Raw genomic sequence first — 68,010 nt, forward strand, 5'->3', positions numbered from 1 at the left:
AACAAAACAGCTTTTTTAAAAGACCATTTATTCATTTCAGAGAGAGAAGTGCACAAGGTGGGAGAAGGGCAGAGGGAGGGGAGAACCAGATTCCCCACCGAGCAGGGAGCCTAACTTGGGGCTCCATCTCCCAATAGAGATCATGACCTGAGCCCAAACCAAGAGTCAGACACTTAACCTGCTGAACCACCCAGGAGCCCCTAAAAATGTCCAGGGGCGCCTGGCTGGCCCAGCCAGTGGAGCATAGGACTCTTGATCTTGGGGGTTGTAAGCTTGAGCCCCGCGTTGGGTGTAGAGATTACTTAAAAATAAAATCACAGGGATGCCTGGGTGGCTCAGTGGGTTAAGCCTCTGCCTTCAGCTCAGGTCATGATCTCAGGGTCCTGGGATCGAGCCCAGCATCAGGCTCTCTGCTCAGCAGGGAGCCTGCTTCCCACTCTCTCTCTGCCTGCCTCTCTGCCTACTTGTGATCTCTCTCTATCAAATAAATAAATAAAATCTTTAAAAAAAATAAAATAAAATCACAGGGGCTCCTGGGTGGCTCAGTTGGTGGAACATCCTCTTGGTTTCAGTTTGGGTGATGATCACAGGCTCCTGGGATCTAGCCCCAGGTCAGGCTCTGTACTCAGCAAGGAGTCTGCTTGGGATTCTCTCTCTCCCTCTGCCCTCTTCACCCCTGCTCTGAAATAAATAAATAAATAAATCTTCAAAATAAAATAAAAATTAAAGTGCCCAATCTGTGGTTTTCGGTATATTCACCGAGTTGTGCAACCAACACCAGTATCTAATTTCTTAACATTTAATATTTTTTATCACCTGCCCCTACAAAACTCCCCAGAACAGGACATACAATAGGGGCCCATTCCACTCCTGCTGAATGGATGTTTGCTGAATTGAGTTATTCCTGCTCATGAGAAAGCAGCGCGGAGGACCCTGGGAAGTTTAGGGTGATGAAGAAGAAAGTGGAGCGGAGAAGACAGAATTGAAGGGGACCCTCTAAGTCCCGGCACTGGGCAAAGCAACTCTAGACACAGCCACCAGGGGGCAGTGTCAGTCCACATACCCCTACCTTCTTCCAGCCAGCCCTCACCCATGGGATCAGTGACCCCACAGGAGAGGCATACGGATGGCGACTTCATTTGATAGATGGAGAAGGCAACGCTCAGACCCCTGGTCACCCCACAAATGAACATTTTTTCCTGGCTGATAAGCCCATAGCTGCCCAGGAGACCCCGCGGGTCCCTCTCCAGTGGTGTCCTTCTGCCTCGTTCTCCTCCCCACTGTGCTGCTGCTCTAACCGGAGAGGTCGGCAGAACAGAAACCCTAGACCTCTTCCTTCCCTCCCAGTACTCACCCTCTGACCCCTGCTGGACCAGAGAGAGGACAGGAAGGGGCTTGTGACCCACCACAGCCATGAACTTGAGGCCAAGCACAGTCACTCTGACCCCCGCCTCGGGGCACCCCCTGCTCAGGCCACCTCGCCTGGCCTGATCCTGGAAAATGAACCTAGGACCGGCTACCCCATGGCAAGAGCCCCCTGAGGGTCAGGTCAGTGCCAGGGATCAGGGCGGGGCCGGACACCAGGACCACTTTCTGCATCAGACTAGGTGGGAGTGCCTTGGGCAGGACAGGGGAGCTGCCTCACCAGCCACACTCCTGCTCCTCTTTTACAGGGCTCCCTCCCGGAACCCCTCCTCCCTCTGCAGCACCTCTTCCCCACCACTGCCCAGGCCCCTCCACAGCCTCAGGCCCCCTGCCCTTGATTCCTCCTCCCCAGACCCTGGTCAGACTCCTGGGCACTGCACACTCAGAGCTTCTCCCCCCAGACATGGGCTGAGGAAGTGAGGATGCTGGGGGTCTGGGCCCCTGGGCCTGGTATCTTCTGGGTGTATAGTTCCCCTGCTGGTCAGGACAAGGGAAGGAGAGAAGACAGAGGGGAAGTACCTGGGGTGACAGTGGGGGCCGAGCTCTAGCAGGGATGGCTAGGCTCTTGACCTGGAGGAACATCCAGGAACATCCATTACCCACACAGCCTGCAGGCTCACTTCTGCTCTTCTCTGGCTCTCCTGCTGAGGCTGGCCTCCTCCTCCGGGAAGCCCTCCCCGTTTCCTCCTGGCATCTTCCTGCCTCTCACTGTTCATAGTGTTAAGAGTCTTGTTACTTATAAGATGGTTATTTAACCAGGATAGCAGGTCTGTTTGCTCACTTCTGTATCCTTAGGGCTTTAATTAGAGTAAGCACTTAGTATCTGTTGAATGAACACACGATGGATTGATGGATTCTCTGGGTGAGTCTGGTTGTGGGTGGGGCGGGTGGGGGAGTGGCCCCCAAAGGCTCCAGAGAGGCTTGCCCAGTCAGGGCGAGACTCTAGGGCTCTAGACCCTGGACAGTGCTCCACGCTCCTCAACACAGGTGAGCACCCGCCCCCCCCCGGAAACCTCCCAGGGCACAAGGACAGCAGACCCTCGGGGGTGGGGGATGTTGGGGCTGCAGCATAGTCCTCTCCCTGCTTCTCACTTAGAGCCCCTCAGCTCAGCCCTCACTCACTTCCTGGAGGCACCAGAGCCAGAAGCCTAAGTGGGATAGGAGCAATCAGCAGGTGGCAGGTCACGGCTCAGGGCCTGGGAGGCTCTGTGGGAAGCACCTGGAAGCCAGGTGAGGGGAACTACAGCACCCTGTGTCAGGGAAGTCAGGGCCATCAGCTGTGTCTAGCCTGCTGAGCTGGCAATGGCAGGCAAGCCTGGGAGGAGCTTCTCCAGCCCTGGGGCCTCTCTCTGCTCTACCAGGTTCAAGGAGAAGGCCAAGGAACACTTCATGCCCTGATTTCTGTCCCCAGAGTCAGCGGCTCCTTCTAAACCTTGGGACCATGTCCAGACTCTGAGCCCTTCTGGGAACAATTCATGATGGGGTTGGGGGACAGCAAAGCAGGGAGAAACGCAAATTCACTGGGCCCCATATGCTATTCATGTATGTCATTTCATCCTTACTGGAAGGAAGAAAAATATTACTGTTTTATAGATGAGAAACAAGGGTTAGCACACCAAGCAGTGAGTGAGGACTCTGGGCATTCCAGCCATTCCCAGCAGAGGAAGTGTCCTGGGGTTCCCTTGTCACAGATACCCCATGGCGCCAGGTTCCAGGGAGACCTTTTACCAGTTTTCCCTCATTTTCCAGCCTGTTTCTCATTCTCACCCCTCCAACCCACTGTCATTTCTCCTGACTCTGTGCTCAGTCTCCTGTCCTCACGTCTTTGCTGCTCCCACTGCCAGGAAATCCCAGATGCCTTCTATGATTTCCATCGAACAACTCCTTATTTGAAGGGTGACTCAAATGTCCCCCACTTCCTCCACGGGCTCGTTGAACCCACTGAGACTCCCACGCACATGTGCCCTCTGCTGCCACCATTGCTTACTTGTCTGTTTCCGCACTGGAAGACAAGAATGTGGGGCATCTCTATCCCCAGGGCCATGAGCAAAGACTACCAGAAAGCAGACCCTTAGGAAGCTTTGGTGATGGAATGAACAAAAAACGCCCCCCATTATCTAGCCCACAAGGAGTGCTCCCGTTCCTTCCAGAGGCCAGGACTGCATTTGGACACATTTTGCACAGCTTCATGGTCCTAGTAATTATTGGAAACAGCAGGCGGGTGGGGGCCGGTGGTCAACAACAGAATTTCTCAAATCTTTCCCACGTGTCTTGGGTGTTACCCAATTTCTCTGTATATGTTGCCCATGTTCTCTATATGTGCAGAAATGTCTTTGGATCTATTATAGGATTTAGGATTCCATCTAAATATTTCCTACCTAGTTATTTTATCTTGTTGAGTTTTTCTTTTTAGCCAACTTACATGCTTTTTAGAGGTGGCTGTGTAGACATGTTTTCGAGGGTTTTTTTGCGTAACACTTTATTTTTCATGTTTTTAAATTAATTTTTTTTAAGATTTTATTTATTTATTTGACAGAGAGAGAGAGGTCACAAGTAGGCAGAGAGGCAGGCTGAGGAGGAGAGAGGGAAGCAGGCTCCCCGCTCAGCAGAGAGCCCGACACAGGCCTCGATCCCAGGACCCTGAGATCATGACTGAGCCAAAAGCAGAGGCTTAACCCACTGAGCCAACAGGCACTCCTTTATTTTTATTTTTTTTAAAGATTTTATTTATTTATTTGACAAACAGAGATCACAAGTAGGCAGAGAGGCAGGCAGAGAGAGAGAGGAGGAAGTAGGCTCTCTGAGGAACAGAGCGCCTGATGTGGGGCTCGATCCCACGACCCTGGGATCATGAGCTGAGCCGAAGGCAGAGGCTTAACCCACTGAGCCACCCAGCTACCCCTAAAAACATTTTTAATAATGTTTTTAAATTGACAGACTGTATTTTGAACAGTACTTTTAGGGTCACAAATGATAGCTAATTTTGGATTTATTTTTGATAACTTGATTATTTTTGTTTGGTTTGGTTTTTTAAGTAATCTCTATGCCCACCATGGAGCTCAAAGTCGGAACTCCGAGATCAGCCCTCACGTTCTCTACCAATTGAGCCAGCCAGGTGTCTCCTGAGACTTGATATTGAAATCCCACTGTAGGGGCCAAGGGCAGGCTATCCCAAGATGGGCCACTGGGGCATAAAGATTATTTCCAGGTAGGAGGAATCAAAACCCAGCAGATGCAGGAAACGCTCTCCGCCTCCCTTTCAGCTACCAAAATTTGCATTGGAAAGGAGAGCCTGTGCCCGGAAGAGAGCTATTAACAGACTTCCCTTTACCTGCATAATTGGGCAACCTTGTTTTTCCAAAGCTCTCCTTTCACCCTCCTGCTGGTGAGCTTCCTCCCCTTTGAATCCGCAGACCCTTCCCCGATCAGCTTCCCATTGCCTCATTATCTTTGGAAGTTCATGTCTGTGTGGATTCCCCATAGGTAGACTTATTAAATTTGGTTTTCTTCTGTTAATCTGTCTCATGTCAATTTGATTCTAAGCCCAGAAGGCAGGATGTAGGGCAAAGGAAGGTCTTCTGCCCAACACCACCTGGTTGGATTCTGCCCCTCATTCTAGCTCTTTGCCATTTCGGGGGCGGGGGGCGCTTGGTGCTGCCTCCCTTGTCTTCAGCGTGACACCTGCCATTGTGATAGGTGTCAGTCTCCATTGGTACTGGTGACACCAAGGTGGTGTCACCACGCCCCTGTGGTGTGTGGCAGACTCGGAGACTGGCCCAGACCACGAGGGCTGGGCTTCCTGTTCCTTGGGCGTGCCTCTCAGGTCTGCCCACACCCTCTAAGCCTGCACTCCCACTTCTGGTCGGCTCCTTCACTGAAACCCAGGCACCCGGCCATTCTGCTGCCGTCCTCGAATAAGCCTACCTAAGTGGAAGAGGCTAGCCGGGGAGACTAGTTCCACATCACAGCAGACACGACAGGAAACCAACCCTCCGTCTTCCATGCCTCCTTCCTTTCTTACCATCAGGACCCTGATTTGGGTGCCTGAGTGGCTCAGTCATTAAGTGTCTGCCTTCAGCTCAGGTCATGATCCCAGGGTCTTGGGATGGAGCCCCATACTGGGGGGGGGGGGGTCCCTGCTCAGTGGGAAGCCTGCTTCTCCCTCTCCTTCTCCCCCTGCTTGCTGTCTTGCTCCCTCTCTTGCTGTCTATGTCAAATAAATAAATTTCCCAAATTCCCTTGCAGCAAGGTAGGGTCATGGGACAGCTTCCTGCCAGTGTCCCTGGGGGTAGATGTCCGTTCTGGAAAACAGAAAGGCAAAACACCTCTGGGAAGCCTTTTGCCTTTCCCCTTTCCTCCTGCCTGGATTCACTGTGCTCTCATTCTGTCTTCAAATGCAGTAGGGGAAGCAAGCATTATCCCCACTTTACAGAGGAAGAAACTGAGGTTCAGAGACATCCACTGATTTTTTTTTAAGGTTATGAGGCTCAGTTAGCTCCTACACAGAAACTGGACCTGTCAACTCACTTCATCATCTAGCTTAACTTTCCCTTTTTGTCCAGGCTGCCAGGAAGCTCGGCACCTCCTGTGAAGCTCAACCATGGCCGGCCCCTCCCATCCCTTGTCCTCATCGCCTCTTACAAAACTTGAGGACAACCCTTTCTTGGAAGAGTCCTCCTCTGGAAAGCGTGGGGTCGGTCAGCTTACCCTTCCTTGGCTCCTGTACCTCTCTCCACCCTTCTCAGGGCAGCAATGATGTACATGGATAGGTTCTCTGGTTTCTGCTTGGGTTTGGCCAACAAAGATCACTGGTAGGAGGAGAGCACCTCATCCAGGGGTCCATCCCCAAGAAGCACTCCCTGTCTTCTGGCCTGAGGCCACTGTAATTAGCCCAGGATGCTGCCCTCTCCCTTGTTTGTTCCTCCCCCTGCCTAGGTCTCTGTGAACTGCCCCTTCACCGAATTCTCAAATGACCCAAGTTGTGTGGATCTTGCCAGGGCCCCATCATGCCCTGAATGTCCCCCCAAATTCATATGTTGAAGTCCTAGGCCCCAAAGCGCTATTTAGAGGTGGATCCCTTGGGATGTAATCAGGTTTAGATGAGGCTATGAGGCTGGGGCCCCGGGAAGGAAGTGGTGCCCTTCTAAGAGGGAGACGTCCCTCACTGAGCTTGCACCGAGGAGAACGCAGTGAGGAGGTGGCGGTCTACAGGCCAAGGAGGGGGCTTTCACCAGGTGTGGATTCTGCTGGGACCTTGACCTTGGACTTCTAGCCCCCAGGACTGTGAGAAATAAATGCCTGACGTTCAAGCCCCCAGCCTTTGGCATTCGGTTACAGCAGCCCAAGGAGAAGACCCCCCGAACACAGAGTGCAGAGGAAGGGCTTTGCTGAAAATCCTTGTGATTCTGAGAACTCTGTCCTGTCCCCTCTCCTTGGCAGAGTTCGGCTTAGCACCTGGCACCCCTTGCCTGCACACCACACCTGCCTCTCCACTGGGCTCCCTGCGCCTGTCCCCACCCACCTGTGCCAGTGCCAGAAATCCTGGCACTCCCTGGCCTCCCTGCACGGCCTGACCTCAGGCAGGTGAGGAAATGACACAGTGGTGGGCCTACAGGTGCCCCAGGTCCTCAGACTTGGCAGGCGCCTTGCAGCTGGCCCTCCCTGGGAAGGGGGATGGGAGATGTGCGTGGGGGAACCGTCACGTAAGCAGGCAGTCCCGACAACGGGGTTGGGGAAATGATGGCGTGCACAGGGCATTATGGAACAGAGAAGGGCCACCAGCTTGGCCTGGCTGGGAGCAGTGGGAGGTCACGGAACGTGTTCCCAGAGGGAGGTCTAGCAGGGGAAGGCATCCTGCACAAAGATCAGGAGGCAAGAGCCGGCAAGGAGGATGCTGGCTGAGGGGACAGGAGGGAGGGGCAGGGGCTGGGGTGGCCCACCCCAGACCACAAAGGGGCCTGGATGCCAAGCCATAGGCCACAGGGAAAGTTCCACCCAAAAGAAATCCAGCACGTGTATGCTAAGGCTGGGCGGGGCAGGACTGGAGGCTGAGGCCAGCCAGGAGGTCACCCCTTGGACAGACACACGAGACCTGGGGTCCCTGAAGGGGGGACTCATGCCCAGCCATCTCTTCAGCCCTCCCACCCCCTAAGGTTCCAAGGTGCCAAGCTGGAGGCCTCTTGAGTGTGTGTGAATTGAATTAAAGCTACTCCAGATCCTTAACCGCTCTTTCTCCTTGACTCCCCTCTCTGTGTCCCTGCGGCACACAGGTAGCCAGGAGTGCACGTGGGGCCCAGCCAAAGAGGTACCAGGCTGCTCGGGGAGCCCCCAAATCCCCATCCCACCCCTACCAACCCCCCTCTCCCTGTACAGCCTCCATTAGATCTGTGTGTTAGTTTTATTTTCTTTGCTTTGGTCTATACAAAAAAACCAATAACCAAAAACATAAAGCGAGAATAATAAAACTCTCTGCTGGGACCTCCCCCAGCCCCCAACACCCATGTGTGGGAGGTGGTGGTGGGTTTGAAACAGGAAGGGGAAGAGAAAGCCCCCCCACCGCACACCAGAGGGGTCAGCCAAGAGCACTTCTCAGGAGTCAGCTAGGGCAGCTGTGGGTGGGAAGGGGCGTGAGGGAAACACCCCCAGGGCTCCCGGGAAGGGGCCGAAGCCAGCTGAGCATCCTGGAGAGAGGTGCAGCAGTGCCCCGGAGTGGGGGGACTCACTCTCTGCATCTCTGTCCCATCTCCGTGGTCCGTCCCTGAACTTTTCCAAATAAGCTTTGGATTCTGGGCTTTGGGCCTTGAACCTGGGTCCTGGACACCCCAGGGGATCAGAACAGCTGGTAGGTTGGAGTTCGGTGAGACAGTCAGGCCCAAAGAAGGAACCAAAGCACTGTGTGACCAGGCCCCGCTGGAGTCAGGTTACCCGGGGTGGGGCTGGGGGTGGGGGGTGACTGCTGGGGGAGGGAAGAGCGTGGGTGATTGAGTCTAAAGCTTTAGTGCCAGGGCCACAGAGGTGGGGAGGGGGGTGTTGGGCCCTAGACCCACAGCCCAAGACAGAAAAGCAGGAGCAGATCACCATCCCAAGAAAGACCCTACAGAGGACCTCTGGAGGCGTGGGGTTCGGCGAGAAGTCGCGGCCCTGCTCCCTGGGGCTCAGGCACTTTTCTGTCCGCCCCTTCGCCTGCACAGAGAGCCTCTCAGATGAGGAATCGCACCTGGGGGGGGGGCAACACAGAGGGGTCAGGGCAGGCCTGAAACACCTAGGATCTTGTCACCCAGCCACTACCCACAGGAGGGACAGAACTCCCTGCCCCCAGCAAGATAAGGGACCAAGGCAGGCCAAGGCACAACCCTTCCTTGGGGGAAGCTCAATAGCAAAAGGCCCCACACTCGATCCCTGCCAAAAAGAGCCAGGGTTTCAGAGGAAACATGACAGGCCTCTGTGAGAAGGTTCTAGAGGGCAGGAAAAGCATGTCTCGACAGCCCACGGGCATGAGGGAGGGCTGCGAAGCGGGAAGGCGCCATACCGGAGTGGGGCCCGCTAGGCCAGCACGTGGTCCCCCGCGGGGTAGGGGGGCCTCAGGCCGTCGCTGTAGGTGTCGATGGGATAGTCCGGGTCTATCTCCATGTGCATATCCAGGGGGTCCAGGGGCACGTCGCTTGAGTACATGGGGCGGTAGGTGGCATCCATGTCTGGGGAAGAGAAGGCAAGGGGACCTTCTACAGTCTGTAGACCACCCTGCTGGACAACCCTCAGTCCATCTCCAGTGGGCCTGACCCCTCTCCAACCTCCCATATCAGGGGGCCTAGACAGAAGTGTGTGTGGACACTACACAGAAGCTGCCGTGGATCCTTTGGCCTTGGAGACACAGTGCCTCCTGTCGCTCACATCCACAGAGAACCCACACCTCAGGCTCCTGGTGGTCCCCGAGGAACTCTGCACACACTTACCATCTGCGTAGGGTTCATTGATGGGGATCATGCTCTGGGCCTAAGGAAAGAGACAGGGAAACATTGGGGGAGGGGAGAAGGGTGGACAACGTAGGCTCTGGGCTGGGGGGTGGGCAGCTAGAGACGGTGCTAGAAAAGGGGCCAGGGAAAAGCAAAGACCCCTCGAAAGAAGAGAAGATGAAACAGGGTTACACAGTGCCCCAAGGGACTCCTCTCCTCGGGCATCCCCCCCTAGGGTGGAAGGGCCCACCATTCATGCTTGGGGAAACCCACAGAACTAGAACAGCCCTGGGGACAGCAGTGCATGGGACAACATGAGAGCAGGTACCAGGGGCTCGCCCACCCCTCAGAAACAGATAGTTTGCCCTACTACTCCCATCTGCTAGAAATTGTCATCAAAGATCCAATTATAAAATAAAAATCTATGAAGTTGATAGTGTAGTAGGAGCCCCCTTAAAATCGCTGTCCTTGAGCAATGCGCGACTTGCACAACCATATGTTGCAGTCCAGGCCACGATACTCACAGCCTCCCAGGCAGCTGGGTCATGCTTGAAGAGGGAGTTGGTGAGCTCTACAGACACACGCTTACGGTAATCTGGGTTCTTGTCCTCAGAGATGCGGAACAGGACAGCAGCAGCGTAGGTGGCTGAGCAGAGAAGAAAGGAAAAACCAGTTCGGGTGCCTGCCTCCACCCTGGCTGGAGGACCAAGACCCAGCCCTCCTCTGCCACCCCCTCACCCAGAGCACGCCCCTCACCGGTGCCCTCGTTGCGGGAGTGCAGGAGCTCCATGAGTGGAGCCGAGGCCCCCTCAGCATCAATGGCGTCAGCTGCTTCCTTGTCCTGGGCTAGTTCACACAGGACCCCAGCGGCCACACGCTGGATGTTCTCCACTGATGAGTACAGGAGCTGGGGAGAGGGTGCATGGGGTGGGGAAGGGGTGCAGGTGGGTGAGGTCTAAGGTGGGTGGGCAGCCAGTCTCCCAACCCTGTCCATCTCCACTCTTTTCTGAATTTTTTTTTTTAAGATTTTATTTATTTATTTGACAGAGTTAAGACACAGTGAGAGAGGGAACACAAGCAGGGGGAGTGGGAGGGAGAAGCAGGCTTCCCACTGAGCAGGGAGCCCAAGGCGGGGCTCGATCCCAGGACCCTGGGATCATGACCTGAGCCGAAGGCAGACGCTTAACGACTGAGCCACCCAGGTGCACCCCCCCTTTTTCTGGATTTAACACAAGCTCCTACTAGAAGGTGTGGAAAAGTCTAAGAGAAGTATAAAGAAACAGGAAAGAAAATCAGCCATAATTCCCCACCCTCTGTTAATACACCGATATATTTACATCAGGTTTTTTTTTTAAATCATAATCCTGTTTTATTTATATATATTTCTTTTTTTCTTTTTTTCTTTTAAGATTTTATTTATTTGACAGAGAGGGAGACAGCTAAAGAGGGAACACAAGCAGGGGAGTAGGAGTAGGAGAAGCGGCCTACCCGCTGAGCAGGGAGCCCGATGCGGGGCTCGATCCCAGGACCCTGAGATCACGACCTGAGCCAAAGGCAGATGCTTAACGACTGAACCACCCAGGTGGCCCTATATATATAAATTTTGATTCCTGCTTTTTTTTTTTTTTTTTTTTTAGCATTTTCTTTTTAAAGGTTTTATTTTGGGGTGCCTTGGGTGGCTTAGGCGATGGCACTGATGGTATCCCTTACTCTGAACTCTAGTAATTAAAGAGAAAAAATTCCAAAAGCAAAAAATTCTTCAACCTCATTGTATATAGCCATATGATAAAACAAATCATTCTTTTTAACCATTCCCTTATCATTGGCCATTCATTTTGTTTACAATTATTATAAGTAGCATAATGTGATTGCTGGCTGTAGGTATATATTTCTGCCATATTTTAAATAATGTTAAAATGATTTCACAAGAAGAAAATCCCAGGTGAGGGACTCGATCCCAGAACCCTGAGATCATGACCTGAGCTGAAATCACGTGTCAGAGGCTTGACCAACTGAGCCACCCAGGAGCCCCAGACATGAGTATCTCCAAGGTTCTCCATACAGATGGCAGAACTGCCTTCTGGGGAGGGTTGGCCATCTTTTCTCCCTGGCGGGGTCTGGGGCTATCTATTTCATCACATCTTCGCCAGCCCAGGGCGAAGCCCGGAGCACTCCCTTTCCTCCCACTCCAATTTGGTAGTGGAAAATGGAATCTCACTGGGAGCATCAGCTTCATGCCTCTCAACTCCTGGGGTTGAGCACTGCTTGTTATGAGGGACCTAGGGATTGCTTCTGCCTCTGCCTGTCTAACCACTGGGGTCCTGTCTTAGGGAGCTTTTTTATATAAAGGATATTAAACTCTTGCCTATTGTGACACTTGCAAATATTTTCCGAGTGTGCTACTGACTTTTTCATGCGTTTTAGGCTATTTCTGACATATAGATGATTTTTTTTTTAAGATTTTATTTATTTATTTGACAGACAAAGATCACAAGTAGGCAGAGAGGCAGGCAGGGAGAGAGGGGGAAGCAGGCTCCCCGCCAAGCAGAGAGCCCAATGTGGGGCTCGATCCCAGGACCCTGAGACCATGACCTGAGCAGAAGGCAGAGGCCTTAACCCACTGAGCCACCCAGGCACCCCTGACATACAGATGATTTTAATGTTTATGTGGTCGAATCTGGAGGTAATTTTTCTTATTTGTGATCTATTTCCTTGCTTCTTTTTTTTTAATTTATTTTAAGACTTTATTTATTTATTTGAGAAAGACAGAGAAAGCACACAAGCAGGGGAGTGGGAGAAGGAAAAGCAGGCTCCACGATACTTGATTCCAGGACCCCAGGATCATGACCTAAGCCAAAGCCAGACGTTTAACCAACTGAGCCACCCAGGCGTCCCTCTTCCCTTGGTTTTGAGCCTGGAAAGCCTCCATGCAGGGATATGCTAAGTGCTCACTCCTGGTGTGGCCACTTTTTCCACACTCCTCTGAAGACCTCTTGCTGCCTGGCCCAGACCCACCAAACCCACGGCTACTGAGCTCCCCATTTCCGTCAAGGGGGTGAGCAGGGGTTGGAGGGTCCTCTCCTGTCCACTTGCCCCAGACTCACCTGTACAAACAGGGGGATGGTGTTGAGTCGGAAGATCTCCATGCGGTTCATGGGATCCCGGGCGAGGATGTGCAGGGCTCCTGTGCAGCCCTCCACGATCTCCTCCATCCTCACACCGTCCTGCGCAAGAGAAAGCACTGGGATGTGGCAACCGATGGTCCTTGGACCTGGCCACACACCCCCACCACGACAATCCAACAAACCTCACAGGTCCCCGGAGATCACCTCAGTGACAACTTGCCTCCCCGCTTACACACACACGCACGCATACGTTCACCAACAGGACAACCCGACTGCCGCAGAAGGCTGGCTCACCGTGTAGGGCTGCTGTGTGCCTGCAGCCACATGGCGCTGGGCATCCTGGTGAGCCTTGACCAGCAGCTGGACAAGGCGGGGGATAACCGCTGCCTCCTGCAGCGGGGCGTGGTTTGCTGGGCACAGGGCCAGATTCCTGATCAGGCCGATGGTCGCCTGAAAGAACAATGACAATGATAGGGGCATTTCTTGGGCATCTGGAGAATCCCAACTTCCCAGCATCATCTCCCCCTTCCCTTGTCATCTCTGTGCCCCAGGCCAGACACAGACATGCTGGAAGATCTCCAGACCATGAGACCACTCCCAGCCCATGTCCCTTATTCCACTGGATCTGCGGGTTCTCACATCTAATAGCCCCAACTAAAACGATACCCTATTCCAGAACATTCTACCACCCCCATGCCTTGACCCTCACCCTTGTCCCTTCTCTCAACAGTCTCTCTTCCCCCAGACACCTGCTTTTCTGATAAGTCCCAAACCATGATTATCAGGGAGTCCTTGCTATGGTTGACCCCAAAGCTTCCTGCTTTAGTGATACGCACACTGCAGTCAATCCCCAGCAAGGCAGCTCTGGAAAGAAGCCTCTTCTCTGGGGCACCCCATCTCCCAGGGACCACTCTGGCCTCCCAGAGTCCCTCATCTCATCTAACCCTCGAAAAAAGCAGCCAGGAGGGCAGGGACAAAAGTCTTGAGAGATGAGGATGTGAGCACAAGATAGATGGCCTGCCGCGGTCACCTGTCAGTGAGCTGTTAGGTCAAACCCTCCCCCTACCTCCAGCTTGCAGTAGGGACCAACCCCAGGGAGGGACGACATGGTTTGTTTGTTTTTTTCTCCTCACTATGGACTGTTAAAATTCAATGTATAACTCCTTAGACTCACTCTTATTTGTCCTGTCAGACTGTCTAAAATTTCACCAGTGGGAGCCCCGCCAGCTCGCTCATCTCTACCCAGGCAGCCCCCTTCACACCCTTAACTCCCTACAACAGATGCTAACTGCCCCCCCAGAACCCTTTCTATTTGTTGTCTTGTTAGTAACCCCCCTGAATTTTAGCGGGACACATGGCCTTCGGACCAACAACACTTGGCTAGCCTCCCTGTATCTAGACGGTGTGATTAAGACCTGAAGTGTGAGTGGAAGTGATGCGTTCCACGGACCAGCCACACCCCCTGGGAACCTGTTAGAAATGCAGCGTCTCGAGCCCACCCCAGCCTACGGACTCAGGGCCTCTCTGTCACAGCGACCTTGCCTGGACCCATCCAGCATCTAAGCCTGCCCGCAGAGAGCTCCTTCCCCTCGCCCAGCCCCCACCGCGGCCCCCCACGGCACCTTCACCAGCGGCCACTGGTTGGGCTGGTTGAGCAGCTTGACGATGGCCGGGATGCCGTAGTTGAGGCGCACGGAGTTCTGGGCCATCTCAGCCTCAGGGTGGCGGCTGGTGAGGTGGCGCAGGGCGCAGACGGCAGGCTCCGTGATGTCGTCCTTGTCGCCAGCACGCAGGATGGCATGGATGAGAGCCTCCACACCGCTGTTCTGGGTCACCAGCGTCTTGTTCTTGCTGTTGTTGCACGTCAGGTTGGACAGAGTGCCCGTGGCACAGGTGAGGACGTTGACGTCGTCCACGCTCAGCTGGTTCACGAGAATCTTCAGCACGCTCTCCAGGCCCTCCTGTGGGTTGTGGGTGAGACAGCGGAGAGGGAGGGAGATGTCGCACTCCCAGAAGTTCTCCTCACATCTGTCCCACGGGAGCGAGATGGCCTGACAGGGTCTAAAGCCCCCTCAGCTGATAGTCAACGGGCCCTGACCCGTGCCTCGGAGACTTCATCCCTGTGTCGCTGCCGATGACACCCCAGGAGAAGGGGGTACTCGCCCCCTAGGCCACTGCTGCTCAGAGCGGCTGAGGGGCTCACCCACACAGCCACAGCCGGCAGGCCAGCTGTGGACCCTGGCCTGTCTCTAAGTGCCCCTGCCCCTCTGTGTCCTCAAACCCACGCAGGGCGAGGAGGAAAGTGCAGAGGTGGCCACATGCTTCAGGGGCCCAGCTGGCCTGCTCTTCCCAGCCTCTCATCTTTCTGGGCCTTCGTGCTGCCCCCTCAGGGGTCCCCAGGCCAAATCCAGTTTCAGGGACCATCACTGACCCAGGAGCCTCACTCCTCCCAGGGGGAGCCCCAGGGGCCTTGTGGTAGAAGAGGAAGACTTCAGGCTCTGGGATGACACCGCTGAGTCCCAGCTCTCCCATTTACCAGCTGTGACCGAGGGCCATTACATAATTCCCTGGGCCCCTGTTTCTTCACCTGATCGCCTGGGTCCCCTATGCCACCTCTAGCTGTTGAAAGGGGTGAGCAAGCCAAGGTCACAAGTGCCCAGCCGGGTCCAGCATGTGGCCAGGGCTGAATAAATTGCCTGTTGACAGGGGTGTGGGGGCCTCTCCGGAATGGTAGTCGGGCTGGAAGGAGGGATCAGCAGTCTTGTTCTAAAACCACGTTTTTCCTTAAACTGTGTGTTTAGCCACTAGAGCCCCCACGTCTCCTGGTGTATCACTGCTGCTCCTCGCAGGGTCTAGGTTGAAACTGTTTCCCAGGGACCACCTGAACTCAGCTTAGGAACATCAGCCCCTAGAGCCTGAAGCTAAAGGGATGAGGATTTCAGGGTGTTTCCAGCCTCAGCCACAACACACAAGATTTTGGGCCACAGGCTCCCCACGGCTCCTAAGGGCAGAGTCCCAGATAGGAGCCGGTGCGAGGCAAGATGGGAGGATGAGCTGGCTGGGGAGGTGGGCCCGGGCCCAAACACCCCCCCTCACCTGTTTGGTGGCCACATCCGAGAGGTTGCGCAGGGTCCAGAGGCAGTTCTGCACAAGGCGGGGGCTGTTGCTTGTCAGATGTTTGCCCAAGGCCTGCATCCCACCTGGGGCAAGGGACAGGAACACGTCAGTCACAGGGAACACGGCTCACCAAGACTGGCTGCTGGACAAGTTGTTCCCCTCCGCCCCCCGCCGCTATCCCGGCCCTCCTGGCCACACAGGCCACCCTCGCAGGCCACACTCACCAGCCTCCACAATGGCAGGCTTATTGCTGGGACACACAGACAGCACCTTGAGCACACGGCTGGTGGTCCAGAGCAGCTTCTCATAACTGTAGTTACGCATGATCTGCACGAGGGCCTGGGGTCCTCCGTTGGCCAGGATAATGAGCTTAGGGGGAGACAGTGGAGAGTGAGTGGGAGACAGACAGGAAACAGGACAAGGAACAAGGAAAGGAGAGGGTGCGACAGAGCTGTCACTACTGAACTTCGGCGAAAACCTGAATCGCTTCTGTGACTACTAAAAATGCCAAAAAGTTTGAAAAAAGGGTAATACACAATGCTGACAAGGATAAAGTCAAACTGTATTAACAGACACCACCACCAACAACAACGTTGGAAGTAATACAATCCTTCCGGAAGGCGTTTGGCGATCTGGGTAAAAGCCCACAAATATTAAAAACCCGCAGCCTCACTGATAAAAAAATTGTCCACTCTTTGGGAAAAGCCATGTGCCCAAAGCTGCTCATTACAGCACTGTTCATAAAGGCAGAAAATCCAGAGCAATCTAAATGCCCTCCCTAAGAAGAAGGTCTGGGGGCCCCACTTCATGAAAAGCTATTTGCCACAACAGAGGGTGATTTTAAGGATGGGGGGGGGGGATTAAAAATACGCAGAAAACAGATGCAACGTTGTACATTTGCCATGGCTACAACCAGGTACAAATGAGCCCACGAGATGGCCTTGGCCTTTCTGGAAGCACATGGAGATAGCAGTGGTCGCGTGAGGACGGTGACTTTTTTTCCTTTTCCTTATCCTCAAAATATTCAGTTCTATGATGAAAGATGTCCAGCTGCGTATACTTATATTTAACCGGAAAAGGGTAAGGACTCAGGGCCAGAAGTTGCTGCTGGGCAGAAGTTGGTGCCCTGGGGGACTGTGAGGCGGGGCTAGGGGCGGGGCTAGGGGCGGGGCGCAGCGCACCTTGCTCTCCTGGTTGCCATAAGCCAGCAGCTGCAGGCAGTCCGTAGTGATGGCCAGGAACTTGGGGTTGTTCTTGTTGAGCAGGGGCACCATCTTCTGCAGCCCGTCGGCCAGGCGTACCGCCATCTTGGCGCCCTCCTGGTATAGCAGCAGGTTGTGCAGCGTGGTGATGGCGTAGAACAGGACCGACTCCACGGGGGAGCTGGGATAATGAGCAAGGGGTTAACGTGAGTCGGGTCCCAAGGGACTTGGCGTGAATGTGGGCTACCTCCCCGATGAAGCCTTCCCCATACCTACACCCCTGTGGAAACAGCCCTTGACTTAAAATCTCATCGTCCCTTGAGCCCCGCCCCACCCTTAGCGATTTCCCCACTGGGACCATGACTCCTCCTCCTCCTGGGCTCCTAGCCCAGGGCTGGGCACACAGTAGGTCTACTACCACATGGGAGGCCATGTGCTACAGAGGTCCTGGGAGGGAGGGGGTCAGTCTCCAATCTCAAGGAACTCACAGCCTGGAATGGACATAAGGAGGAAGACCAAGGGACCTTGCAAGGCTGGGAAAAATATGGAAGGCAAAGAACTCTCTCTGCTGTTCCCTCTGCCCTGGATACTCTTCCTTTCATTGACAAGGGCCAAACCCCGCTTGTCTGTCAACACCCTGCTGTTAGCGTGCACAGCTGCTCAGAGCTCTGAGCAGTGTTGGGCAGACCGCTCTTGAACCTATACCATATCCTGGGAACTAATGTGCTCGTTCCTTATGTGCCCATCTCCCCTGCTCGGCTGTGAGTTGCTGAGCTCCAGGACTGGGCACAGGGTTGCACCTGGCACACAGTAGGTCCTCAATAAATGTTGTATGGAAGCCCAAGGGAGGGGAGGCCCGGGGATCCCACAGTAGGTAGGGGTGGGTACCTGAGCATGCGGACCAGGGCAGGGATGCCACCTGACTTGAAGATGGCAAGCAGCCCCTCACGGTGGTGGGAGAGGTTGTGCAGGATGCTGGTGGTGCAGCGGGCCGTGTCCAGGTCACTGGTGTTCTGCATGGTGCGTACCACGGCTGCTACCAGCTGGGGCGAGCCCATCAGCGCCCGCCGTGACGCCTCTTTCTTGGATAGCTGGTTCACAATCATGGCTGCCTTGGTCACTACCACCTGAGCGGGAGGGGAGGGATGGGAAAAAGTGAGCAGATGGGCTGGGCCAGCTGTCACGGAGAGATGGAGAGGCCCAGCGGCCCCCTCCACAACGTTCAGAGGGACCCAGCTCAGACTCTCCCCTCCCTGCTGATGGGGCCCGTGATAAGGCCATTCCCCGCAGACCCCTGACCTCTCCACTCTCTGTCCCGCCCCCGCCCCAGCCAGGCCCCTCACGGACCGGGTCCTCATCGTTGAGCAGTTTGGTGAGTTCAGGCAGGGCCCGGGTGGCCAGCTCGGCGTCGTCCTGGTAGTTGATGAGATGTACAATGGCTGACTTGAGCAGCTGGGACGGCTCGGCCAGTCGCTGCAGGTTGGTGCTCTGGCCCTCCACCTGGGTGGCCAGCAGCAGCGAGCTGTCTTCCCCTGTCACCCCAGGACACATGGCCTCCCGCACTCGCTTGGCTCTGGCCGTCGTGGACATCTGGTACTCCAGATCACCTGGGGGGTGAGCCATGGGCAGGGACTGAGCCATACAAGGTACATTGTGGGGGAACACTGGGGAGCAGGGCAGGCCTTGTAGACAGGCCACCTGTGTCCTTGGGACTGACCCTGACCAAGGCCCCAGTTACACCCCTCACGTGGTTCTGCCACTAACTGGGGCGGTTAAGTCAGCCGTAAAATGGGGTGCCACCTGGTCTGCCCATCATAGAGAATTCTTAGGGGAATTATATACTAGTTGTAAATCCCTCCGAAAAAAAAAACCTGTTCATGAATGTTACTATTCACAGGAATATTTAACATCTTTTGAGTACTCACTATGTGCTTAGCAGTGAATTAAAAGCTTTTCTTATATTTTCTCATTTATCTCGTAATACCCCTACGAGATAAGTACTATTATCAGCTCCATTTTACACACAGGGAAACTGAGGCACAGAAGAGCTTCTAGGAGCTCAAGCTGGGGTCTGAACTCAGCCTGACTCCAGAGCCGAAACCCCAACCCTATACCCCTCCCTTAACAATCAGGATGGGGTAGCAGGAGACAACCTAGGTCTCCTTTCAACCCTGAAATCTCATGATTCTAATTACGTCCTCATCATCTCCAAAAGAGGCAAGTCTCCCATTACAGAGGCAAGCAAAGAGAGGCCCAGAGGGCCACCCAGTATCATACGGATCAGAGGGAAAGGTGGGAGTGTGGGTTTCAGAAAGCCGAGGAGGCTTCTCAGCTCAGACTCCGGGTTCCACCACCTGGGTGAGTCCAGGAGTCCTACAAGTAGGTGCCCAAGCTTCCCAGGCAGCCCTGCCCTGGGCAAGTGTCCAGATGCCCTGGGGAAGAGGCAGACATTCCACCCTCCAATTATTCAGGAAGGAGGAGATACCCACAGAGCTTTCCCACCTGAATGCTGTACTTTGAGCTATTAACACAATGGCTGGCCCCCACCCACTGTCAGGAAGGAGAGTCCTGGGCACTGAGACTGAGCTCCACAGGGCTTCCACCTGTCCCAGCCCACCCCGCACCTGTCCTAGCACCCACAGCTCAATGTTTGGGGCCCTGGAGGCAACCGTAGACAGCAGTCCTAGGGCCCACATACTCCTCTCCCCCAGAGAGGCCAGCACCCCAGCCAGAAGCCCCAGGCCCGGGAGCCAGCAGCTGGGTCGTCTTGCCACCACCTAGCCTCAGCCTACCTGCAGGTCTCCTCCTACCCTCAATGGGAGCCCTACCTCCCCATCAAACTTGAGGCTCCTAGAGCAAAAGCACCACCTTCCCCGACAGACCAGGGGTCCCCTGAGGACAATAGGGATGCCTCGAGGGCCAGGACCATGCCTTCAGACTGGCAGGAAAGGTCTTTACTTCCCCCACCCTACTAGAGGTTCAGGGAAGAGGAATCTACCTCCCTCTCAGATGGGGGAACCCCAAAGTAGCTGTGCCTCCTCCCTCAGACAGGAGCCCCCAACCAAGTCTGCCTCCTTCTGCTGCGCCCTCCCTCCAGGGCCCAGGCTGTTTTTCTGCTGAAGTATTTCTGTGGAATAGTTTCCATGCAAGAGTCCCTGGTGATCCTGACCTTGGCTCTGGGGCACCGGGGTGTAGGTGGTGGTCTTCTTGAGCGTGTACTGGCGCCCGCAAGCCTCATCCTCTTCCATGATGCCCTTGCTACTGACCGAGGGCACACAGGTGTTGGCACCCGAGTGGATGCCAGAGTCATAGGTGTATGTCTGCTGCCACTCAGTCACCTTGATGGGTTGTTCGATCAGGTTCATCACTTCCATGGCGGCTGCTGGGGACACAGGAATGGCAGGAAATCAGCTGGCTCCAGGGAGGCATCCCATGACCTGGTGTAGCCCGCAGCTCCAGCCCATCCTCAGGCCCAGGACGGACTGCCCACAATGGGATACCCAAGGGTGAGTCCTGGGCTTAGATCTCTAACCTCCAGCCCAGGGTGGGGTAAGCCCCACGGGCAGTGGGGCAGCAAAGAGCCAGAGGCCCCAACCCAGCCCTGAGCTCGCTCACCTCGCTGTCCCCGCCCAACACTCGCAGAGCAAAAGATACACAGGGCCTCCAGCAGCTTCTGGGGTCCCGCAGACCCACCCCCGTGCACTGGGGCTCCCTGGGAAAGTCTCTGATGAGGTACCTACACCCCAAGCATTGAACAGGAAACTGGGTCGGGCAGTCAGACGGGTTTCTCCGGAGAGCCCTGGAGGCCACTGGGAGCCGTCAAAATCTCCCTTGAGACTCCAGGATCTCAGGACCTTTCCTGAAGATGGGGTGGGATCACAAGTGACCCCAGAGGCCCCAAGTCCTGAGATCCCTGTCTCTCCAGCACCCCAGCTCCTAGAAGCCTTTTCCAGAATTCCGAGCCCCAATGACCATTATCAGCCACACACTACTGGGCCAATTCACCTCTCCGTAGAGCCCAACCCTCATTTGCAAAATGGGATACCACGCCCCTTGCAGGCTCTCGTAGTAGGGCAGATTTGTAAAGGACCCAGCTCAGTGCTGGGCACATCGTAGGCGTTCAGTGTTGGTGACCATGGCCATGCCCGTGGCCGTGCCTGTGCCATGTAGCAACACCACCTCTTCCTCAGGGGGTTTACTCACCTCCTGTCCTCCTAAAACCCAGACTAGAGATAAGGGATAGAGGAGGCCCGGGGGGGTGGGGGTGGTCACTGCTATTCAGGCACACCTCCCTCTCCCTGCAGAAACTTGGGGGCACTTGATTCATGAATTGCTGGGCCCTACTGTGGACCAGGGTAGTGAATTCTCTCCTGGTCTGCTGGGCATCCCTGTCCCAGGAGCTGACCTCCAGAGTCCTGCCCCTGGGAGGAGAGGCACGGGAAGCTATGCTCCGGGGAGGGCCTCTACCCCCCTCCCCCCACTAGAGCATTCTTGAATGCCATCATCCTCACGAGCATGTGCTCCCCCTTTATGGACAAGGGAGCCTGAGGCTCCACCAGGGGAGGGGGCACAGAAAAGAAATGGCAGAGCTGGGACAGGGCAGAGCCGTGACAGACACCCGGGTCTGTGCCCTTTGCACACACAGTGTGGCGTCAGACAGCAGACCCCAGGCCGGTCCACCCACAAAGGTAGACACGACCGCAGCCCCTCACCCTACTGTCCCCTCCTGATGAAGGTCCGGGTGAGGCCCAGCATGGTTCAGCGGGCTCAGCCTGGCCCCGCCCCAGGAACAAAGTCAGCAGGGTCCGCCTTCTCCCAGGGCCACCCTGGTGGGGGGTGGCTTGGGGAGGATGTATGATCCTCAGGCCTCCCTGCCTTTTATGGCAACACGGGCTCCTTCCCTGCCTGCGAGCACACCTGGAACAAGCAGGGGCAGGAGCCAAACCAGCTCCCAGCCACCTCCTTCCTCTCCTCCCTTCACCCCAAGTGACTCAGAGATTCGAGCTGATAAACAGAAGCAGGCCCAGAGCGCCCCAGACAGCAGGCTCCGTGCCACCAGCTGCAACCAGCTGCTTCCCAGGCACCAGCAGCCGCCCCTGGGGAGGAGCCCTGGGCCGTGCCAGTACTGCCGAAGGGAGGTAAAGCTCTAGAAGCTGCACGGATCCAGCCACTACACCAGGCAGAGGGCTGAGCCCACAGCTGGGCCCCGAGCCTTGTCGTCAGATCTGCTAAGGACGAACTGGAAATCTCCAGCCAGGATCAGTAAGAACACCCCATCTGAGCCAGGAAGAGCCCTCCCCAGTGGAGAGCGCCGCCTACCCCCAGGGGCTTCTCAGCCCAGCCAGAGGGGCACAGGCCTCACCCCAAACTTCAGGGCTCACACCTCCTCCTCTTGCCGACCCATAGCCACAGGGATCACTGAGGTCAAGGCTGGCCACAGGAGGGGGATTTTCCCAGCAGGCCCCTCAGCACCCCTGCCAACCCAGGCTTGGAGCCAAGAGAAGCTGAGGGCTGAGGACTGGCAGCTGCCCAGGGAGAGAGAGACGCCACACAGAGGTCAAAGGGTCCACGGGGCGGGGAGGCCACACAGCTGCTTTTACTGTCAAATGAATTTCCCGAGTGCCTCAAAGCCACCTGGGCTGGCACGTGTGGCGCCCAGTTTCCAGTTGAAAAGACAGAGAGACACCACCCTGAGAACAGGGCAGCGCTCTGCTCAGATCAGGGTTCGCCTTGCGGCACACAGGCCTCTAACCCACTCACCGGGGCTGCTCCCCTGGCTCCTGACAGTCAAGGAGAGGGGGCCAGACACCAGTGTCTGAGGGGGCGGCCAGGGTGAGGGAAGCGTGGAGCCCCTTGCCAGCGGGCAGAGAGGCTGGGGAGGCCCAGGCCGCTCACAGGTGGAGGCCAAGCACCAGCTGCGACAACATCAGGAGTCCCAGGCCCTGGCCCTGGTCCCAGCTCAGCCACAAGCTTACTGGTATCCTGAGACGATTCCTTGCCCTCTGTGTGTCATCTACAGGAAGAACAGCCCAGCTGATCTCAGAGGAACAGGGATCTCTAAGACTCAGGCTTCCCAGGACAGACAAGAGAAGGCTAAGGGTGGGCCAGGGGAGACACGGCACACAGTTCAGGAAGGGCACCCCCACACACACCGGAACGCTTCTCCAGGAATGGATCCCAGAGTGAGCTCCTCCTACAGCAGGAAGGCAGGAGTCAGACATCAGGCAGTACTGTGAGGCCGCCCCACCTTTCTCCTCACGGGCTCACAGGAAAAACAAGGGAATTCTCTCACCAAGAAACATAAGTGCTATTTTGGCAGTTCCCACGGTGCAGGGGGCCGCACCCAACTCAGTCTCACCCCTCTCCACCCCGGACCAGAGCAGGCCCTGCCATAGTGCCCCCGGACAGAGCCAGGGTGGAAGTGGGCGAGACAGGCGTGGGCCCTGCTCCCGAGCTCCAGCCACTCAGAGCAGGGCAGAGGCAGACATGGGGCGGGCAGCCTTCCTTTCTGAAGGGTATGGGGAGCCTTTGTTCAGCAGCTTACTCTCCTGCAGGCCTGGGGCCACACAGGCGGGGAAGCCAGCTCCCAGAGCACAGGGTGGGGTGCCAACAGTACCGGGGATAGGAAGAAAAGCCTGGGCCCCGGAGAAGGAGCGCCAAGGAACCTCCCCACGGAGGTGCACACTGGGTGGGAAGGTGCAGGTGAACTTTGGACATACCCTGCGCTCCATTACTGCTTCCTCCCAAGCATGGCCACCCCAGCGGGCTGTCCCTGGGCACCCTAAGTCTGAGTGGGTCCCGGCACAGCGAGGTCCAGTCCTGACATTCGAAGTAACCACCCCCAGCGTGCCGGGCGGGCTCAGTAGGAGGACCAGCAACTCTTGATCCCGGGGTTGTAATTTCTAGCCCCACGCTGGGTGTAGCAATTACTTAGAAATAAAATCTTTTTTAAAAACTAAATAAAAACAAAAACCCTGCCCCCAGAGCTACCTCAGGCCCCTGGCCCCTCCAGCACCGCTGTCAGTGCTTGGCACGGCTGAGCTGGGCAGCACAATGCCAAGGTTCAATGAAACACCTGGAAACACGGACAAGAATGGGCCGCCCGGGAGGCCTGCTGGAAGGAGGCTTAGACACACGGCATGAGGGAGCTTGAAGAGCAGGCAGGGCCCTCCAGAAGTTCCTCGGGCCAGCACCCTGTGGACGCCGATCACCAGCTCCGTGACAGAGGGAAGGGGCTTTGGGCAGAGCAGGAGAGCCTGGGAGTCAGGGGAAGGGATCTGTCAGCCCTGCCGCTCACTGGCTGCATGCCCTCGGGCGAGTCATCCGATTTCCTTAAGCCGTCTGCAAAGTAGAGATGATCCAGCCACTCCTTTCTTCAGACCCCATGTCGTGGATCTCACACAGCCATGACCGTGACCAGGGGAAGCCCTCTTTCAATAGTAAAGGCCCAGGCCATCTTTCTTCTATTAGCCGAGCGCAAACATGGCAGAGGAGGAGCCCAGCAGAGCCAGGCCTGGCAAGGTGGCCAGCAGCCAGCCTGCTTTTTGGGACCCAGGACCAGGGAGGGTGTCTGTCTCCCAGCCCTAAGCCCAATACAATACAATATTGGGGGTGGCGTGTGGCTGGGGAGGAAGAGTTATGTCCAGTCTAGGAGAGGCGACCCAGTGCTGCCCACTGCCCTCTCCTCACTCCCCTCTTCCCAGTCACATGGGCTGCCTCCTGCAGCCAGGGGAGGCCAGGCCAGTTCCCCACATAGCAGTCCCCAGAGAGCAGAAGCTGGGCTGAGCAGGGTCACCAGCCCCCACCCTTCCGGTCTCTGACTTTAGTCCAGATCTGGCCAGTGGTCCCAAGAACTGACTGAAACAGACCCTAGAAAAGTAGAGACAGACATGACTGCTTCCCTCTAGAGCCCTGTCTCCCCCATCAGGCTGAGGCTTCCCAGACAGGCCTCTCCCCTCAGACCAGTGGCTCCAGCAGGAAACATCCCCACAGACTAGAGGTTCCTGGACAGATTTTGTAGTCTCTCCTTTCAGAATGGTCATTCCGAGCAGGCAGAGACAGAAATGGGCACCACCTATGGCCAGGGCCCTGGGGACAGGAGAAGACAGAGGAGCCCATCCTCCTGGATGCTTCCAGAGGAAAACCCTCACTTCCGGTCTGGAGGACAGCCCAAGCTGCTACCCAGGACTGGATGGGGGTGGGGGAGGCTCAGGTCAGTCCGTCCCAGCTGCTGTTTGTTTTCTTCCTTCTGGGCTCCTTCCCAAAGCAAACAAATCAGGGTGGGAAAATGAAGAGGACTTGGAAGAGAGGGAAATTCAAGGCCAGGTGGCGACCCCAAGCACCTCTGGGCTCCCCTGGGAGAGGGCTCCAGCTGGAGCTCTGGTCTCTGCTGGTGACCCTCTGTGGGCAAAAACCCAAACCGGTGGATCACCCCAAACCAGGGCTCCTGAGACTGGAAAAACACTGCAGCCAGCCTCAGGTAACAGCAAAAGGTTGACTTGTGTCAGTGAGGCCCCACACACCAGTGTCCCCAGGGGGCTGGGCAGCCCTGACCCCAGCTGGTATCCCCTCCTTAGAGGGTGGTCCCCCAGGGTTTCATTCTGCAGGGATCTGCCTGACCCTCTCCCAAGAAGTACAGGGAAGAACCAACCTTGAGTTCCCTAATTTGCTGGAGAAAACTAGGATTTGGATAAAGGTTTGGTTAAAACGTTTTATTGTATACAGAGCATGAGATCATCAAGGCAGAGGCTAAGAAACAAGAAAAGAGAGGGGGAAAAAAATGTTAGTGGCAGGATTATGGAGTAAGATTACGGGTTTTTTTTTTTTCTTCTCTTGTAAACTTTTCTAAACTTTCAATAATTTTTTATAATTATCAGATATTACTTTTCCATCAAGAGAGAGGAGAAATCAGAGCCCAACCTCCTCCTCATCCCCAAATAAACATACTGATTGCCCAGCCCATCCCAACTCTGCCTATCCCTCACCCTCCCCAGTGTCCCTACAGTGGAGAGAAGGCAAGGCCTGTGAACCCACATTCTGCAGGTCACAGAGAGCTGAGCTTCTTGTCCTGTGGGCCCCCAAAGGCTGAGGTGCCAGGAGGCTGAGCAAAGGGCTTTCTCTTCAGGCCTGGCCAAGGAAGTTGCTAGAAATTGGGGCAGTCCATGCCCCCAGACCTTCATCAGATTCAACCATGTCCCGGGAGAGAGGCCTCAAAACGTCACTTGCAGGGACACAAAGCTGGGTGACCTGCCCCAGCCACACCTCTCTTTCTCTTTGTAGAAGGTCACTGGGCCGGCCAGCTCATGGATACCTGTCCCTCTTACTGCCAGGACTCTCTTCTCTCAAAAGATACCAGACTGTGACTTTCCCCAGGGACCCCAACAGACCTCAGACTGGCACCAAAGGTACTGAGTCCTGCCTGCACTCTCTCCTGGGCCACAATGGTGCTCCTCCAGCTCTGGCAGAGGCAGAGAGAGCCCCGCTTCCTCCTCTTCAGAGAAGAGTCACCTCTGACCTTCCATCTCTCCCTTTTACTCAGCAACGCAAGATCTCATCTCTGACAGACAGGAAGTCCTTCCTCCTGTCTAGCCGCCATTCTTTCCCTAAGAACATCAGTCCCAGGGGCGCCTGGGTGGCTCAGTGGGTTGGGCCTCTGCCTTCGGCTCAGGTCATGATCTCAGGGTCCTGGGACCGAGCCCCGCATCGGGCTCTCCACTCAGCAGGGAGCCTGCTTACCCCTCTCTCTCTCTCTCTGGCTGCCTCTCTGCCTACTTGTGATCTCTGTCAAATAAATAAATAAAATCTTAAAAAAAAAAAAAAAAAAGAACATCAGTCCCGGTGCCATTGTCCCCAGGGGTGATGGCACCCTCTTTATAGCATCAGTCAGGATTGAGATCGTGGTCTTTTCCTTCTCTGTCACATCAAGTCCCCTCAGCCTTCTCTTCTCCAGGATCAATAATCTCCATGCCCAGGGTCCCCTCTTGACCTCAAGGGATCCAAAAACCCAGTGCTGACAGACTCAGAGCCTGGTGTGCACCCACACAGAGAGAGGCCCCATTTCTCAGGCCCATTCTGGTGTCTGGAACCCAGTGGGCAGAGGCGCCAAAGCCAGGCGGGTCTGAGAGGACTGTGACACCAGCCCCTCCCTCAGGGACCAAGGCTCTGGCTGACCCCACCCCATCCCCTGAAAGGCCCTCCAACTCCCCCCGGCTCCCAGAAAGAGGACAGCCAGCTCTTGGCCCCAGAGCAGCCAGGCAATACTGACTGGCACAATCCTACAGCACCATGGCCCAGTCCTGAATCTCTCATTTCTCTCTTTTCCCCAGAGACCAGGCTCCCCTTGACCTTGGCCCAGCCCCAGCCCCCAGCAAAGCAGGAAGCCCCACTTCCTATACAGGGACAAGCCCAAAGCAGCCAGGATCCGGCCCAGCACAAACCAGGAGGCAGCAGCAGCTTTGACCCCTGCCCTCCTCTCTCCCCCACCAGCCTCCTCCACACATGGCCACAGGCCCTGGCCTTAAGGAGATGGCCCCCTCTCTGGCTGGAGGCTAGGACATGAGTCACCCCCTCCTGACCAACCTGCCCCCACCTTCACTACCCACACAAACCTTCCTGGCTCATTTAGAATTGTCTTCTCCCCAAAGTCCCAAGCAGAGGCTCTCCAAACAGTGGCACGTTCTTCCCAGAGCTGAGGAGGGTTGATACATGGTAAGATGGGCTCTGGGCTTGGAACCAGAGGACCCAAAGGCTAGTCTTGGCAGCTGCTTGGGTCTCACTCTGCAATCTCTGGCACTTGACTTCACTTCCCTGAGTTTCAGTTTCCTCCTTGTCTGCTGAATGGGGTGATGATACCTGCCTCCAGGGACTGTCCTAAGGAATGAGCGAGAACGCGCAAAGAAACCGCTTGTATCTGTAAAGCCCTCCTGTAAAGCATTCTTAATTACCATTTGTCAAGTACTATTGGGCATAAAGTACTATTACTCCCATTTTGCAGAGGTCACTGAGGCTCAGAGAGATGAAGGGACCTCACCGAAGCCACACAGGTAATGAGTGGCAGAGCTGAGACTCAAACCCAGCTCAGGCCACGCCCATTTCACGGTGCTTAGAACTGGCCCCCACAGTCCTTCCACTGACAGTCAATCACCCCATCTCATTCTCAGGAGGCCCCTCTCCGCTACCCCTCAGGGGGACCTGCCCCTCCAGCCTCCAGGAAGGGATCGTTCTACACATTGTTCCTACACATTCACGAAGCCTTGGCCCTGGCAGCCCCAACAAAGGCTCCAGAAGGAATGGGGGTGGGGCAAGGTGGAGAGAGGGTTTCTGTCACCCAAGCTAGTGCTTGATCTAGCAAGAAATGACTCATTGGATCCTACCTTTTCCCCTCCTACCTCCAGCGAGGAGAACCACCAGTTGCCACCAGGAACCTCCTTGCAATACTTCCTCACTATTATCTTTTGATCACAGCCACAACCAGATTAGCTAAACTAATCATTTAACCAATGTAATTACAACGCCTTTCCCTCCTCCACTCTGGCACATGGAAGAGGGAAAACAGGTTATTTTTGCCCAAATTCTGTGACCTTTTGGCTCCCCAGAGGTACACTACCCATTAAAGAAGGATGGGGTTCCCTCCTCCTCCTCCCCCTCCCCCAGGGCACTTCATGGGGATGGGTCTGAACCCCCCCCCCACTCCAACTACAACCTTGAAAGAGGTGCTAGGGTCTTCCCAAATGAGTTAGACCAAGCAGCCCAGATTCCTTCCAATACTCCCTTCACCCCGGGACTGAGGGACAGCTTGGCTCTTCCATTCCCCCAAGGAAGCTGGCATCCAAAATCCTGCAGAAAGATCACGCTTCAGATTTTTAAAAACCAGTGCTGAAAGCCTGGGGATCTCCAGCTCTGCCCAGGGAAGGGGCCCTCAGTAAACTGGGGGGCCCTCATGCCTCTCTCCTGAAACCTTGTCCCCATGCCTGTCCCACTCGCCCCACCCAACTCTCTCAGGAAGGGGAGGCGAGGCTGGGAGACTGACTGCAAAAGCCTCCAGAAGGAATTGTACCTTCAAAATCCAGAAATCAAATGGCAACCAAACCCCAAGCTCCACACTTTTCAGCCTCAAAGACCATCCAGCTATATAACGTGGGGGATGGGGGAGAGTGGAAAAAAGGCCAGAACAATCGCTCCCCCCACCCTCGTTGGTTTGACCGGGCCCTGCCCCACCCCCATTCCTGGGGAGGGGGCAAAGCTTGGGAGAGAGCCACTGGCGCAAGCCTCAAGCGAGGGGGTGTGGTGGTCCCCGGAGGCAGGAAGAGAAGGAAGAAGCTGCTTCCCCTTTGGCCCACGCCCCCCACCCCTGCCCCCACCTCGGGTCCCAGGGGCCCAGCAAACAGGATGGAGGTGGGGGCAGGGAGGACTGGGTCAGAGCGCAGGCACTGGCCCTGGCTCAGCCGTGCCGGCTGGGGGAGGGAGCTTTGCTCCAAGACTGACCCCCTAAGCCTGGGGGAAAATCCTTGGGCAAGGAGGCAGGAAAACCCGCAGAGAAATCTGCGGTGAATACTTCCTCCTAGAAAGTTTGTTTGGGGTGATTTTTTTTCGACAATAAGAGGTTAGTGAAGAAGAGTAGTCCAGTTCCCTGAGGACGCTCTGGTAGCAGCAGCTACTGGAAACTGGGCCAGGGAATTCTCCAACCAGCCACGACCCCTCCGCTCAGACCCCAGTCCGGGCCACGGGCGTCAGACACCAGCTGGCCGCGCAACCCCGGCCCTGCGCCAGTTCCGCTGTCATCCCATCCCTCCTCCGATGGCAGAGCCCTAGCCCGGCACCCACCGGGGCGGAGGGAGGCGCTGCAGGTACTGTACGGACGAGGCGGGGAGCTGGAGGGCCGGGCCTCTGGACTCCGAGTGCTCACCTGCTCCGCAGGTGGGGCCCGCGTCCCTGGGAAAATGTGTGCTCAGCCCCCACGGTTGGGCAAGCCGGGCGCAGACAATAGGGCCCCACCCAAGCCTGGGGGAGTAGAGAGGGAGTGAAAGCGAGGATGACGCGTGAGGTGGGGTGAGGGTGGCCCCAAAGACACCAGTGGCAGCAAGTTTCCCGAACTATACATTACTGACTACAGAGTGAGCCCTGGGACGCAGAGGAGCAAGGCAAAGTCTCCCTCGCAAGAGTCAGAGCGAGAGTCGGGGACGCCGCGTCGGTCGAGCTCCACCGGCCGCAGGTCAGGCGCGACCCCAGAGGCACCTGCCCTCATCCCTCCCTGCCCTTCGCGGATCTCCAGCTCACGAAGCCCCCAGCGCACTCGGCCGGAACCTCGCGCCCCCTGACTCGCCGAGCCCAAGCGCCCCAGCGCGCCCCCTGCCGCCGGTGCAGGGTGGCGCTCTCCCGCTCACTCCCTCACCTGCCCGGAGACCGCGGGGATCGACCTCTCCGCCGCTCGCCGCCCTTCCCTCGCCCCAGCGATCCCTGCCCCGATCGTCCGCACCTGCTTGTGGAGCCTAGCCGGGCTGGGTGTAGGGGTCGGGCCGGGCTGGGAGCCGGCGCGGGCAGCGAACTGAGCTCGGCGCGCTCGGGCGGCGGCTGCTCCGGGCTCTGGCCAAGGCAGCAACTCAGTAACCGAACAAAAGGCGAAGGGACCTGACAGCCAAGCCACGCCTCTCGCCCCCTCGAAGCTCCGCCCCTAGGGAAACGCCCACCCGCTGATGAGGGTTCACTGGCTGCCTCCTCTGACAGTCCCGTCGAGGGGTGGAGCCTCGCGCCCAGTCCTCTTCCACCGCCGCCTCTGTTTATCCGCTGGCCATTGGCCCCAGGGACTGCTGGTCGGCTCTGGGGACCGCCTCCAACTTGAGGTTTCATCCTCACTCCGCACCTATTGGCAGATAGAAGGTTACTTCCTCCTGATTGGGCAAGGGATTGTCAGTAAGACTAAGGAAACAACCAATGGGAAGCATGGGGTGTGTCTTGCCCCACCCTAGCTCTGAGCAGGTGAGACTCATTACTCTCCCCTTCCCCCTACCTGTCCAACAGGTGAGTCAGGAGGCGCCATGGGAAAGGACAGACGCCTTCACAGGCCAGCCAACTCAGCGTCAGGCATGATGCTTCTTTGGGCTTATTCACCCTTGTCACAGAGGGATAATAACATATTTGTATAGCACTTCATAGGCTTTTTTTTCTGGGTTGGGATTTTTCCCCCAAAGACAGACTGCTCATGAGATTTCGAATTAGAAGGCCTGGGTTTGGGTTCTGCCACTTAGTATCTACATGATCTCAGCCAGTTACCTCATCTTTCATCCTGTTTCTCTTCATCTGTAAAATGGGTATATTCGCTGTTTCTGTCTCATGGGGGATGCAGGAATAAAATTAAGGTTTCTGAAGTCACTTGGACAACTGCTAAAAGTTAGAATTTAAAGATAGGGAGGGGTTTATTTAATTTTCATGACAATTCTGAAAAAAAATTTAAGACAACAAAATAAGCATCATTTTGACGATGGGGAAGCTGAAATTCAGAGAAGTCACAAAACAACAAAGTAGCATATCCTACACTAGAACCCCTTTCTTCTCATTTCAAGGCCCACCAAACGCATGTTCTCCTGGTGGAATAACAGCATAGACATAAATGGTAAAGCAGTGGGGAGGGGTGGGGAGAAAAGAAAAAAAAATTCTGGGCAGAGACAGAAGAGCAATGATTTGGGACAAAGAAAGAGAAAATAGTGGTGAGTTTGGGGAAAAATCAGGCATCAGATCGAAAGGAAATCAACACAAGCATAAAAGAAATGGGGCAGCAGCCCTCTCAGTGGTGGAGGATCATGGGTTAGTTATCAGAAAGAACTTCCCAATAGGCAAGCAAGTCAAGAAGACAAGGTTCTTTCTGTTCTGTTGGTAATGAAATGGATGCCCATTTTCATGGATGTTCGATTTGCTGAGCTTACCACGGATATTCATTCATCAGCACTTAAGTATTGAGCACCAACTGTATGCTCAGCACCAGATGAGACCCTGGTAACACAGAAAATCAAAATGATCCCAACCCCCGAAGGGTTCCCAGAGAGCTAAGTGTAAACAGGTCATCTTAGCCACTCGGAGTATGTGGGAATTGGGGGAGTAGTTGTCAGGAAAAGGTCCTCCCTCAAACAAGTTCTATAGTCCCAAAGCTAGGGCCTAGGGTGGGCTGGGTGAAGGCAACCCCCCAGTATCCTTGACCACTTTCCCACCAGAGAAAGGAATGGTGGCCAAAACAGTCTCACTTCTGAGGCTAGTGCCATCCAGGAAGCCTTCCTGGAGGGGTTCAGGGAGACATCAACATCCTTAACCAGACATCATTCCACATGCCAGGGCCACTGCCCTTTACTTAGTTTCCTTGACTCCCCCTCCTCTTGCTTTTTTTAGTATCTTCCTCCCTACTTATCCCTGCTCACCCCTCCACCTGCTCCCCTCAACCCCCAGCCAGGTAGAACAGTAGCCAGCCCTCAGCTTGGGAGGAATAGAGCTGCTCTCCCCATTCCCTGCCCACCTCCCCACCCACAACCCTGCACACAGACACACACACTTCCCAGACCCGAGCCTGACTTCACTCTTTTCTTCCTCTCTCTGCATACAGGCTGGTTAATAACAGAGGAGTGGAAGAGCCTGGTGGAATAAAGGGGCACAAATAGGGCTTCAGAATAAAGCCTGTGTGTGTGTGTGTGTCTCCCCAGAATGTTCCCCTGCACGTCAACCTGGGACAAGCTGCGACATGCTGGTCCCAAAGCTAAGCATTGGGCTGGGACTGGGTGGAGGCACCACCCAATGCAGCAGGAAAGACTTGAATAAGAGCTATGACTCTTCCCAGATCAAGGGATTTCAGCACATTTATTATGCACCTACTATGTGCCTGCCTGCCAGGCACTGAGGATTCATCCATAGGATACAGAAAAGAATCAGAAAATGATGTTTACTACCATGAGCTGCCTGGGTAGAGGATTTGGTCTCAAGGGTCAAAGAGGTGCCTAGGGACAGGGATGAGAGTCACTGTGGCCACAGTCTCCCCGATAGCTTGAACTTAAAGCCACAGGAACATCCTACCTAGGCCCCTTCCTCCAAGCCTTTAAATAAATAGAGACCGCCCACAGCCGGGTCCAGGATTTCTCTCTTTGACAAATCTCCCAGAAAGGTGCATCTCCAGCCTCCCTTATATGAATACCCTTGTCTCCTTTTATTCTAAGTTCCTTCTTGTGTCTAGCTTCACTTCGTATTCCTGAATTTTGAGCTCATTTCTCTTGCCCAGCGCTCAGGGGAAGCAGAGTTCTTGGGCCATGAAGAACACAAATGGTTAATACAACCTTGCAGCTTTCTGGGTTGGCAGAGTAAAGAAAGAAAGGGCACCAAGGGGCTTATCCCCAAGCTGCCCTAGAGATGGAGATAACCAGCAAAGAGGAGTATGAGGAGGGTCTGATGTTGGGGTGGGGGAACTGGTGGAGACCAGGGAGGTGCTTCCCTGTGGGAAGGTGAACAACGGGCAGGCTGCTCTCCTCGGCTCATCCCTGCAGGCCTCTGGGCCATATAAGGAGGCGGAAGAGATACTGTTGTCTTCCATCTCAGGCCCCTCTCTGTCAGGGATTTAGATGTGCAAAAGCCACACACACATACACACACAACCATCTGTACTCATACCTCCGGGATATACACTGATGGGCCCAGATTCAGACACACAAATGCCAGGCACGTCGGCACTCTCTCCCCAGCACACACACACACACACACACACACACACACACACACAACCCCTTTCCTTCCTCTTTGACCCAAGGTGGCCGCAGGGATGGCCACCTCTAGAAAGGAAGATGGGGTAGGAGGGGCACCTGGGTGGTTCAATCAATTAAGCGTCTGACTTCAGCAGGTCGTGATCTTGGGGTCCTGGGATCCAGCCCCACAGCAGGCTCCCCGCTGAGCAGGGAGTCTCCTTGTCCTTCTCCCCCTGCCCCTCCCCACACTTGCGCTCACACTCCCTTGCTCTCTCTTTCTCTCTCTCTCTCAAATAAATAATTTTTTTAAAAAATCTTATAAAGGAAGATGGGGTGAACAGATGGGTGACTAAACTTCAGGCTGATGACGTTGCCTTTCCACAGCAGGAAAGAAACTGACAACTGGAAGTTATTCCTGGGGGGAGCAGACGGAATCAAAGGCAATGCAAAGAGCCAGAGGCATTTTGCAAACGGCCTCCTCTGGGCCCTGGCGCAGAGCCATCTACAAGCCTGGGGAAGGGACCTCTGTCCTGGTCCTCCCACAGGGTGTCGGGGAGGATCCCTCCATACAGGAATAAGGGGAGGAGTCTACACAGTGTTCATACTCTCCCCTTTGAGACCACACTATGGATGGGAAACTGGAATTCCCTGCCCAGAGCTGACCCTGCTTTAGAGCCTGTGGTTCTTCTGCTCTGGCTTTTTCTCCTGAGAATGGAAAGCAGCAGCTAGTGTGTTAGGTGCACACTTGGGCCAAAGGGCGACAGGGGCAGGTATGGGGGAGGGATGGACGCTGCGGACATCCCCCTGGGGGATCCACACATGCGTGCTGTGAGTGGGGAGTCATGGGCGCAATGGGAAGGGGAGATGGCCCAGGGGCTGAGGTCGGGGAACAGTTATCCCCAGGCTGCTATGTTCTGAGAAGGAATCAGAGTTCCATTCTGGCCTTTCCAGTTGCTGTGGGGTATACTTGTCAAGGTAGATCTTACTTAGCAGTTTATTAGCTTGATCTGCGGCTCATTCAGAATGCTGTATGCAGGCCTCTATTTGCACTCTGGCCCCTGCTGCTGGTGTCCCGGTGGAGGGATGGCTCAGTGGGATCCCTTGGGACTGCGGAGACTCTGGCTCCCAAGCTCTCCTGGCAGGAGGTGGGCCAGGCCCTGCTGGTAGCAGGAGCGCAGAAAATGGTGCAAGGCCCCTGGGCAGGGGTTGGGGGGGCGGTGTTGGTGTTCCTGCTTTGCTTTTTGTACTGCCCTTTGTCCAGGGGAGGGGCACGGGGGGGGGGGGGGGCCAGAGACCGCCCACAGCCGGGTCCTGAGGGTGTGTGCCCAGCCAGCCCGGAGGGGGATGGCTCTTAATTACAGAGGTAGCTCCCAAGACATTTCACTGCAAAGCCTGTGGGCGGGGATGGAATGTCAGAAAGAAAACAGGGAGACAAGAAAACAGAGATAGGAGGGCCAGAAATAGCACAGGCCAGGGGTAGATACCAGGGGCTGGAGGTGGTGGTGGATGGAGAAGCTGGGAGAGGGTCAGGACCTCTCCAGAGAGTGACTACCCCCTACTAGGTACCCCCTTAGCTACCTCCAACCCCCACCAACAAGGTGTGATTCCAGAATTTTAGGAACGCAACAGGATGGGCTCCAAGCACTGGGATTGTATTCTTGAGATGTGCCTCCCTGGCTTTCTGCGCAACCCCCTCCCCCTGCCGAGAGTTTGGGTTGGGGGACGCAGCAGGGGGAACCTTGCCACCTGAGTCACCCCTCTCACTGCTCCTGGCCTGGGCGACTCCTGGAACAGGCTGACGCAGCTGAGGCCCCACCCGCCTGCCGGCGAACTGGGAGAGATTCCTGCCCTGATAGGCACCATTCTCGTGGAGGGGGTGCCCCTCCCGTGGCACACACGTGTGCAAGCGGGCATCCACACGTACACACACACACCCCTGACAGAATTTCTCCCCCACCTGTGGAGAGTCCTTGGGAAAAGGAAGAAGAAACAATAAGAGCCTCCTTCCTTGCATATACAGGGAAACTGAGGCTAGAACCAGAAAAGGAATGTCTCCAAGGTCACACAAGCAAATTCCTGGCACAGCTGGGACCTGAACCTTGTCTCCTGCCCCCCAGCTCACAGGTCCCACCAATCTACGTCGTCTCTATTTCAGCAAAGTTGGGGTGCCGTGTATGTATTACAGGGAGATGAGAACCAATTTTGTGGGAAGTCACCTTGCGGTTGTGACTTCAGGAAAAAAACATCGGGATTCGAGAAAGGAGGTTGGGGGGCCAGGGGGCCTTGCTGGACTGTCCCACCCTCCCCAGGGCTGGAAAATCTCGGCTTAGGAGGGCACCATCCAAAGCCACAGTCCGTGGATTTCGCAGAGACCTTTCCCCCACCTCTCCGGACTCCAGTCTCTGCTCCCCAGACTCCAGCAGGGCAGGATCTGCGGCCAGGGCTTGGAGCCCCCACCCCACCACCTGCTACGTGAATCCCTTCTTCCCCAGTCCCATCTGCGGCCACCAGGGAATTTGAGAGTTGAGATCCCTGAATATTTCATCGGCACCTCAGCCTTCAGTTGAAGCAGCCGCCAACTTACAGCTCATGGATAATTTATGGCGCCGGCGGGGAACCTGGAAGTGGTGAGGGGGAGGGGCGGGCAGCGTGGGGGCGGGCGAAGCCTGGATTGGGCGGGCGCTGACGGTGCTGGACAGAGGCCAGGTTCTCTGGAAGTTTGCGTGTGTGCGTGTGTGTGTGCGTGTGTGTGTGTGTGTGTGTGTGTGTGTGTGTGTGTGTGTGGGAGGGTGGCGCTCCAAGGCCTGGGACATTTCCATTTTTGAGGATACCAATGTATTACCAAAAAAAAAAAAAAAAAAAAAAAAAAAAAGGCAAAAACCCACAACCACCACCAACAACCAGGTTCGTCAAAATAATTGTGCTAAAGGTTAAAGTCATGCGACAAGCATTTTCTGACTTCATTCCTAACCCTGTGTCTCTGTAACTGTGAGCATAACCTCATTTGGAGATACCAAAAGCTTTTTTTTGTTGTTGTTTATTTTAAGATTTTACTTTTAAGTAATCTCTACATGCAATGTGAAGCTGGAATTTACAACCCCAAGATCAAGAGTCACCTGCTTCACAGGCTGAGCCAGCCAGGTGCCCCCCAAAAGCTTTTAATGGTATATCCTTCATGGCTGTGAGGTCTCTAAAAGGCCCCCTGCTCCCCACACCCACCAGGGCCAGGGAGAGAGGCCAGACTCGCCACTCAGACTGGCGGGACTGCGCTCCTTCCTTGCTTCCTCCAGGAAGACCACAAGGATTTAACCAAGGGGTCAAGGGAAAAGGAGGGCATCTCCCGTGGCAGCTATTCACTGTGCTCCAAGAACATAATATCCCACTCTTCTAAAAGGAAGGATGAAAAAGGTGATCCCAAATGGAAAATGTCAAGTTCTCCTTGACTCTTCATTGGGAGTGACTTCCCTTAGTGAGTTCTTCCCCAGATTCAGAGGATTAAATATATGTGTGTTGGGGGAGATGGTAAGAAAGCAGGCATGTTCTCCCCCTTACCTCAGTTTCCCCACCTGAGTCATGGGTGTGAGAGGCACTCCCACCCCAAGGGCTGACTGGGGGACAGAAGAGATGCTATCCAGGTGCCTTGGCGCCTAGTGGGACCCAGGCTGGTGGTGATTACAGGTGATGCGTCCACAGGGCGGCCTGGGGCTGGCTCTGGTGGGCAGCCCCAGGCCCCGACATACTCCCACCTAATCCCTGAGTCATCATGGGACTAAGCCAGGCTTCTAGCCTCTCTGAGCCTCAGTTTCCCCATCCATGAAGGTGGGGCCATCTGCCAGGGCTGTCCTTGGAGAGGAGTGGGAGAACTGGATAAAGACCCCAGAGTGGGGACCTGCAGTCAGATTATGCTGCTGTCGCTGGTGCCAACACAGGGAAGGGGTTCTTCTCTGTCCCCAGGGGAGACCCTACTCTCCTGGAGAAAGGGGAAAACCAGGGTGAGACTTTAAGAACTATTGCTCAAACCTAAGGGGGGATTTCTTCCCTTAGAATTTTCTGGAATTTTGGAAGAGGCTGTAGGACTTTCCCCCTCCACTGGCCCTCACTTCTCAGGATTCAAGAAGGTGCTGGTCTAAGTGACCCAGGCAAGTCTGTCCCCAGGCTCCCTAACATGGTCTGGATTCCACCAAGCTGACAATGGCGGGAGGTGGGGGAGGGCAGACTCTGGAATTGGGGCTGAGGCAGAACTTGACTGCCTGCTCTTCCTTGCCCCTGCCTACCCCCTTCCTCCCTCCCTTCTAGAACTCCTTGCCTCACTCAGTAAGCTGCGGCAATGTGGGGGCTCTGTCCACATAGCTGGCTCCAAAGCCAACACCTCTCTCTCTTTTCTCTGAGCAGCATCGATGTGGGGGAGAAGAGCCTCAAACCCAGCTCAGCCATCACTCAATCTGAGGAACCTGGGACAAGTTGCTTCCCATTCCTCCGCCTCACCTGTAGCAGAAGGGAACTGAGGCCTATGTCACGAGAACATTTAAGACCAAGTGCCCAGCACATGGTGGGTACTCAGTACACTGTAGTAGTGACATTTGCTTCAGGACGGGGTCTTTCTGGGTCCGGCCACCTCTGTGGCCTCTGAGCCTGGCCCTATTGTGTGAGGTCACCATGCCCAGTCCCTTTTAGGCCTTCCCTCACCTTCTACCCATTATACTACAGATGCTATGACTGATGAGGTGCTGGGTGGGGTGTTGGGGGGCGGGGTAAGGAGGGACCAGGTGAGACAGATGTGGAGGAGGCAAGGGTGTCTGCAATGGGTGGGGTTGGGAGAATGGACTAGAGGGCCCACGCTGGGACTCGGTCTCACCGGTTTGGGGACCTGGCCCAGCACTGGGGAGACGCTGGCATCAGGGAGAGGCGGGAGGGGCTGATGGTTGCCTAGAAGAGGAGAGCTGAGTAAGGGACACGGGGCTGCAGGGCCTGGGCCACAGAGCACCCCCTATACACACACACTCTGTCTCCCCACCACACACTCAGACATGCCACTCTCAGATGCACACTCTGACACACACAACACACTTCTTAAATGGCATCCCCTCAGCTCTCCCCGTTCCTCCTCCACAGCTCTATTTTTCTGATTTATCAGACTAACCATATAATTTATTTATTATAGCATTTATTGTTGGGGCGCCTGGGTGCTCAGTTTAAGTGTCTGCCTTCAGCTCAGGTCCAGGGTATCAAGTCCTGAATATGGCTCCCTGTTCTGCGGGGAGCCTGCTTCTCCCTCTCCCTCTGCCCCTCCCCACCGCTCCTGTGCTCTCTCTCTCTGCTCTAATAAATAAATAAAATATTTTTTTAAAGATTTTATTTATTGGGGCGCCTGGGTGGCTCAGTGGGTTAAAGCCTCTGCCTTCGGCTCAGGTCATGATCTCAGGGTCCTGGGATCGAGCCCCGCATCAGGCTCTCTGCTCAGCAGGGAGCCTGCTTCCCCCTCTCTCTATGCCTGCCTCTCTGCCTACTTGTGATCTCTGTCAAATAAATAAATAATCTTAAAAAAAAAAGATTTTATTTTATTTATTTGACAGAGATCACAAGTAGGCAGAGAGGCAGGCAGAGAGAGAGGGGGGCGGGGAAGCAGGCTCCCTGCTGAACAGAGAGCCTGATGCGGGGCTCGACCCCAGGACCCTGGGATCATGACCTGAGCCGAAGGCAGAGGCTTTAACCCACTGAGCCACCCAGGCTCCCCTAAGTAAATAAATGTTTTAAAAAAATAACACCCATTGTTTATCACAGGTCTCTCTGCTGGAAGGAGAGCTCCGTGAAGGCAGGGTCCTTGGCCTGCTTTGCCCACTATTGTATGCCCAGCACCTACACCGTGCTCAGCACATAGTAGGTGCTCGATTAATATGTACTGAGTGAACCCCTCCAGAAATACATTCATGAAGGCACACACTCTCCTGGCCCTGCGTGCAGAAACACGCTGGGTCCCTGTGAAACTGCCACAGACATTCTCAGACGCGTGCACGGAGGCCCAGGCTCACACCCAGACCCACACATCCACGCAACACGCGAGCACACAGACTTTCTTGCTCCTGCACTCACACCCTCTCAGACTCACACCCAGCTGTCCAGATTCCAAAGCTCCTACTCACAGCAGGCACGCTCCAGCAAGTCCCAGCTCCCCACCCTCTGAAGTGCCAGCCCCTCCCAGAAACAGGGGGCGGGGCTTCCGTGGAGGCTGACGACACCGCAGTTCCAAGGGGGTGCGGAGGGGCAGGCCAGCCCAGGCACCCACACCAGGGAGCTCTGACCAGAGGCTCCCACTGCAGACCCACCTACGGGAGAGAGGGAGTGAGGTCACCGGTGCCTCCAGGGCTGGAGACTGCTCCAGACTGACTCTGGCCTTCTTATCCTAGTCCCCACTGGAGACCCAGGGGCGGGGTCTGGGGTGAGGCAGAGAGTCCTCCCGGTCACAGAGCTGGGGAGGGCCCAGGCCAGGTCACCTGGCACACCTGTGGGGGGAACAGGGGTGAGGGCTTCCCAGCATCAGCTCCACCCTCCGGTAGGAAGAGAAGCTTCCTACATCACCCTGCCCCCTGGGAGGCCTGAACCATGGGGAGTCGCGCAGAACTGTTATCTGCCTGGCCCCAACCCAGGGTCCCTTTCCGGAGAGGCCTCTTTTGTACCCTCCCCCACGCTGGACAGTGGGAGAGGACATGGGAGCAGCACAGCACTGAACAGCCACCTGGAGACACCCTCGTCTCCGCACCTCCAGACTCTCAGCCCCCTAGAGCTGATGGGAGATTAGGCAAGAGGATCTGGCAGTTCCACCGCCACCACGAGGTCTCAGGTCATCAAACTGTATCCCTAGGGCCCCTCTGGCGCCGGAGATGGAGCCCCATACTCTGCTCAAGAATGGGAGACTGGACATGCTTGCTCATACCCTCGAGCACTTGGGTCAGGAAATGCCTAGAAAGTAAGAAAATGGAAATGTCCTCAGCCCCCTCCCCATGCTCACCACACTCCCCGGGGGAAGCAATGCTGAACCAGGAAAATATAGGACATCCCATCTTAGAAATCTGAAACCACACCTTCCAGGGACTGAGGTAGGAACTGCGTGCTCACGCCCCCTGGTGGGCGGATCTGCAATTGCACTCTGCTCTCAAAAAAACCCAACAACAACCAACCAACCCTGCGCAGGGTTTGACGCCAAACTATTTCCCCCTTGCCCAACCCATATTTACACAGGAGGGGAGATGGACGCAGAGGGAGGGAGGGAAGGACGCGTACCCTCAGCCCAGGGGAGACAGGACTCCAGGTACTGCGGTTCATTCAACAAAAAACATTTATTGAGCACGTGCTGCCAGTGGGCCAGGAACCACTGGACTCCTGGTCCAGTGCTCTTTGTGACACCAGCTGCCCCCCTGCGGTCTCAAATCCAGGCTGAGATACAACTTGGAGGAGCAGGAATCTTCTCCTCCAGGAGACTGTCCAAGTGAGGAGAGCACCGGGGAGGAGGACCGGCCGTCAGCAGCTGGAGCACCGCCGTCCTGTGGCCCAGAGACCAGGCACAGGACAGACCTGGGGAGCAGCGCTCACAGCTGGGGTGGGATGAGGCCTGGTCAGCTATGTCCGTTTTACATTTTTAATAAATAGTTCTTGCTGCTGCCCAGGCTGGTGAGGGCGGTACCGCTGGGCCCAAGTGTCCCCAGCTCTCGAGGGGTGCAAGGCTGGCCCTCTTCTCATGCTAGTTCAGGCTCCAGCTCTGGAAAGGAAAGGAGGGAATACCAGGTTAGCCTCCCACTCGCTCCCAACAAGCATCTGGGTGCTGTCCTGCAGGGCGGGAGACAGGCAGGAGGGGGACTCCCTGGGGCAGGTCTCAGCTGGGTCCCCACTCCAGAGAGGATGCCACCCCCCTCACATACAAGGTGGGACAGGGTTGGCTAACAAGCTAGAAGTCCCCAGAGGAGGGGTCCCAGCACCCCAACTGCCTCTGCCGCACAGTACGCGGATCCTTCTGGGGCCAACCTCCAGCCCAGGTTACAGCTCCACCCTCCACCGGGACTCGAGTCACTGACCGGCCTCTGCCTCATCTCCCTTGGCATCAGGCTCCTGCCACCAGTCAGCATAGATGCTCTCCTCGTAGTCCCCCTCCCCCTCGAACTCGGCGTCTGAAGGCAGGTCCTTGGGCTCCACGGGTGACGCTGTCTCTTCCAGCTCCATCTAGAGCAGCCGGAGGGTGGGGAGAGAAAAAAGGTCACGACAGGTGCAAACCCAGACAGGTTCCTCTCCTGGATGAGCCCCACTCCTCCCCACCCCCTGCCACCATCCCATCTCGGTCTCCAAAGCCCCCATCTTCCCCAGTCTCAAGATTCCACCAGGAGCCGATCTGAGGGTTTCTCCCACACAGGGTCCCACTCCCAGACGGCTCCCAGAGCAGATGCTCCCCCAGCAGAGATTCAATGTCAGCTAAACAGTCCCTCTCCAAGGCCCTCCACTGAACCAGGAATTCCACAGCGAATCTGCTAGTCCACGGGTACCGTGTGCTCATGCGATTTCCTGGCCAGGAACACAATTACTGCCCCCCTACCACCCCGTGGCTGGATAATGTCTGGATAGCTCCCGCTGACCTCGCTGATGCCACACGTCAGCTCCAGGATGCAACCCTGGCCCATGAGCCCATTGGATCTGGAGCTCTCCCCTGGTGGCCCACGCCGACCTCTCCTGAGCACTGCTGGTGCCTCCCCAGCTAGACTGTGAGACGCTCAAGGAAAGTGCTGTGCCTTTCATCCCCTTGCCACAGCCCCACAGTGTCTGGCAAAGAGCAGGCCACGAATAAGAGTCATCAAAATGGCACCATTCACTGAGCACCTGTACTAAGTGCTTTCCACACTTGACCTCGTTTCATTGTCACCAGAACGGTGTGATGGGGGCATCATCTCCCCCACGCAAAATGCAGGAATGGAAGTTCAAGAGCTATTTGAGACTTGCCTGGAGGCTGCCCACCCGGTGAATGGCGGGGCCATGTCTAGCTGTTGCCAAGGCCAGGGTGCAAACTATGTCCCCCCTGCCGTGGTATATGATAAGTAGGCAGATGGGTGAGTGAGCAAAGTGGGTAACGAATATATCGGCCCCGAGCACAATACTGCACCAAAATTCAGACTCTCGAACCCTCATTCAGAATCAAGGTACCACCCTGTAGTCCTTCCTTCCTGGCATCCTGCGTTCCTTCATTCACCGGTTCATTCAAACTGTTTCCCAATGCCAGCTCTGTGGCAGGTGCTGTGGGAAAGCTGGGAATAAGGTGGTCTCCCATCCCAGAGCCCAATCCTCTGGGAGACTGGCTGGAGAAGGGGGCTGGGAGTGAGATGGGCCAGCACTGCAAATCACTCCAGGCCCGGGGAGGCACAGAGGGTCAGAGTTGGAACTGAAAGCCCAGAAGACAGAGCCAGGGCACACAGGGAGGGCTTCCTGGAGGAGCTGCCACTTGAGCTGGGCAGGGGAGTTGGTGGGAAAGACACATAAAGAAGGGGAGCATGAGAACATTGACTGGGGAGAGAGGAGGGACAGGTGAATCTCTCCTGCCTCACAGCTCCTCACAGCTGACTGCCAGGAGGTAGGGCTGGGCTTTGGCATAGCGGCCCCTGGGAAAAAGCTCAAGGGTTTCCATCATGGCCCAGCCTATAGAGCAGGGGGCAGCTTACCTCATCATCTGATTGCAGGTACGTATGTGCAAACTCCAGCAGCTCCTGAAGCTCAGCGGTCTGGTTGTGGTAGAGCACGGCCTCCTGAGAGGAGGGGAGGAAGATGGGGTAAGCCAGACCCTGCCGCCAAATGGGGGGGCAGCCTAGTTTTTAGGATCTGGGTGTTTCCACACTTTTTCAGCTCAAGGAGCAGGGGACAGGTATCAGCTCTCGTGCTGATGGAGAAAGCCACAGGTGCTTGGAATGTCCGGTTAAGGAGAATTCTGAGGGCTCTATTAGAAAGAATTCCCTAATCCATTAGCAATGTCTGCCACACCTAAGGAAATCAAGGGTGGCATCATGTGCCCCATGACTGTCAGTCTTGCCCTAAATTCCCAAGGGTTCCTTCGTGGGTCCAAGCTAGGGGATCCCTGGGAAGAAGGGCAAAAGATAGCAGAGAGAAGGACCAGGGTGGGGCGGAGAGCAGGCGAGGGGTAAGGAGCAAGATGGACAGGTATTTTGGGGCCTCCTACAGCCAGGAGTCTGTGCTGTCATGGTAGGTTGGACCCCTCCCAACGTGCAGGTGAGGCCACATACTCAGAAAGGATCAGGAAGGTTCCTAGGCCCATTCAGCTGGTGGGCCTGGCCCAGGACTCCAACCACAACCTGTAGTCTTTTTTTTCCCTTCCCATCCTGCCTTCCAAAGAAGCCAGGAGTTTTTGAATTGAACTGAGAGCGCCTCCAAAGGCCGTGCCCACCTCCCGGGGCTGGAAGTCCTCCTCCTGCAGGCCCCAGCGAGCCCGGTGGAAGCGGTAATACACCAGATTCTGCTGCATGACGCTGTCCTCAGGGTCAAAGAGCATGTAGCTGGCGGCGCTGCGGGCAGCCTGGTGCACGTCGTTCACTGTGGGCAAGACAGGAGGGAGGAGTAGCCCTGCACCTCCCCACCTTCAGGAACAATGTCTTCCTAGCCCATCCCCATCTCCCAGCTCAGTCCAATGCTCCCAGCTCCCCAGCTGCCTCCCAGATCTTCTGGCCACCTCACCCCACTCAAATAATAACGCAACCTAGAATGTACTGGGCCATGTGCCAGGCCCATGCAACTCACTGAAGCCTCATCGCTAGTATCATCCCCATTTTAGAGACAGGAAACCCAAGGCACAGAGAGGTTAGCTAGATATCCCAAACTCACAGCTGGAGAATAATGGCACTGGGGAATGAGAGCCCGGCAGCCTGGCCCTCAACCTATCCGCCGACTGGACCCATGAAGGGTCTCCCGGCCCCTTGGTCCTCATCTCCTCCAGCCTGACTCCAGCCTCCATCCAAATCCTGGCATCTTAGTATTGTAGGAACTCCGGACATCATCCATCCCAGCCCCAGCTGATGCCCAGGATGTCCCCCAGACAAGGAGAGCCATAAGTCCCCATGCTACTTATTATCAGCCATGTGACTAATGGCCCCTTGCACTGTATGAGCCTCAGTTTCTTATCTGAAAAATGGGTCCAGTCATGTCAGCTGCTGGGAGGTGGTGGTGGGGGTTGGTGAAAGCATCAAGTGAGATAAACAGACATGGCAGGGCTTTGTAAACTGTCAAGTGCTGTGTAATTGTTGGCCTCCTGGTCATTTACCCAAGAGGTCCCTGAATTGCCCGAGGGCTGCTCTGTTCCTTCCTACCCTCTCGCCCGCCCGCCACCCCCAGCCTCCCCTCCCATCACCCAGGGTCCTCACATCTGAGGGACGGCTCCCCATGACTGACACTCCCAGTGCAGTGCTCTCTCTTCCCCCTGCCCCCCATCCCAAGCCCACCAGGAGGCTCACACTTGTAGTAGGCAAACTGCAGGTAGTGATACATGGTGGCCACGAACTTCTCCACGAAAAAGCCGCCCACATTGGGGGTCAAGTTGGCCTCACAGTCCACCTTGCACTGCAGGGACTCTGCAAAGAGATCTAGGGAGTGGGAGGCCGAGGTGAGGAACCAGTGCTGGGCCAGCCCCTGCGATCATAGACTTTGCCTGAGTAGACTTCGCTCAGCATACGAAGGGCAGTGCTAAGGGCGACTTACCACCCCCCCCCACTTCACCCCCCCCCCAAAAACCAGAGGGAGCCAGGGCATTCTTTTTTTTTTTTTTTTTTAATTAAGATTTTATTTATTTATTTGACAGAGAGAGAGAGACATCACAAGTAGGCAGAGAGGCAGGCAGAGAGAGGAGGAAGCAGGCTCCCCGTGGAGCAGAGAGCCCGATGAGGGGCTCAATCCTAGCACCCTGGGATCATGACCAGAGCCAAGGCAGAGGCTTTAACCCTCTGAGCCACCCAGGTGCCCCGAGGCAGATGAGGTTTGGAGGTGGCAACTGAAGCCTAGAGAGAGCAGCTCAGGACAGTTCTTTCTGCCCCTGCTGAGGGACCTCGCAGTTAGGGACCCCCAGACTAGGAGTGATTTCTGGCGCCACAAAATGCCTTCTGCACCCACCACCTTCGCACCTTTGCCCTCTGCCTGGAAATCCTGTGATCTCCATGTCCCCAGATCCTTTGGGGATGTCATCACCTCTCCACACCCATGCCCACACCTGGGACAGTCAGGTCTGTAGCCTGTCCCTCTCAGCCAACTGAAGTCTCCAGGGGAAGGTTAACCCCTTACTCCTATCTGCCTACGAAGAACTTCCCAGGTGCTTCATTAAAGGGTATGGGGTGAATACTTGTGTCAATGGGCTTTAGTTCTGGGAAGCAGGGCCCTGTGGGTGAGCGGGTTGCCCACAGGGGTCTGCAGGGGTTGGGGAGTACCTGCTATGGCTGGGTAGAAGTCCTTGAAGTCCACCTGCTCGTGGGCCCCCTCGCAGCCGGCCAGACACCGGGCAAAGACGGCCAGGTATTCTGCCAGGGCGCGCTCCATGTCCTCCGCGCTGCTGCGGAAGTCCCCGCTGTTGTAGATCTTCACAGCCCTGAGGAACACGGCCTGGAGGGGGGCAGGCCAGGGTCAGGGAGGCCACCCCCCAATGCCAACCCTCCTCTAACAAGCGTTGGGGGCCAGCCCAAGCCCTCCACCCGACCTCATAGGGCTGCGCCTCCAAGTCTGTGAGGGGCTCCTCGGCGGCGTCTAGCAGCCCCCGGTAGTAGCTGAGATACTTGGCGGTGAGCTCGTGCTTCGGATTCTTCTGCAGGAACGTGTAGGCCGCGGCGGCCGCCTTCTCCAGCCGGTTAGCCTGCGGGGCGGGGACAGAGTGGGTCGGAAGGGCTTGAGCCCGCAGCCCAGAGCGCGTGAGTGGGCTTGGCTGTCCCGGGTCGTGCGGGCGACTCTGCTCCCGACCTGCCAGAACCCGACGCCCGCTCCGAACGACACGGCCCCACAGGGCAGGGGCGCCGGGGTGGAGGGGGCACCCCGGCTGCGGGCGGGGGTGGGGAGTAGGCGTGGTGGAGGGGAGCAGGCGAGGCGGTGGGGGGGGTGTGGACTCCGGGACTGGGGGCGCTGCGGGGCCGAGGGGCGGTGGGGCAAGACGGGAAGGGGGGACGAGGCCCACCTTGAACAGCGCGTAGTGCAGGTACTGGTAGGGCAGGCGGCTCTGGAAGTCGCGCAGCAGCTGGCGCGGCGGGTAGGGCACCTGGAAGGCGGGCAGCGTCCTCTTGCAGCGCCGCAGGCAGGCGGCGCGTTCCAGGACGTGGCCGAAGAGCTGCAGCTCGCGGGCCCACTCGTCGCCGGGGCCGCCGTCGGGGCCGAGCGCGGGCCCCGAGGGCGAGCCGGCGGGCGGCGCGGGGCCGCTGCAGTTGGCGTGGCAGAAGGCCTCGCTGTCCCGCAGCAGCCGGTGCAGCCGCAGCGCCGCCTCGAGGTAGCGCGCGCTCTCCCGCCAGCTCTCGCCCTCGTACTGCTCGAGCGCGTGCCCGTAGGCCGCGGCCAGGGGCATCAGGTCCTCGGGCGGGAAGCCTCGGAAGCTGTACTTCTCGTACTGCGCCGCGGCGCTGCCCAGCAGCAGCCACAGCAGCCCGCACGCCGCCCGCCCCATGGCCGCGCCGGCCGGCTGTCTCCCGGGCGGAGCAGGCGTCAGGGCCCGGCGAGCAGCGGGGAGGCGAGGAGGAGAGCCGGGGGGCGGCAGCCCGGGCCGGGCGGGCGCGCCCGCTGGGTCTTAGCGCCGGGCGCCGGAGGCCGGAAGGCGGGGTCGCCGTCTGGGCCAGCTTCCCGGAGGGGCAGAGTGGTGCCCGGAGTCCCCTACGTTGCCCGACGGGGGGGGGGGGGTGTCTTCCGCTTGACAGCTGGTAAGCGGCAGGAGGAACGCTTCCTGCAGGGATGGGATCCCGCAAAGCCCCTCCCCACACAAGGACAATCCCCCACCTTAAGATCAAGAAGTTGAGCGAGCGCCGCCTCTTCCACTCTGCCCAAACCCTGGCACCTGGTCTTTCCATTACAGAGTCCCTTCTGCTTCTTCTCCGCCCCTAGCCCTGATGAAGTCGCCCCTAGCGTCCCCTCCCCGTTCCCCACCCAGGTCCGCTACCGGGAGGTGCACACCGGGCTTCACCCTGCACACAGCACTCTCGCCGCCGCCCACCCATCTCCATCCCCGCGCGGGGAGTCTTGGACGCCCAGCTTCTGCGACCCGGGGCCGCTGGTCCCCGGAGAGGCCATCCCTGGGGGCAGTGGGGGTCGTGGGGCGGGGGCAATATCAAGGTACCGCCTCAGGTTCTGGAGCCCCACCAGCCACCTGGAGAGATTTGGGGGGTACCAGCGAAAGAAGGAAGGGATGCTTCAGCCCGGCCTTAGGACCCGGGGGCTCCGGAAAAAAAGACGCAGAACTTTTTTCTTTTTCTTTCTTTCTTTCTTTTTTTTCCCTTTTTTTTTTTTTTTTTAATGGGAGTAAGCTCCGACTTCTCCGCTTTCCCGAACCTCCCTCCCTGGCCGGGCCCCTGGACGCTAAGCCCGGGGACAGCGGGAGGCGGGAAGCTGGAGTTCTTTGTGGTGCAATCCTGTGACTCCAGCACTCAGTCTTGCCCCCTCCTCCTATTCCACCCTCGGTCTCCCGCCCCCCGGCCCGCCAGCTCAGTCTCCCCTGCCCCCCATTCCACGTGTACCAGCCAGGGCGGGGGTGGGGACTGAGGACAGGAAGGGGGGGAGCCTGCTCCGGGAGGAGCGGGGGAAGGAGTTTGGCGGCGGCGACTCCCTCGCTCGTCCTCACTGCCGGCCGTCCCAGCTCCAGGCACCATGTTCCCCGCGGTGTCCCCCAGCCACACCTTCCCCCGGCTCCCCCTGCTGCAGTTGCTGCTGCTGCTGGTGCAGGCCGTGGGGAAGGGGCTGGGCCGTGCTAGCCCGGCCGGGGGCCCCCTGGAAGATGTAGTCATCGAGAGGTACCACATTCCCAGGACCTGTCCCCGGGAAGTGCAGATGGGGGATTTTGTGCGCTACCACTACAACGGCACTTTCGAGGATGGCAAGAAGTTTGACTCGAGGTAATGGGTTGGGTGCCCCCAGACTCGCCACCCCCCTTAGGGCCAGGCTCTCTTAATCCTGGGGATCCCTTGTAGCCCCTTTAGGCTGTGTCCACATCCCCTACTCCATAGTCTTCTAACCCCTAACACAGCACCCTGGGGATGGGGACTCCCAGACCTCCATCTTCCCAAAGACATCCTTGCCCTCGATTTCAAGCCCTCACCTCTCAAAGGACCCCAGTTTCTTTTAGAACAAGCTCCTCATTTCCCCCCGAATGTTTGGTGATCTAGGTGAACTGCTCTGTTTACTCACCGTGCTTTATTAAAGGCCTGGCAGGGAGGAGGTTCTGTTCCCCAGTGGTGGGGGGAAGGGCTTGGCCCGGGCTGCATGTGAATTCTCCAGGGGTCTCAGCCTGGGACCCCTGCCCTTTCTACCCAGCCTGAATCTCTTCTGGTTCCAGCCCCAGGGTCTAGCGCCTTTGTAACCGGAAAAGAAGCAGTAGAACCTCTGTGGAGGTGGTGGTCAGTTTGAGCAGTTAGCCCTGTAGAGCCAGGGAGCGTTATAGTAAGATAGCACGATGGATCCAGGAGTGTAGGGCATAGCTCTGTGTAGGGACCCTAACTGTCTACGTGTCACATGGCCTGGCATTGACCTTCTGGGCTCCTTGGAGGATTCTCTTACCCTCTCTCAGGTCTCCCTGCACCCCCACCTTCCTCCATCTTAGCTCTACCAGGCCAGGGCTGCCGCCCATCTTGCCAGCCTTGGGGTTTGAGAGATGGGCTTCTGGTCTGATTGGGCCTTTGATCGGCTCTGGCAAGCCACTTTTGTTGGTGGAGACAGGGCAGGACTGCACGCCAGCCTGGGTTAAACCTCGGGTCCCAGTCACACAGCATATCCCAAGAAGTCAATCCCACTTAGACCCCTTCCCAAAACACACAACTCAGCCCACGGGAAATTAGTAGCCTTGGCTTTGGAAGGCAGGCAGTATACTGAGTAAGAAGATGAACTCCAGAGTCCAAGACCCCAGGTTCCAGTCCAGCCTGTGACCATGGACAAGGAATTTCGCCACTTGAAGCTTCATGCTCCTTATCTGAAAAATGGAGGTTAAAAACAATCTGGAAAATTAAGTTCTCCCTTCCTAAGACTGGTAACAGGGCTCAAGTAAGATGATGAATGAACTCGTACTTCATCGTGTGAGGGCACGTTAACCTTGACTCTGGGGAGGACTGGGTGCTCTGATAGTTTTTAACTGGTAGAAATTTTGTGCAGGCTTGGGCCTCACAGCAGCACTGTGAAGGATTCAGCTCAGTGGGTAGAATGAGGTATGGCCTATGGCCAAGAGCACAGCCCAAGTAGGGGAGGGGCGGGGAGCAGGCCATGACTTCCATGGTGGGACTCTGGGAGCCTGGCTGGTCCCAGTTTGTGCAGTGCTGAGCTTGGAAAACTTTCCTAACCCATGGTTCTTAACCCCTTGGATCAAAATAAAAATCTCGGGGTGGCTCAGTGGGTTAAAGCCTCTGCCTTCAGCTCAGGTCATGATCCCAGGGTCCTGGGATCGAGCCCCACATCAGGCTCTCTTCTCAGCAGGGAGCCTGCTTCCCTTCCTCTCTCTCTCTCTCTCTCTCTGCCTTCCTCTCTGCCTACTTGTGATCTCTCTCTCTATCTCACTCTGTCAAATAAATGTCAAATAAATAAATAAAATCTTAAAATAAAATAAAATAAAAATCTCAGGGGGATCGTTTGCCTTCAACTCAAGTCATGATCCCAGGGTCCTGGGATCCAGCGTAGTGGGGAGCCTGCTTCTCCCTCTCCCTCTCCCTCAGCCTGCCACTCCCGCCTTCTTGTGCTCCCTCTCTGTCAAATAGGTGGAATCTTAAAAATAAATGAATAAGTAAATAAAGAAAATTTAAAAAAATCTCCCACCCTCTCTTAACTGGTGACAGATGCTGACTGGATCTATCATTCTGATCTTCTCGTAATGTATGTAAATTAAATGTGGAATCACTATGTTGTACACCTGAAACTAATAATCATCTTGTATGTCAATCATACTTCAATAAAACAATAAATAAATAAAAGTAAGAGAAAAACAAATAAAGGCCACGGCAATTTTAAAACGCCTTTCCGGGGCGCCTGGGTGGCTCAGTGGGTTAAGCCTCTGCTTTCAGCTCAGGTCATGATCTCAGGGTCCTGGGATCGATCCCCATGTCGGGCTTTCTGCTTGATGGAAAGCCTGCTTCTCCCTCTCTCTCTGCCTGCCTCTCTGCCTACTTGTGATCTCTCTCTGTCAAATAAATAAATAAAATATTTAATAAATAAATAAATAAAATAAAACAGGCCTTTCCAAAACTGGAAACCAATCCCTACCCTCCGTGAGCTCTGCTGCCTCCTCCTTTCCTTGAAAAGTTGATGGTGTAGCAGCACGAACACGGAGTTCACTAGACCAAGGTACCTTGCGCAAGTCAGTTAGCCTCTCATCTCAAACTTCAGCATGAGAAAAATGAAAACCCTAACGTCCACTTCACAAGGGAAAGAATGAAATAAAGTGGGGAAAGGAAAAGGCCAAGGATTTCATCTGGCTGGTTGTAAATGCCTAATGTTCCTCCTCCCCTTGGTGCCACACTTAGCCCTCCCTCTGCTGCACAGATACCCCCGCCCCCCCCCCCCCACCCCCATCCCCCATCCTAGGCAAATAAAAGCCCCCAGCCTCCCTCAGGGGCTTCCCTGTGTAACTGGGGAGGGAGGCTCCGAAAGAAGACAGGAGCCTGTGGACGCACACCTGTGGAATGGGAGGGGGACTGAGTGTGTGTGTGCCCCTGCGCAGAGGCCGCTGTACCCCAGCTGTTTCCTCCCTCCTCTAGCTATGACCGAAGCACCTTGGTGGCCATCGTGGTGGGCGTGGGGCGCCTCATCACTGGCATGGACCGGGGCCTCATGGGCATGTGTGTCAACGAGCGACGACGTCTCATTGTGCCCCCCCACCTGGGCTATGGCAGCATTGGTGTGGGTGAGAAGGGTTGGGGCCCAGGCGTGGGGATGGAGGAGAGCAGGAGGCAGCATTCTGGAACCCACAACCAAAAAAACTGAAGCTCAGAGTGGGGGTGTGACTCGCCCAAGGTCACACTGCACAGGCAGTGTGAGTCATGGCAGGTCTGAGACTAGAGTTTCTGTCTCCTGCCCCTGGAGTGGGAGGACAGGAAATGACAGGGCCCTGGGTAGAATCGAAGCTTGACTGGGGAGAAGGGGAGCCAGGGTGGGGGGCGTGGGCAAGCAGAACGTTCAATGTCTATTCAACCTGCCTTGCTGGAGCTGGTGCAACTGTGGCTCCGCCTTTGCCACCAGCTAAGGCTAGAGGGAGTCCTGGGGCCCTGGGGGGCTGTGGCGTGCGGAGGGGTCCTGGAGGCTGCCCCAAACACGAGATGTGGTTGTCGGACTCCCACAGCGGGGCTCATTCCCCCTGATGCCACCCTCTACTTCGATGTGGTCCTGCTGGATGTGTGGAACCAGGCAGACACTGTGCAGGTGAGCACCTTGCTGCACCCAGCCCACTGCCCCCGCACTGTTCAGGACAGCGACTTTGTCCGCTACCACTACAACGGCACCCTGCTGGACGGCACCGCCTTTGACACCAGGTAAGGGCTGGAGGGAGTCCTGGGGCCCTGGGGAATGGGTATGATGGGGAAGGTGCAGCATCACCTCTACCTCATTCTCTGCAGCTACAGTAGGGACGGCACTTATGACACCTACGTTGGCTCTGGCTGGCTGATCAAGGGCATGGATCAGGGGCTGCTGGGCATGTGTCCTGGAGAGAGAAGGAAGATCATCATCCCTCCGTTCCTGGCCTATGGCGAGAAAGGCTATGGTGAGGACAGACAGAGACTCGGGGATTCCCCAGAAGAGGGCTGCCACATACAGTTGTTCAGGTTGTGTACTGCACAAGGACACTCAGCCAAGGAGGCCCATAGAGATGAAATCTATCTTGGTGATGATCTCACTAAAAAAGGGTGCTTTATTCTGATTCACACGCATTCTGTATGGGCTGGTGATGGTCTTGGGAAGATCCAGCTCATGCCTCACAGGGGAAGGGTCTCTGGAGAATAGAATTAGCATCTTTTTGCCAGGTGCTCACATAGGCTTTCCTGAGTGGAGAAGGAGCTGTGGTTTGCTCTCCACTTGTATGGTTCAAGCCTATCCCTTCCCCAGGGACTGTGATCCCCCCGCAGGCCTCCCTGGTCTTCCACGTGCTCTTGATTGACGTCCACAACCCTAAGGACACTGTCCAGCTGGAGACGCTGGAGCTACCTCCTGGCTGCGTCCGGAGAGCGGTAGCTGGAGACTTCATGCGTTACCACTACAACGGGTCCCTGATGGACGGCACCCCCTTTGATTCCAGGTCCCGGGGACTCCTGAGGAGGGAAGGTGGGGGCTGGGAGGAGGGAGGAGGAAGCTGAAGCAGGATCTGAGGACGGCCCCCCAACCCCAACAGCAGCTAGGGGTCACTCTGAGCTGTGGAGAAGAGGGGGTCAGGGCACACCTCTGACTCCCTTGCTGGCCCTCCCCGCCTTACAGCTACTCCCGCAACCACACCTACAACACCTATGTGGGGCAGGGTTACATCATCCCCGGGATGGACCAGGGGCTGCAGGGCGCCTGCATAGGGGAGCGCCGGAGGATCACCATCCCCCCCCCACCTGGCCTATGGGGAGAACGGAACTGGTACGCATGCCCCTGTGTTCCCAGTCACCGCCTTATTCCTCTGCAGTCTGTTCCCTGACCTCCCTGCCACAGGGCCATCCCAGCCACTGCTCTGCCCCTCTCTCACCCACCCACCTCCTGCCACACAGGCTCCGTCCTTTCCTCCAGGGGCAGCCCCCCCCCCACCACCACTTCTCCCTTCCATCCTGGAGAAGGACAGCAGACTCCTGAGTTTGGGGAGGTGGGGTGGTTATGGAAGAACAGAAACAGTGTAGCCCTAGGAAGCAAAGAACCTGGACTTGTGCCCCCCAGCTTTGCTGGAAGCCTCAGTGTCCTCACCAGTAGAATGGGACTAATCACACTGACCAGCAGGGTAAGTTACTGGGAGATCGCAAGAGCTTGTGTATAAAGGGTTTTCTAACTGGCGTGGCCCTTCCTTCCCTGCCCCTCACCCTCCACAAGAGGGTATTAGAAGAATTGACCCTGGGGACAAATACTCCGTCCCATCCTGGCTTGAAAACACAGGACTGGGTAGGTCTAGGGGCCTCTGTGGAGGCCTGAGCAGCCCCTTCTGGATTCCAAGCCGATCCACACCCCGTTTTGGCTCCAGGAGACAAGATCCCTGGCTCTGCTGTGCTGATCTTCGACGTCCACATCATTGACTTCCACAACCCTGCGGATCCGGTGGAAGTCAAGATTCTGTCCCCGCCCCCGGAGACCTGCAATGAGACGGCCAAGCCTGGGGACTTTGTTCGCTACCACTACAACTGCTCCCTTCTGGATGGCACCAAGCTCTTCTCCTCGTGGGTCCGGGGCGGGGCCAGGGCTGGGCAGGTGGGTGGGCCCAGGTGCAGGGAGTCCTCCTGATCACCCCCAATGGGTGCTTCTTCCCTAAGTTCCCATCCAGCGAGCGAGTGTGGTGGGGGAGCATGAGGAGCTGAGGTTCCTGCCTTGTGGGCTCAGGGAGGGTGAAGCCAGCCATCTAGGGGAGCTGCTGGCTCCATTTGTGGAGGGGAAACCAAAGCAGGGGGCGATGAGCCCTCCAGGCCACACTTCAGGGGCAGTGGCTCCATGCGGAGGGCATTCTCCCTCTGAACTGGGGGGAGCCGGGGGTGGGGTGGGACGATGGGATAACAGCTGGCCTGGGACAAGGATGGGCACTGACCCAGGAATCTGCTCTCCCCCCAGCCACGACTATGGTGACCCCCAGGAGGCTACTCTGGGGGCCAACAAGGTGATTGAGGGCCTAGACACGGGCCTGCAGGGCATGTGTGTGGGAGAGAGGCGGCAGCTTGTGGTGCCCCCGCACTTGGCACACGGAGAGAGTGGAGGTGAGGGGCTGACAGTTCTTGAGGGCTGGAGGTGGGAGTGGAGGAATCCCTCCCAGGGGTTCTGCAAACATCCCATGTGCCCAGCATAGGGAAACTGAGGTCTCTGGGCTGGGGAGCTCCCAGGGCAAGGCTGCAAGTCGGGCCCAGCCCGGGGCCTGATGGCGACACCTTCCTTCTCCTCTTCTCCCTCCCTGCCTCCAGCCCGGGGTGTCCCCGGCAGTGCAGTGCTGCTGTTCGAGGTGGAGCTGGTGTCCCGGGAGGAGGGGCTGCCCACAGGCTACCTGTTTGTGTGGCATGAGGACCCTCCTGTCAACCTGTTCGAAGGCCTGGACCTCAATAAGGATGGCGAGGTCCCCCCAGAGGAGGTGGGTGAGAAGTTCAGTCCTTCTAAGAACCAATCCCCCGCTGTCACCCCAGCACAAGCCACCATGTAGGTGGCATCGAGCAACGCAGTCCGTCTGCCATCCCATCTGCACCTGTTTCTGTCCCTGTGCCTGAGCTCCCTTGTCCCTGCCTCTTCCTCATGCAGTCCATCACCCCCACCGCCATCTGGCTCCTGGGGCCCTTCCCTAGGCCACCCACGGCCGCTCAGGTGAGACCCTCACTCCCTTCTCCTCTTGGCTCTCTGGGCTCCCAGTTCTCCACCTTCATCAAGGCTCAAGTCAGTGAGGGCAAAGGACGCCTCATGCCTGGGCAGGACCCGGAGAAAACCATAGCAGACATGTTCCAGAACCAGGACCGCAACCAGGATGGCAAGATCACTGTGGAGGAGCTCAAACTGAAGTCAGACGAAGACCAAGAGCGGGTCCACGAGGAGCTCTGAAGGGTGGGGGCCTGGGCCCGGGCCCAGATGCAAAGGCCCACTTCTGGGAGGACAGTGGGCAGTGGGACTGACCTCGTAAGAGTCATCCTCCCCTGTGCTGGCATGATGTCTAGAAACATCTAAAACATGGTCAGAGGAGACAACTCTGGTCTTCCCACCAGTCCCAGAGTAAAATCCATGGCACAGATCTCTACTCAGTTTTTCTCTTCTGACCCCAAACCCCTCCCTCAGAAGTTTTGGAGTCACAAAGCCAAGCTGGCCATTGGCCGAGCCTGAGGGTTGAACAGGGCCATTGCTGGCATGTCACCCACACCTCCCCTCCACATCACCAGACACTGAACAAGGCTGAGCTTGTCATTCTTTCATTTCCCCAAATTTCCCTTTTTTCCATACTTTTCCTTGCCATCCCCAGCCACCCCCCTCCTGCCCCTATTCCTGTGTCATGGCAGCTCCCCAGGAACATGAACCAGGACTGACCAGACTCTCAGCCTTTCTCTCTCAACTCTAGCTGGCTTCTAGGGAGGGCAGCGCCCCACCTGTCCCGTGTCCCCACACTTCCGCTGTCCACCCCCCACGAGGCCAGTAGGGGCTGGAGTGACCTTGGGGTGCAGCATTCAGGGCTGGGCTTGTCATTGCCTTTCACCCCTAAAGAAGGCTGTTTTCTCTAAGGGACAGAGAAGGGGAAGAATATGAAGTGGTTGGGGGCGAGGATAACTACTTGGATGGCTATGACATCCTTGGTTCAGGGCTGAGATAAACTTGGAATAAGGGCTCACTTGGGGTGAGAGGGGGGTAGGCAGAGCTCTGCACACTCAAAAGGCTAAATTGGTGTCAGATCCCTTTCTCCTTTGCACCAAATAAAAGACTAAACCAAAGGCCTCATGATGTGCTCTTTCCATGCGGGGAAGCCTTTGGACCCAAAGACTGGGGAAGAAAGTGGCACAAAGTAGACACTCGAGATCCTGGATCTCAGCCTCCTGCCTCCTGCGGCCTCATCAGGGCCCTCTCCATGGAGAGGAACCCCCTATCTGCAGGAGGGAGGGTGGGGAGTGGGCATTCATACAGGGACCTCCCGGGGAGGAGTGGAGAGATGATCCCAGTCTCCTGACTGTCCCAACTGAATGGAAAGATGAGGTCCCTGACCTCAAACATGACCCAAGAAACTCAAGGATTAAATTAAGCGGCTCAGGTCGGATTCATCTCTTGCATGTAGATTTGTTCCAATGCTCAGCTAGTCCCACCTCTCCCTGATCCTGGCTGCCAGCCATCACCTCCGTCCTGATCCTCCCCCCTCTGAAGCAAAGGTAACAGGCCTCCCACCTCCAGTGTCTTGAGGGAAGAGCTGCTCCAGCCAGCAGGCCAGCCATCTTCCCTCTCCCACCCAGCTAGAACAAAGATGACCTAAACCAGGAGGGGACAGGAGAGCGGGGGAGGCTTGGGAGACAGACTGATGGTCCTGGGCTCCCTGAACTGACCTGTCCCCCATGAGCACCCGCTTCTTGCTCAGGATCCTGAGACATGGCTTTTCCCCACGGCCAATCACAGATACTCCTGGCCCCAAAGCATCCCGAGGGCACCTCAGGGTCTGACTGTGGCTGCCGATGGGCCTCAGATGGTAGCCACGAGCTCCCCAGAAGCCAACAGGCCAGCTCGGAACCAGAGCCCATGTGCGGGTGTGAATGCGTGAAGCCCAAGAAACGCTACGGCTTTGGTCAGAATCACTGAAATCCTGGCGCTAGCTCCTAGCTATGGAGTTGGAGTAAGTTTCTGGTCTTTTCCAAGCCACCTGTAGATGGAAGCGACACCCGCTTTCAGGGCGCTCGTGAGGGAGGCACTGCCTTCCTTCCCCTACAGAACTGCAGGGAACCGTGTCCCACAGCCAGGCACCCTCTGCAGGAGGAGGGGTGCGTTTGAGGGCAGGCTGCAAAACGCCAGCGGAACTGGCTGCTTTACACCTCCAAAAGGTGCCCTAGAGAGAATTCAGCTAGTTCTTGACCACCCAAGTCAGCAGGGGAGGAAGGGAAAGAAACTCAAAGGGCAGCCAGGGATGAGAGACGACGGAGCAGCAATCACTTCCGCTGTGTCGAGGACCAGCTTCTCCCTTCGGGTCCCACTGCAGGACCCCACCCCCCGAAGGCACCCATCTCCATGGTCCTGGGCCCACATAAGGAAGAGAAGACAGGGCAGGAGCCCAGGGCACGAGAGAAAATCTGCCTCCAAACGGATCCGTTTGGAGATCCATCAACAGGAAGCTCTGCACACCGGGCTGGCCAGGCCCGACGGACCCCCCCAACTCCACGTTTAACGGACACCTCAGCATCATGTGAAACCATCCCAGGTCAGGGTTTGGAAACACACCTTCCAAACCTGCCTACTCACCTTGGTCCCCAGACACATTTACGGGGTGCTCAGAGGGTCTCGTGAGTGAATTTGGTATTTTTTTTTTAAGATTTTATTTTCTAAGTAGTCTGTACACCCCATGTGGGGCCCGAACCCATAACCCTGAGATCAAGAGTCACACGCCCCACCAACTGAGCCAGCCAGCCCTGCACCCCGCCAAATCAGAACAACTGTTTTCTCCTGTTTTTATTTTGATCTGTTTCACACACTAGATTTCTTTGAAGAACATCTTCCCGTGTTTAAAAAATTGTGGGAGAAAGAACCCCTGGATTAGATGGTCCCTAGGGCACTAACACCCTGTGGGTCCCGCCTTTACCTGGCTGACCCCTGCCCCCCCCCCCCCCCCGGGGGCCCCCCCCCCCCCCCCCCCCCCCCCAGAACACCACAGAGGATGCTGGGGAAGGAGGAGGGAGAGGCCCAGGCTCAGCAGCTGCATCCCAGACTCTGCACGCACAGGGACGAGCAGCAAGCAGCGCTCCCACAGGGCAGCCTCCCGGCGAGGCTCCCTGCCTCCAGCCCATGGCACCTGGCCCCCCAGCCGCCTGCTGGCTCTCAGGAGCCCTGCGTCTCTCTCCAGTCCCCGAGGTGCAGGATGTGCTGCAGCAGCCCATTGACCACGTCCAGCGTCTCGTCCTTCTCCAGCACAATGTCGTAGGAGTCCATGTAGCGCTCCCGCCGCTCTTCCACCTGCCCGGGGGAGGCGGAAGAGAGTCCCCAGAACGCCCTGCCTTCTGCCTCTGCCTCTCAGGCACCCGGGACAAGGGGTGGAGGGCATTGGAGCTGCAGCTCCCCAAGAACAGCTCCGGGACAGAGACCCGCCCTCTGGACGGCAACAGGCACAGGGCGCCATGATTAACCCTCGGGTCAGTGACAGAAGGACAGGATAGGGATTAAAATTTAAAAACCAGATGTGATTTCTAATCCATCTGGACTGAATTTTCACACGGGTCAAGCATTCTAGAGGTCTTCAGCACATGCTGGCTGTGGAGGGGGGATGCACGAACTGGTGGCCTTCTAACTTGCCACCATACTGAGCCCCTTCATGCTGATGGTGTTCCCCCCTGCCTCTGGTTGGCCCCCGGTCTGTTCCCGTATTTTCCTTCTCTGACTTATAAACCCACCTCCTGAATACTGACATCTCCCACCTCAGTCATGCCTTATAGCTATGATTTAGGATTGTAATCAGCCCCCCACTTGCTACACTATCTACCACAGGTAGATGAACCTCCTTGACTCAGTTTCCCCATTTGTAAAACGAGGCATAAGAGTCACTATCTCAGAAGGCTGCCGTAAGGACTAAGTGGGTCAATATGCCATGTACATGGTGAGCACCCAACAGTGTCTCTGAACTCCGCTGTCGCACCGTGTGCCCGACACAGCTGTCATCGCTGTTTTCCCATGAGAATATAGCTCATGCCACACCTCAGTGCCTCTAAGACTTGACCTTGACCAGCACATAGAGGTGTTCACCAGGCATTTATCAGGCATCGAAACAGAAGGACACCCTGAGCCGGGAAGCCCTGGTCCCGCACCTACCTTGTCATTTAAGAAGCCAATCTTGAGAATGTTCTCCACACCTGGCACCCCATCAGCCATCGTGAGGTCCCCCATGGAGTCTCCCAGCAGGAGGATGTTGGTTTTGCCCTGAAGCTGCTGGAAGTAGCCGGAGTTCTCACAAACGGAGCTGCTCTTGTTATATGTGTGTATGAGCCGGCCCTTAAACCCCTGGAGGAAACCCTAAGCAAGCAAGAGACAGAAGGGCTGCGGGGACACTGTAGAGCCCGGTCTCCACGGTCTCTGTCACAGAGGAAAGGCAATCCCGACAGCCAGAGAAATGCCAGAACCTCCTTGTAGTCCAAACTCGGGGCCCGCCAACTAGGTCCTGTAGCCAGATTTGGCGGATTTTTGTAAATTCAGTTTGACCGGAACACAGCCAGGCTCATGTGTCACATCGTGTCTGTGGCCGTTTTTAGTATATGTGCTGTGCCGAAGCGAGCACTGTGGCTGCTTTTTTTTTTTTTTTTTTTTTGCCACAGCAGAGTTGAGCAGTTGTGACAGTCAATCAGAGTCCATCATCCCACAAAATCTAAAATAGGTACTACCTGGCCTTTTACAACAAAAAGCGTGTAACCCCTGATTTAAACTTACAAGGGCCCTCAGACAGGACCGATCAGCCACTCTGGCAGGAGCGTGAAGCCATGACACCGGCACTGTTCAGGCCACACGTGTGTTTGCCCTTGGTGGCGGGCACAGCCTCGCCCCAGGTGAACGGAGCAGCTGCCCAGCAGCTGGTGTGAGGGGAAGAAGTCAGAGCCTTGATGAGTTAGAGCAGCCCACCTCTGGCTCCAGGAAAACAAGTCAAAGTCTAAGCCCTGGAGTACCCAGGATGGCATGTGACCTGGAACGCTGACATGGGGCCTAGCTGAACCCTAAATTAGGTACCCCAGTGAGCTGTCAAACACCAAAGGGCATGCCTTTAGCAGGCATGAAGAAACAAGTAACGGCCTGAGGGCAAGAAGCCAGCATGAGTTCCCTCCCTTCCCTCCCCAAGTCAGGGTTCAGGGTTTCAGGTTTTGCCCGGGAAGGGGTGCCGGCGGTCCCCACCCCTCCACCCCCCCAGCCTAAAGGAGGTCAGGCTCACGTCTTCGTCAAAGTCCATGTAGTTAGACACAATGTGGATGTTGGGGTGGAACACTTTCATCTGCCGGATAATCTCCTCCAGGATGTCACCAATGCCCGCGGAAAAGATGAAAAGGGGAATGTTGTTCTGGTAGAGGGTGTTGAAGAACATCTTGTATCCCTCCCTGAAAAGAGACGGACTCTGCAATGGCGCTGCCTCTGCTCCTGGTCTTTACTTCCTACTTAGGTGATGTATTTTTAAATTTTTCATTTTCAAAGATTTATTTGGGGCACCTGTGTGGCTCAGATGGTTGAGTGTCTGCCTTCCGCTCGGGTCATGATCTCCAGGTCCTGAAATCGAGCCCCACGTCAGGCTCCCAGCTCGGTGGGGAGTCTGCTTCTCCCTCTCCCTCTGTCCCTCCCCGTTTGTGCTCTTTCTCTCTTTCAAATGAATAAATAAAATACTTTTTTAAAGTATTTTTATTCGGGTGCCTGGGTGGCTCAATTGGGTTAAGCCTCTGCCTTTGGCTCAGGTCATGATCTCAGGGTCCTGGGATTGGGCCCCACATCGGGCTCTCTGCTCGGTGGGGAGCCTGCTTCTCCCTCTCTCTGTCTGCCTCTCTGCCTACTTGTGATCTCTCTCTGTCCACCAAATAAATAAAATCTTGGGAAAAAAAGTATTTTTAATACTATCTTTAAAAAATTATTTATTTATTTAAGAGAGAGTGTGGGTGTGGAGGGAGGGGAGAGGGAGAAAGAGTCTTAAGCAGGCTCCCCACTGAGCACAGAGCCCGACATGGGGCTCGATCCCAGGATCCTGAGATCATGACCTGAGTTGAAATCAAGAGTCAGACGCTTAACTGACCGAGCCACACAGGTGCCCCTAAATTTTTTCTTTTTAGAAACATTTTATTATTTTATTTTTTAAAGATTTTATTTATTTGAGAGAGAGAGAGCACGTGCATGAGCAGAGGAAGGGACAGAGGGAGAGGGAGCAGCAGACTCCCCTCCGAGCTGGGAGCCCAAGGCAGGGCTTGTGTACACATACACACACTGGAATACTACTCAGTCATCAAAAAGAATGAAATCTTGCCATTTGCAATGACATGTATGGAACTAGAGGGTATTATGCAAAGCGAAATAAGTCAATCAGAGAAAGATAATTATCATACGGTCTCACTCATATACGGAATTTAAGAAACAAGACAGAGGATCATAGGGGAAGAAAGGAAAAAAATAAAACAAGATGAAACCACAGAGGGAGACAAACCATAGAGACTCTTAACCTCAGGAAACAAACTGAGAGTTGCTAGAGGGGAGGGAGGTGGGGGGATGGGGTGGCTGGGTGATGGACACTGGGGAGGGTATGTGTTGTGGTGAGCACTGTGTATTGTGTAAGACTGATGAATCACAGACCTGTATCCCTGAAACAAATAACACATTATATGTTAATTAAAAAGAAAGAAAGAAAGAAAGAAAGAAAGAAAGAAAGAAAGAACGAACGAACGAACATGGCAGCAGAGAGAGTAGCACCAGGAATGCCGCTGATGATCAAGGGTCCTAGGCTAGTCAACTGCCGTGTCTAGGTTAATCCAGAACACCAGGCATCATGGTGACCCCAAAGTCTTTTCACCACTGGAGAAAATGAGCTAGACGCTGTTTGTTCCAGGAGATGAAGCCTTGGTCATATTCCTATTACATCCACTAGTAGCAGACAGCTGCCTAGGAAGCACCCACAGGTGAGAAATCCTTTAGCTGTATTCAGAGAGGAAAAGCAAGGCCTTCTTCACATCAGCCACTTACGGTGTCTGTCTCTCCTGATTCCCCTAGCAACTAACTCCCCTCCACTTTTTGGGAGCAAACCAGTTTCCAATGTTTCCCAGAGCAAGCCACTTACCTAAGCATTGCATTGGACTCTCTAACCACCTGGGCAATCTGAGCCTTCTGAATCTTCTGTTGGCAAAGGAGATCGTGTGCCTTGGTCCACCTAGAAGCAGATGCCCCACAAAAGCCCAAATTCCAATCACTAAGTAGGAAAGTATCCTTTCCCTTTTTAGGGCCAAGTCCCCTCTAGAAAGATTAATGGAGGCCTCATCCTTTTCCACCAAGCCACTTCCTGAAGGACTCCGGCAGGCCTTAAAAGGAAGAGGGTGAGGAAGTCGAACCACAGCCACAGGAACAAGAACTGGGTGAGCTAACCACTGAAGTCCAAGCCCTTCTGAATCCCTCTCTTGGTGACCCCATGTTCTGGAGAACCGGGGCTCTGTCCCCTATAGGATATACCAGTTCCTATAGGAAAGTTATCTCCCCGCAGCACGTATTCCCCCAAACCCAGGGGCTTCTCCCTCCTTCCAAGGATTCTCAGTGGGCCCCCACTCCAGCAGCAATCACAATTAGCCCCTCTGGGGCTGGACGGTTGGTTCTAATAGGGGGGCCAGGGGAATTCAGTAAGGTAAGGGGGACTGCCACCTCATTCAAGCTCAGGAAAAACATACTCCCCTCCCGGACCTGTCCATCATGGGGGCCAGGAGCGGTTCAAAACCACCATCACTCACCATTCCACCATGTGAGGTAACTTCTCCTTGATGGTCCGGTGCGGGTCAATCTCAATTGGGTAATAGTGGTGGAGGAGCATTTTGAGCTGGGACATCCAAATGAAGAGAAAAGCCGTTAGTCCACATCAAGCTTTCCCCAGCGAAGGCCCACAGTTGAGTGTGAGGAAATAATCACCTAGAAGAGGCAACTCTGTGTTAGGGAGTGACTGACCTGCCGAGCTGGTCAGCCCTTCATCCGCACCCTCAGAGGGTGAGGTCTAAGAATCCACAAAGACCTTTTGCTCTCAGGTGAGAAGTTACTAGGATTTTGTTGTTATTCTCCAGCTCAGTCGACAAGGCTTAACCGGTAAGAAGGGATTAAAGCTGTATTTCCCCAAATGGGGTACACATTCTCAGGGGGTAGGCAAAGTCATTTTAGGAGGCACATGGATACACACTCTTCATTTTAGTAGTTTTGGGTTCCTTTTAATGCGTATTAAGAAAAAAAAAAACTAGCGCATCAAATTCATGCTCTCACAAAGATTGTTTCTTTTCTAATTGCATTCAGATTTTTTTTAAAGGTTTTATTTATTTATTTGACAGAGAGAGACAGAGAGAGCACAAGCAGGGGGAGCAGCAGGGAAAGGGAGAAGCAGACTCCCCAATGAGCAGGGATCCCTATTCGGGGCTCGATCCCAGGATCCTGGGACCACGACCTGAGCCGAAGGCAGATGCTCAATTGACTGAGTCACCCAGGCTCCCCACATTCAGATTTTTAATAGGAACCCAACTTTAAGTAAAATATGTATTACCGGCCACTATAATAGATATGGCAAAAATCATTAAAGTGGAAGTAGAAAAATCAGGAAGTGGGTTTGGGAGCCAGCATGTTGGTGGATAATGATCACAGAACCAATATCAGGGGAATCAGCTCACGGGCTCCTGTGTGTACCTTCTCCTATTAAGATCTCCCTCCATGTCTGAGGAGACCGCATCTGGGACCACGTGTCACACAGGCCAGTCAGTAACAGCACCCAATAAAAATGGGAACTGGTCAGGCAAAAGAATTTTAACTTTAACATATGCCCAGTCTCAGAATATTATGAGATCAATGTGGAGTCCCTGACCATGGGTCCAAAAGAGAGTTAAAGGCAAAGAGCATACACTGACAAAGGGAGAAAACTCCTGAAATGTATTAAGATTCTCAATGTGTGTGTTTTGGGGGGAGTGTGAGAATATTTTTCTAAAAAGCGTAAGAGAATTCAACAGAATATACTTTTTAAAAAAAAAAGGGCTTCATGCATAAACTTTATGATTTTTTTCGGGAGCTCATCAACGCTCAGAATCTTAGTTTGCCTTCATTTTGTTATCCTAGAGCAGGCACCCAACCTGTTGTCTTACTTGTGGGTTCAGCTTTCTGGAAGCTGATAAGACATGTATGTGAGGGACCACTAAAAGTGACTCACCAAAAACAACTGATTAGGTCTGGAGCCAGAACTTACGTTAAGCTAAAAATGCAACTCCAGAAAGATGGGTTTTAGAAATATAAGGTGCATCTATAATTTGCTGCCCATCTTAGTAACAAGTAACCATGACAGAGTATTGGAAAAGCTGATCAAGATGACAGATTGACAGACCGCTTAAAATGTAATTTAGTGAATTTCATAACGAAGTGAAACTAAATGATAACAGCTCTTTAGCAGAAAGAGCTCAGCAAACTAGAGAAATGTACAACCAGCAGGGCTCTCCTCTGGCAAAGGGGCCAGAATGTGGAACAAAGTAAAATGAACTCCAAGGCTGCATGATTTATAATATTTGTATGCATCTCATGGAAGTGGGCGTTATCATATAGTGACATTAATTCAGAAGTCTTTCTTGATACCTGTTACCTTGCCAAAAAAATTATATATTTTTTAAAAGACTTATTTATCTATTTTAGAGAGAGAGAGGTGGGGGGGGTGCGCAGGGGGAGTGTCAGAGGGAGAGGGAAAGAATCTCAAGCAAACTCCCTGCTCAGCAGGCTTAATCCCAGATCCCACCACCCTGAGCCAAAACCAAGAGTCAGACGCTCAACCCACTGAACCACCCAGGTGCAACCCCCACCCCAATTATATTATTAAAGAAACAGCATAATGTAGTGAAAAGAGTTTGGGACAGAATTAGATCTATGGGAAAACCAAGCTCTCTGTGTCTTGCCTGTATGACCCTTGAAGGAGTTGCTTATCCTCTTCAAGCCTGTTTTCTCATCTGTTAAATGGAGATAATAGTGGTTCTATCCACCCCTTGGAGTTGCTGGAGGGTTAAACAGCAAATGTTGAAGTCTCTTGTAAACTCTATAACTCGCAGAATGCATAACATCCATATTCTAACCACCAATCGTCACATGTCTTGAACAAAAAGGAAACACTGCCCCAGTCTATGAGACTAAGGTCCACCTGAACATAAGAACAATTTTTTTAAAAATATTAATCTTCTAAGGTCTCTACCCTGGAATCTTTGGTCCTAACCAAGAACTATCTCAAGTAGTACATGACAGCCATCTCTGAACAAAGAAGGGGTTGTAACCCACCTCATTTTGGCACTCCTCACTGATGATCTTGCTGTTATCCAGAATGTCTGCAAACACAGAAAACTCCTTTCATTTGCCACTCAGAAGCTACCATCTTGTCAAGCCCAAAAAAGCAAGCTAGTATGTGACTTACTGTAAGAAGAAGGGCATCGCTTTCCATTATACGCAAACCTGCTCAAGGTCATGTCAAAATCAGAGATGACCTAAAATGCAAAAGAGAGATGCTATCCATACAGATGCCTTATGGTGTGGCCCTGCCTGGGCGGGGGAAGATTATGAAAGGCTAACCAGCTCAGTATCCAGCCAGTAGGCAAAGCCCTGCAGGAGTTAGGAAGGGGTTGGGAGCGGGGAGGGAGAACTAATCCTAGTTAGTAGCAGCCTGCTACGCCTGAGGACGCCCAGACTCTTGGAGGTCGCTGGCAGAGTGGGGACTGAAGAATCAAGACCCTCTCTGACTCTTAGCCTTGCCATCTCATTGCCTTGGGTCCCTCCCAAGGTGACCCATCACATCTGCAACTTCCTGGGGAGCCCGCTGACCCGGCTAGTGTGGAAACAGGGCCCCAGGGCCTGGTGCTGGGTGCCTTCTACCTAGTAAGAGGAAGCAGACGCTGGTCATGACCGACAAATTTGAAATGTCGGTTTTCCGGCAGGTGGATTCTAACCCAGGGCAATCAGGTGGAGCAACCGGTTCGCCCTCCGGCCGCTGGCCATTTGTAGGGGCTCAGGACCCGCAGCGTCCGCGGCAGCGCGGGCAGGCCCCTTGGGCCGGTCACCTCCCCAGCCGCCCCTCGTCGCCCCCGCCGTACCTGCAAGCGGTCTCCCCCGCCCCTGCGGAGGGCGCCCACGATCTCCTGCACCCGCCCGGGCTGCCGCATCAGGACCGTGGCCTTCATCAGGGTGCTCACCTGTCCCGAGACCCGAGAGAAGCGCTGACCCCGGCACCGCGCTGGGCCCAGGGGGAGCCCGGCGCCGGCTCCGCAGCCCTGCGAGGCGGGGCCGGGGCGCGCGAGGCGCACAGGGGGGCTCCGGGCCAGACCCGGGCGCCTACTGGCCGGGGTGGCGCGGCGGGGCCCAGGCGGCCAGCTGGGGGCCTCGGAGCGCCCCGGGGATCGGAGCCCGCCCCACGTCGGACGCTTCCTCCCGCCTCACCTCCTCCGCCATGGCGCTCGCGGCCGGGACGACGGCGCCGGGACAACGACCTCCCCACGGCCGCACTGCGCAGGCGTCGCCCGCCGCCGGGAGGCCGGGGAACCGCGGGCGGGGGACCGGGGGGCGGGCGGAGCCGGGAGAGGGCGGCGCCCGCGCTGGGCAAGACCCCGAGTGCCGGCTCTGTGTTGAGCAGGGTGAGGGTCACAAGAGTTGGGGTTACCGGGTGCCACCGTCGACAGCAAAAGTACTGGCCAGAGGGGTTATTTCCAGACGTAAATTTTGCAAGACACAAAAGCCGCAGGAAGGGAGAGGGTATGGAAAGCATCCAGAAGGGGCTTAACTGGGCCCACTCCTCATCGCAGAAGACAATGAGCGACTAACACAAGTCCTCAGGGCAGGAAGGCCCTGGACAGCTGGGCCAGCGTGAGCTCTAATCAGCTTCCCTTCCTTCTGCCTCCTCTGACTTGGTTTCCTTGAATTCAGTATCTGGGGAGCCAAGTGCCCAGCAGTGGAAGGTCTAGATGATGCTACACAGACACAGAGCTGAGCATCTGAAGTGGGCAACAGGAGCTAGAATGGATAAAAACTCTTATATGGCGTTGGTGGTCACAGTCCTGCTCCAGATTCAAGGGCTTGGAAGGTGTGGGGTGGTCTTCAGCCTGAATGGTGGGGGAGGGGGGAAGGAAGGAGGACAGAGACAGGAGAGAGTTCCAGAACCTGAGGCCACAATCCTGAGAGTGATCTCACTGCGGGCCCAGGATTCTGGAACTTGGGCTGCCTGATGGGCCCTATATGAAAGATGTAGTAGGGAAAAGGAGCGACAGCAGGCTAAAGGGGCCCCCCACAACCCTCCCCAACACCCTAGGAGAGCAGCCTCTCTCCGCTGGTCCCAGGGTGCCATGGAGATGGAGAGCGCGGCGGCCTCCACACGTTTCCACCAGCCTCACATGGAGAGGAAGATGAGTGCGATGACCTGTGAGATCTTCAACGAGCTTAGGCTAGAGGGCAAGCTCTGCGACGTGGTCATCAAGGTCAATGGCTTTGAGTTCAATGCCCACAAGAACATCCTCTGTAGCTGCAGTTCCTACTTTAGGTATAACAGGGTTGCAAAACTAAGCCAAAGGGGGACTTGGGCTCATTCTGAGACATTTTGGTTCATTTCATGTATCCCACCCCATCATCTTAAGTTAGGGACGCTGTCAAAATTCTGGGCTCCCCTAGCCTGGCTCCTTTGTCTTCTGAAGAGGCACGACTAGGGCCGGAGCCGCCTCTCTGCTTT

General features: G+C 55.6%; 5 protein-coding genes across 12 annotated transcripts in view; 2 read left to right on the forward strand and 3 right to left on the reverse strand.

The window, feature by feature from the left end:
* Positions 1-7,808: 7,808 nt before the first annotated feature.
* On the reverse strand, positions 7,809-30,468 carry LOC111151683 (junction plakoglobin). Of its 2 annotated transcripts, none has more exons than XM_022509819.1 (15): positions 30,296-30,468; positions 19,991-20,203; positions 18,169-18,428; positions 17,710-17,948; positions 16,801-17,002; positions 15,844-15,988; positions 15,599-15,702; positions 14,125-14,463; positions 12,797-12,952; positions 12,482-12,601; positions 10,134-10,284; positions 9,902-10,023; positions 9,378-9,417; positions 8,954-9,119; positions 7,809-8,641 (listed from the first exon to the last, which is right to left on the reverse strand). In XM_022509819.1, the coding sequence occupies exons 2-14, from the start codon at positions 20,193-20,195 to the stop codon at positions 8,968-8,970; spliced, it is 2,235 nt and encodes a 744-aa protein (XP_022365527.1). In that variant the 5' UTR covers positions 20,196-20,203; positions 30,296-30,468; the 3' UTR covers positions 7,809-8,641; positions 8,954-8,967. The 2 variants fall into 2 exon arrangements, with proteins under 2 accessions (XP_022365527.1, XP_022365528.1); XM_022509820.1 differs by lacking the exon at positions 30,296-30,468 and adding an exon at positions 30,212-30,257.
* Positions 30,469-40,845: 10,377 nt separating this feature from the next.
* LOC111151517 (prolyl 3-hydroxylase family member 4 (non-enzymatic)) lies at positions 40,846-47,196 on the reverse strand. Its single transcript, XM_022509556.1, has 8 exons — positions 46,717-47,196; positions 46,249-46,401; positions 45,983-46,154; positions 45,020-45,148; positions 43,960-44,105; positions 43,223-43,306; positions 41,597-41,741; positions 40,846-41,283 (listed from the first exon to the last, which is right to left on the reverse strand). Exons 1-8 carry the CDS (start codon positions 47,194-47,196, stop codon positions 41,261-41,263), a joined length of 1,332 nt encoding a protein of 443 aa, XP_022365264.1. The 3' UTR covers positions 40,846-41,260.
* A 1,132-nt stretch (positions 47,197-48,328) lies between these two features.
* Positions 48,329-56,317, forward strand: LOC111151456 (FK506 binding protein 10). The gene is given in 11 exon segments (XM_022509457.1): positions 48,329-48,631; positions 51,473-51,618; positions 52,054-52,243; positions 52,328-52,473; positions 52,815-53,004; positions 53,181-53,292; positions 53,294-53,327; positions 53,917-54,109; positions 54,495-54,637; positions 54,839-55,002; positions 55,275-56,317. Coding segments are annotated over 11 exon segments (1,749 nt in total). The 5' UTR covers positions 48,329-48,386; the 3' UTR covers positions 55,461-56,317.
* A 1,916-nt stretch (positions 56,318-58,233) lies between these two features.
* On the reverse strand, positions 58,234-66,787 carry LOC111151601 (5'-nucleotidase, cytosolic IIIB). Of its 7 annotated transcripts, XM_022509682.1 has the most exons (9): positions 66,732-66,787; positions 66,389-66,487; positions 65,716-65,785; positions 65,583-65,629; positions 63,035-63,120; positions 62,377-62,466; positions 60,502-60,664; positions 59,397-59,597; positions 58,234-58,547 (listed from the first exon to the last, which is right to left on the reverse strand). In XM_022509682.1, the coding sequence occupies exons 1-9, from the start codon at positions 66,741-66,743 to the stop codon at positions 58,413-58,415; spliced, it is 903 nt and encodes a 300-aa protein (XP_022365390.1). In that variant the 5' UTR covers positions 66,744-66,787; the 3' UTR covers positions 58,234-58,412. The 7 variants fall into 7 exon arrangements, with proteins under 7 accessions (XP_022365390.1, XP_022365393.1, XP_022365388.1 ...); XM_022509685.1 differs by lacking the exon at positions 66,389-66,487 and having other exon boundaries at positions 66,488-66,740; XM_022509680.1 differs by lacking the exon at positions 58,234-58,547 and having other exon boundaries at positions 58,554-59,597.
* Positions 66,788-67,517: 730 nt separating this feature from the next.
* The window catches only part of LOC111151551 (kelch like family member 10), a 6,453-nt gene continuing 5,960 nt past the window's right edge, over positions 67,518-68,010 (forward strand). Inside the window, exon 1 of the mRNA XM_022509615.1 lies at positions 67,518-67,824. Within this exon, the coding sequence (XP_022365323.1) occupies positions 67,631-67,824 (194 nt within the window). The 5' untranslated portion in view covers positions 67,518-67,630. The remainder of the gene's footprint in view (positions 67,825-68,010) is intronic.

The sequence above is a fragment of the Enhydra lutris genome, unplaced genomic scaffold (assembly GCF_002288905.1).
Source record: "Enhydra lutris kenyoni isolate GAN:26980312 unplaced genomic scaffold, ASM228890v2 scaffoldscaffold26, whole genome shotgun sequence".
Classification (NCBI taxonomy): domain Eukaryota; kingdom Metazoa; phylum Chordata; class Mammalia; order Carnivora; family Mustelidae; genus Enhydra; species Enhydra lutris.

Bases quoted from the DNA above. Each gene is read 5' to 3' on its own strand.
- LOC111151683 (XM_022509819.1), bottom strand. From the start codon at position 20,195: ATGGAAGTGATGAACCTGATCGAACAACCCATCAAGGTGACTGAGTGG. The intron at 17,949-18,168 runs GTCCGTGAGGGG...CCTCCCGCTCAG, and splicing joins TGCTCAACGATGAGGACCCG to GTGGTAGTGACCAAGGCAGC. The intron at 15,703-15,843 runs GTGAGTGTGGCC...CCCTTGCCCCAG, and splicing joins GCCTGCCATTGTGGAGGCTG to GTGGGATGCAGGCCTTGGGC.
- LOC111151517 (XM_022509556.1), bottom strand. From the start codon at position 47,196: ATGGGGCGGGCGGCGTGCGGGCTGCTGTGGCTGCTGCTGGGCAGCGCC. The intron at 45,149-45,982 runs GTACTCCCCAAC...CCCACTCCCTAG, and splicing joins CTTCTACCCAGCCATAGCAG to ATCTCTTTGCAGAGTCCCTG. The intron at 44,106-45,019 runs GTGAGCCTCCTG...TCTTGCCCACAG, and splicing joins GCAGTTTGCCTACTACAAGT to TGAACGACGTGCACCAGGCT.
- LOC111151601 (XM_022509680.1), bottom strand. The intron at 65,786-66,388 runs GTACGGCGGGGG...TTTGCATTTTAG, and splicing joins GCGGGGGAGACCGCTTGCAG to GTCATCTCTGATTTTGACAT. The intron at 65,630-65,715 runs GTAAGTCACATA...CTGTGTTTGCAG, and splicing joins GCGATGCCCTTCTTCTTACA to ACATTCTGGATAACAGCAAG.